The sequence below is a fragment of the Gossypium raimondii genome, chromosome 7, assembly GCF_025698545.1.
Source record: "Gossypium raimondii isolate GPD5lz chromosome 7, ASM2569854v1, whole genome shotgun sequence".
Classification (NCBI taxonomy): Eukaryota; Viridiplantae; Streptophyta; class Magnoliopsida; order Malvales; family Malvaceae; genus Gossypium; species Gossypium raimondii.
The window spans coordinates 32,834,722-32,892,604 of NC_068571.1; the positions used below are offsets into that span (position 1 = coordinate 32,834,722).

Sequence of the window (57,883 nt, forward strand, 5' to 3'; positions counted from 1 at the left end):
TTCTCTGTATTGCCAAAGTACAAGTCTTTTTATTTCTGTGTTTCAAAAATCGGATCCCTTTACAGTATTGTCAATGGCTTTATATAGCCATATGAAAAAATTAAAAGAAGAAACAATATCTGTTTTCTTTTGATTTGATTTGCAAATCTCTGATTTTATTTTCCATATACTGTTTGTTTCCATTTTCGTGCAGGTATGAAGATTCGGCTCTTGCTGATGGTTGCGGCGCGAGGATCTGCCCCAGAAACCCTAGGGGTTTCCGAATCTGCTTTGGGCTTCTGTTTGGTTTGGGCCTCAGTTGGGTTTGGGCCACATAGGTTTGGGCCTCTATTTGTTTTTATTAATTGGGTCGTACGGGCCTGTCTGTAATGCGGGCATGTACAGGTATCATTGGGATTAGTGGTGTCTTTTTCTTCTTCCACCTCTTCATTATCGTTTCCTTCACATCAAAGAATGAATGCCCCAATAAACTTCCTACCATTATACCTCCTTTTAACACATGTGAAAACGTATATTATAATTTTAAACGAAAGGCGTATACAATAATTTTCATTTTTAAAAATCCCCTACTTCACTTAGTCAACTTATCAGAAGATTTACTTCGAACTAAGTAGAGGAAAAATTGTTATGGTATTCGCCATTACCAGCTTGCTACCCACTTACTCGACTGGGACCAACTTGACTTCAATAGTGATAGCCTACATAGTTCGCTTACATGAGTTCGCACGTGGTGGATTCGCATCATCATGCAAGCAAATCCACACTTAGGGAACACGTGTTAACCTTAGAATAGGGTATATGTTGACATGCATGGGGCCTACCTAGGACGTCGCATCCAGAAACCGTATCATATAAATAGGGAAATTAACCTCCTTGAGGGAGATACTCACAAAAACACTCAACAAGTCTCATATAATTAAAAATAATTTTAATTAATTTTGGTCAAAGATATATTTAAGGGTGAAAATAAACATATATCTTTTGTGGGAACGATATCATGGTTTTATTCTAATCCCTTAAATTACTCCCGAAGATTTGGCTATTCAATATAAGAATATTTGAATACAGGCCAGTCTTGATCCATTCTCTATTACTTACTCGAATTTGACTTGTCTAGTCAAGCTTTTTTTTAAACTCTTTAAGAAGTTTAAAGAGGGTTTTTCGATCATTTCTCTGAGGTGGATTCGGTAGAGACCAGAACTTGAAGGTTGTGATTAATTTGGTTCGATTGATGTTCAAATCACTTTCTGGCACTAGCATTTTCTGTTCAAATTAATTTAGGTGTACTTCTTTACCATTCTTTTTGACCCGATTTCACTTCTCGCACATAGATTAATGGGTTTTGATCATCGGTATATATTTTCTACCGCGTCACGGGACATACCAGTGTTCCAACGTGAAGTCTATAATTATTTGGCTACAAACTGTTGGAAACTTAAAGACAAGGCTTGGTTCACTACTTGGATGAATAAATATCATCAGCGTGTAAAATATTTCTTATGGCTTGTTTTGAGGGAGAGAGGCTATCAGGAATGCTATACAAGAAACCTAACTACGGATGCATACTATGCTCCATGTGGTGCCGGCTAGGTGACTGCTATGCATGCAATCCGCTACCACCCTGTGGCCAATGCAACAAGGAAGCAGATTGCTCCAAGTGATAAAACACAAACATACATGCCTAACTTATATTTATACGGGACATTATTTATTTAAAATATTTTACATTTGTATATCAATTAGTATGGTAATAACCTATATTACATAAATTTTGATATATTTAAGTAATTGTAATTTTAATGAACTTAAAACTTGTTTAAAAGTAAGACCAAATTGTTGGAAAATTTTTCTTTCCCCTAACCTAAATGCCATTTCCATTTACTTATATTTGGTGCTTGTTCGCGATAAATGAATAAATTGGATGTGATAAAGCAACTTTTCCTCAACTATACAAAAACATATTCCCAAAACTACAATTTCTTTTTCCTTTTGTTTACAATGTGTTACCAAAGTCTATCTTCTCTCTGGCGCTATAGGCTTTTCTGTGAACACCGTAACCTAACCGGTGAGAACAGTGCAGTGAGTCGGGCATGATCGGAAAGGTGGTAGTTCTCGGGCCATATCCCCTTCTCCACTTCGCGGGGGAAGAGAATCGCATTCTTTACTGCGAAACCGAAAGCTTCTTTTGTGATGCCTTCGTTCGAGTCCTCTGAGTTGCTATCTTCATCTATATGTTCTGAACATGTACAGTACCAAATTCTCTGCAGTAATAATGTCAACCAGTTATTAACCATTTTAACAGTGACTGTTCAAATCTTTTTACAAGAGAAAATTCGCTTAAATACTACATTATCTAAAATACATCAAATTATGTTATCAAAACTTATCACCATTTGATCAAGGAAATCTGTAACTGGTAAAAGGCATAAATTAGAGATGCATACTAGAAATTCATCGTAGTCTAGAACACCATTTCCATCAACATCTGCTTGGACCCAAAGATCTTTCATCTCCTGGAAACTTAGTCCATGAGAAAGACTGGTTAACTTTAGCTGTAGATGATTAGGAAACGATGAGAACTTCATCTTTATCACTCCCATCATAATAATCAGATCAAGGAAGTGAATGAAAAATACCTGTTTCAGTGCGTCACAGAAATCCGAATATGTTATGTAGTTTCCATTGTTGTCGGCCCTTAGAAAGTCAAAGGCATCTTTTTCATTCAATTGAGCCTTTTGAAGTTGATACTGGAACCAAGAAAATGGAATATTAAGTTTTTAATGTCCAAAGCATGTTAATTCGTGATATTCATTTGCAACATAAAAAGGTAAAGAAAACAAATGTCCTCATCATGCTACAAATCATAAGAAACATAAATGAAGGTATGAATTAGAGAGATCAGCAGTGGATTCGAATTCCCAAATCAATCACTTGACAGTTTCATCAACAAGGGAAGCATGGATATTAGATTAGACAAGTAGTTATAACGCATTAGGTTATAATTTAATCTAGAAAGAAAAAGTTTGAATAAAAGTGTAATATGGAAATTGCTGAACTAACCTTTATTATACCGAAAGCTGCTTCAGCCCAACTTATCTTCAATGGTTTTATTGACTTGTTAGGGTTACGGAGCCATATGAAATCAACACCACAGATGTTTCCTCTATGATTTCGATGGCTAACCCACTGCATGATGTACGATGATAGATCCAACACATTTAATCAGTACCCACTGCATACTCTAACAATATAACGGTATATTGATACAAAGATGCTAAAATGTGAAATCAAATGTACTAACCTTGTGATCACTGTCTGTATATTCATGAGCAATATCGTACGATGAAACAAATCCCTGGGACCTGAGGAATTTGTAAACATGCCCACGCTTGCTTCCATTCCAGTCACTACAACACCGAAAACATTATACAAAACATATTAGAGCACGCTCATATGAGGAAATCATGAAACAATAAAACCAAACATTATGCTTACCCGCAGAGCATGACAGGCACCTGGCTGAGTTTGTTTTCTCTCTGATATGTTTCAAGATATTGTAGTATTTTATAAACCTGAGCGAAGAATGCCATAAAAAGAGGTAAGTAATCGAAATAGAAAATGGGGAGTCATATGAAGACATATCCTAGAGGAAGATAACATCTACCTGGTGCAGTCTTACGATGGATAAACTGGAATCGTGAGGAAATAACAGGTGGGTGTTCACAATAAGAATTTCTTGTTGCATACTATCATCATTATTTTGCAAGAAAGGGATGACCGATTGAACATGTAACAACTGAGCAACACGGTCTCCGAAGTCATTGAAGAGCAACTCTCTATAATTTAAAACCCTAAAGTACTCCTTGTGAATGGCAGTCAGCAAGCCTGTCGTAGAAAAACTAACATAAATTCTCAAGTTTGAGACTAGTAATGAATACTTCGAAAAGTTATAAAATGAAAACAAAACATCAAGCACCACAGTAACTGAATTAAATCTTTCAGGATAGTCTGTACACATTATTAGGACTGCTAACAGCCTAAAAGATATCCCCATCGTCTTCCCCCGGCGTTAGTAGCTGAAAAGAGAGAGAAAAAAGAAAAATATGTGAACTATAAAGGAACCAAGTTCGGCCCTCGAAAGGTGAGAAAAATGGCTATATTTCTGTGTACTATACTCTATAGGAAACGAGCCAAATGGAAGGCCCAAAGACTGACAGCGAAGAAGTCAGACATGAACCACCAAAATGAAGAATAGCAAGTTGCATCAAACTAATATTACAACAATTTTGTGTCCAACTCTCAGATTCTTTAATGACTTTGAGTTTATTTAAGCTTAATTTACTAATAGTCAGGAAAACATATAGGAATTTGTAAGCAAAATTTCAAAATTTTGCCTACAACATCAGAAGAAATCAGTTGAAAAAACATGTACCATCTCCTCGGTTGTTGGTTCTTGCAAGCTTGAATGTGTCATAGCCACTAGCACCAAGCCTTTGTTCGTACATTTGTACCAATTCTTCATTTCCAACCCAAAATTCCTATCATTGAACCAAAAAGCACATTATGAAAGGCTTATGTTATTATACTTGGAATTAAGGCTCTTAATAGAAGGAAAGAGTCATTTCTTATTGAAAAATTCATACACCGAAAGTCAATCTGATGAGAAAGAGAAAGCAAAAGAAAGGGGCACATGAAACCCACCTGGAGACAGATAATGGAAGAGCTTTCATAAAGCAACCAATCTACAATCCTCTCATTTCTAGCTAACCAAAATGCTCTGAAATCACTTTCACGTACGTTCTGATTCTGTTCCATCACCACCCCAAATGAAACATCGAAATTAGCAAAATTTACAAACAAAAAGATGACAATGAAAGAGAAAGTAAAATACAAGGGAAAGGAGAAGAAGAAATCACCTGCTGGTCCAATCGCTTGTAGATAGGTGCCAAGATGTTGAAGGTGGTACAAGAAACGCAAGGCTCCGAAACTGATGAAAATTTACCACTTTTTGTCCTCAAAATCGTTCCTCTAAAAGGTATAGACTCGTTTTCACTTGAATCCACATTAGCAAATTCTGGGTCTTTAAAAAAACTTACCAACATTACCTTTCAAAAAATAAAAATAAAAAAACAATCATTAACAAGATAAAGCATTGAAAGAAAAACAAAACCCAATGTAACAAACAACACAACGATTCCAAATTCCAACATACCATTTCAAGTTATAGCTACTCTGATTGTTGTTTGCCGCAAGCAAGTAGAAGAAGATAAATGATAGAAGGGGTTGTACAAAATGAAAGGTTTTTAAAAAAGGGTGATTTAATTCAACTTTGATTTAGGCCTTGGCCTGGGCTTGTGGACAGAGTTAGATGCAGGTGCAGTATCATGAATTAATATGGTGGAGATGATTTGATTTTATACAAGAAAAAGTAGGAGAAATGATTGATGGAATTCAGGGGGAGGAGGATGGTGGTTTTTGTTATGATTTGTTGTTTCTGTTTTTGTGTTTTACTACAAGGGTCCCATTGTTTAACCTTTATTTTTGGTTTTCCTGGTAAACAGCTGGAAATGCCCAAGCTAGATATCGCTTTTTGGGCTATCTTAACTGTAATTTAAGAACATTCCACTTCGGCTCATATGGGAGTTTATTTTATTCTTGGTAATGGGGTTGTATTTAACAAGAAAGTAAGTATCATCATGCATTTGAAGAATACATTGAACTCGTCAAACATCCTATTTTTATCCACTTGAATTTAATTTTTTAAATATATTTTTAACAACGTGTTTGCTTCTTTTTTTAACAAAGAAAAGAAAATTGCACATGATTCAAAACAATTTCTACATATGACAGGAATACCCTATACAAATATATATCACGGGTAAAAATTAATAGCTAATATATTTAGAAGGAACTCTTATAATAATACATTTTACTTTGTAAAAGTATAGTTTTAAGTATATATCATTTAGTTTAAAGAAAAAATAGTTAATGACGACTTGGTTTAATAGTAAGGTTAAAGTTGTAGGATCAAAAACTTTCATATTTGAATTTTATATAGGTTTTTTCTGAAATTTATTATGGGTTTAAGTTCTACTATGTATGGTGTCGAAACCATTTTTTTTGAAGAAACAAAATAAAAATTAATTATCGATTTAAAAAAAATTGGGAGTCGCCACCAATCTTTTATTGAGGTGTGATTGGATCACCTAAAAACAACTTTGGTCTACGAGTCTTAGAAAAAACGGGTTCAGGAGTCAGTTACGTACGAGGAAGAATTAGCACCCCCGTAACGCCCAAAAATTGGTACCAAGTTGATTAATTAATGTTTAAATGCCGAAAGTTAAAAATACGATCCTTAATTAAATCAAGTTATTGATTAAGACTCTCTCTTTTCGGAGAAAAAATGTCACATCCAATTCGTTAAGGCACGATATTTTATTCCTTTAAAAATGAGTTTGTCCAAAAGACTTGTGTAATAAAATTTAAAAGAACATTCAATTGTTTAAAATTTATGAAGAAACCGCAGCCCAATACATTAGGGCACAATTTCTCAAAATCCTAAACTTCGAATATTTCCTTCATTAATTTTTAGAAAAAATCTTCATCTCGAGAAATCAATACGTCACATCCAATACATTAGGACACAACATATTGAATTCCTGACGACAGGCTTTTTATTTTGTTTGTTTAAAGAGCATTCTCGATAATTAGATTCAACGAAGAAAATTGGAACCCAATACGTTAGGGCTCAATCTTTTCGAAGATTCTAAATACGAGTATTGCCTTTGTTTTCGAAGTTTTTCATTTTTAATGAATTCGAGTAAAAAATCGATGTTTCATTAGATGTATGCATAAATGTCGTTTTAACAAATAACAATAATAAATACAACAATGGTATAGAAATAATATAAACAAATAAATAAACGAAACTAATGTACATAAAAAAAATAATCAATGACATGCAAAGTATCAAATAAATGAGCAAAAAAAAGACATTCTTTTAAAATATAAATGAAAACATAAATCAATAAACAAATGAAGGAAATAAACAAAAATATAAAGAATAGAAGGTACATAATATATACATTGAAATTATGAAGAATAATAGACATACGCACGGATTTACATATAAAATTTGGGATTATAAAATTTATGTAACAAAATATATAATACATTTATGAAAATAAAGAAAAATATATAAATATATATGTATATATAAAATATAAAATATATGTTAAAATATAAGTAAGTATTTAATTATTTTGAAAATAAAAAACATAGATATATACGTACATATATATATAAATATAGAAAAATATTAGTTAGAAAAAAATATAAATATATATACATATACATATATAAAAAAATAGATATATACACATATATATAGATTATAAAAAAAATAATTACATATATAAATTATAAAAATAGAAATAATAATTACATTATTGAAATTAATTAAAAAATATGAAAAGGGCTAAATTGAATTGGAGATAGAAACCTGGGGGAAAATTCGCAAATAACTGAAGATTAAAGGACTATTTTGAACATGCCAATAACATAAAGGGGCTGGAAAGGAAATTATCCCTTCTCCTCTAAAACAGCGTCGTTCAAATAGGATTAAATTGAAATAAAAAATAAATTAAAAGGATAAATTTTAAAAATAAAAGAAAACCCAATTGAATAAACACTAAAAGGCGGAGGAGATAAAAACGCAATTTACCCCTCCGCATAAAAACGCGCGGATCCTAGGCCGGGTCGGTTCAATTTCGGGTCGATCCATGCCTAAACGACGTCGTTTTCAATAGGCTATTTAAGCCAAAAATAATTCAAAAATTTTCATTTTTTTCATTCCTTTTTTTAAAAAAACCAGAAAACCTTTCAAAAAAAAAAAGCTCTCCCCCCCCAGTTCGTCCAGCTAGGGTCCGAGCACCGGCCGGTCATCGGCCACCGTGCCAGCCACCGATCTCCAGCGACGGCACCACCGTCTTTGGTGGCCAAAAAAAAAGAAATCCTCTTTTTGGTCCTTCCGACCCCTCAAAGCCCAAATCTGGGTTTAGATCCTTCAAAATACCGCTAAAAAGCCCCAAATCTCGAGAAGACCCTTCGGGTTCCGGTTGTCCATCCTCGGAGACAACTTCCTTGGCCGTCTCCGGTGATCTGGGCGTCACTAAAAGGTCGTTTCTCTCTTTTTCTTTTTGCTTTTTTACTTTATTCGTATGTAAATAAAAAATATAATAAAAATAAGAGGAAAAAAATAAAAACTGTAGATGTATTTGGATCGACTGTATTGCTCTCAGTATTGAGTTCTCTGTTTTTGGTTGCAAAAATAACTTTTTTTATTGATCTCCTCATTTTTTAGTGTAACAATGGCCTTTTTATAGCTGAAATAAGACAATAATATAGAAAGCAAATCTGTTTACATTGATTTGATTCACAATCTTTTGATTTTTCTTTCCATATACTGTTTTGTTTCTTGTCGTGCAGGTACGAGCTTGGAGATGCGGGGGCTTGGCTGCAGCGCAACGTTCACCCTAGAAACCCTAGGGTTTCCTGAATCTGTTTTGGGCCACTGTAATTTGGGCCTCTGTAGTTTAACAAAAATCAGTGCAGGTTTGGGCCTATTTTGTTGTAATTGGGTTTGGGTTTTGGGCCCATTTTATTGTAAAATGACTGTTTGTATTTGCTTTGTGTAGGCTGGGCAAATTGGGCCAATTACATATGGATTCTGGCTAGATTTATTTCGGTCCTAGTGTCATGGGGCTAGAGTTTTCTCTTGCGATCTGTGCAGCTTTAGGCGATCCGTTCGTCCAAACTCGCCTAATTTAGCCTTAACTCAAGTGAGGATTCCTTAAGAACTCCTCCAAGGCACCAAATTGAAGAGCGGAAGCGATTTATGCCAAAAGAAGCTAAACAAAATAACAACAGAAAGAGCGCTTGCAAAGTGTTTGAGTAAATGCTCTCAATTCTCTTATTCACAAAGAATAATGAAACAATGAATGGAGTGAGTACAACTGAGGGGGAAGCTCTCTATTTATAGTTGAGCTCCCCCAAAACCGACGGGCAAGATACATTTACATCGACGGACGAGATTAACCATATCCCTTTATTTTAGGGATTTACAAGATATGTCATATCAAATCTAATATAATCTTTTACAAGATATGATTCCCTCTATCTTCTAAGATTAGTTACCATATTAGCCTAAGTTGCCATCTCTTCATTATCGGCCAACCAGGCTTCAATCTAACAGGCTTCTCCAATAGCTCTATCACTCGAGCCAGTTCTCGTGGGCCAAATGATCCCCATCTGAGCAATAGACCTCCATTGGATGCATTTGGTGCGATGGTCACTAGCTTTGAACTGCGGCCCGTGACATTCTCCCCCACCCATTCTCGCAACGTCCTCATTACGACTTCTGAATGGCACTGACTTGATTCGCCTCAGTCTCGTCTCGACGCCTTAGCTTTTCCCTTCCTTCGGGACTTTTGCTTCAGCTTACGTCGCTTCTTCACTCGAACCGTCCTACTCGTTTGTACATCTCGATGACAAGAAGTTATGTCACTCTCTTGTCCACATTCTAACTTGACTCGAACAGAATCCTCTTGATTCACCACACTTGGCTTCGCTTTGCCCACAGTCTCTCGGCCTCTTTGCTCAAGAACTTCGAAAGGGCCCCTACGTTCTTGCCAAGTCAACAAGTTAGAATGCAACACACTATCAAAGTGTTCGGAATGTATCTTTGCATTTACTCTGGTCAACTGCCCCTCATGCATCACTTCTTTTTCCTTGAAGTCCGATGCACCGCCCTCCTCTCCCATAGGTGGAATCCTTGTCGATGACTCGGCCAACTCCGATGCTTCATTCAACTTGAGCCTCATTGGTCCCAGCTTCATTGTTTTCATCACAACTTTTTCCTCTAAGTCCGATGACAAACTCACATCTTCCTTAGGTGGAAGCCCCTCCGATGAATCACCAAGCTCAGACGTTGCCTTTCTTTTGACTTCGGCTTGCTTTGGACAGTTCCGCAACTCATGCGGAGCACTGCACAAGAAGCACTTTACTCGCTTCTTCTTGCTCCTCTTTGCCCTCTTGGCTTCGGCTTTTTCCTTGCTCGAACCAATTCTTGGGCTCCTTGTCTGCTTCATCGTTCCCTTTGATGACAGGCTTACTCGGACACTTCCGCAACCTATGTGGACCATGACACAAGAAGTACTCTACTGGCTTCTTCTCACTTTCGGCCTCCTTGGCTTTGACACCCCTTGTGCTCGAACCAAGTACCAAGGCCTTATCCACCTGCTTCTCTTTAAGCGCGGATTTCTTTGGACATTTCTTCAACATGTGTGGACCGTCGCAGAGAAAGCATTTTAGCTTGTCTCTTTTCCTCTTGGGTTCTTCTTCCCAACTCGTGGTTTCCCATTACCACCATTGCCGCCGTTGCCATTGTCATCAACAATATCCTCCTTGTGATCCATTTCACATACGCCCCTTTCCTCGGACTTGGAAGACCTAAGCTTGTCTTTCCCTAGACCAAGCTTGACCACAGACTCAACTATCGTCATGACTTCCGACAGCTTTTGGACACCTCTTTGTTCCACCTCCTGTCTGACCTACGGCTTCAATCCATTCTGAAAAGAAAGCAATGCTTCTCTTTCGGTCACCTCTAAAACTTGGAGCATGAGTTCCTTGAACTTTCGAACATACTCCCCCACTGTGCTCTGTTGCGTTATCCCTTGAAACTTTGCTCGAGCTTCTTCCTCGAAAAATTCTAGGTAAAACTGTCCTTTCAATTCGCATTGGAACTCTTGCCACGTCCCAATCTCACCTTGCCTTTTATCTGTGGTCCTGCCTCGCCACCATAAAAGCGCAATGTCAGTAAGAAACATTGAAGCAATGTTTACCTTAACCACATCTTGGAAGATGCCTTTGGCATGGAAGTAGTTTTTCATCCTCCACAAGAAATTGTCCACATCGCATATAGACCTTTTCCTCACAAACTCTTTCGACTTCGGGATATCCTCATTATTGAGTGCTGCATTTGTTACTTATTTCCCCACAGCTGCTCGACACAAGGCCAGCTCTCCCATGAGCTCCTCTATTCTTGTGCTCAAAGTCCTCGTTGTGGCCATTGTTTCCTCCTTCAAAGCCATCGACATGGCCTCGAGAGCATCATTCCTTTCTGTCAGCTTATCCCTATGTGAATTAAACAACTCGTTTACCTTATCCATGGTGGAATCAAGAGACATCTTTACATAGTCTCTGGATTGCTCCTTCCAGTTTGCTATGCGATCGTCGACCCCATCGAGTGCCTCCTTCACATCCTCCATGGATCCCTCGAGTTTACCCACACGTTCCTCTACTACTGATAATGTCTCCCTCAAAGACTTCCTCGCCCACCTTTGTTCGAATTCTTCTTTTGACATCCCAACGATGCCTTCGAACCAAAAACTCATCTATCACTTGGTTCGAACCAACAGCTCGGATACCACTTGTCACGAGGCTAGAGTTTTCTTTTGCGATCCGTGCGGCCTTAGGTGATCCGTTCGTCCAAACTCGCCTATGTCAGCCTTAACTCAAGTGAGGATTCTTTAAGAACTCCTCCAAGGCACCAAATTGAAGAGCGGAAGCGATTTATGCCAAAAGAAGCTAAACAAAAGAATAACAGAAAGAGCGCTCGCAAAGTGTTTGAGTAAATGCTCTCAATTCTCTTATTCACAAAGAATAATGAAACAATGAATGGAGTGAGTACAACTGAGGGGGAGGCTCTCTATTTATAGTTGAGCTCCCCCAAAATCGATGGTCAAGATACATTTACATCGACGGACGAGATTAACCATATCCCTTTATTTTAGGGATTTACAAGATATGCATATCAAATCTAATCTAATCTTTTACAAGATATGATTCCCTCTATCTTCTAAGATTAGTTACCATATTAGCCTAAGTTGCCATCTCTTCATTATTGGGCCAACCAGGCTTCAATTTGACAGGCTTCTCCAATAGATCTTTCAATCGGGCCAGTTCTCGTGGGCCAAATGATCCCCATCTGAGCAATAGACCTCCATTAGATGCATTTGGTGCGATGGTCATGGGCTTTGAACTGCGGCCCGTGACATTAGTTCGATTGTATTTTGTAGTGAGTTGGTTCTAATTATAGTTGCTCAAACATATTCTTTCTTATTGTAGTATACTTGTAAATTCTTTCAAATTAAGAAATATATCAACCCTTTATATATCAACTTTATTTTATTTTTTTTTATTTTTTATTTTTTATTAATTGTTAATTGTTATTTGAGAAGAAAAAGACATCATTTATACCCATTAATTACTATTTGAATTAAGTAATATTAAAAGAAAATACTCAAGTTAGGTAATTCGAAGTGTTTACTATCTAGCTAGAGATGAATTTTGTTAAAGGTAAATTTATTAATTCATTCCATGAATGAAACCATATAATTTAGAAAAAAAATAGCAAACACTCATCATAGACAGTGAAGGACAAACACTATCAATACAACAAAGGTTTTAGCCTCAGCATCAATAGAATATTATGGCATGTTGACAATTGGCTTTGTCACAACTCAAGCACGACATATCTGGAGTGATTGCAAGTACTTAATATGATAAAGAAATCAACCCTAGATGATTTAAAGTGGCGAATAAAAATCGACAAAAGAATCTAGCATTCACTAAACTAGAGTGGGTAACAACAATATCATCCCTAGAACCACTTGTAAAACTACTATTACAAGCATAAACAATACTAAAAAACGTGCTACAATAGCAAACACAACTTCTAAAACTGAAGGCTTATTAAAAAATAGAAAAACAAACAAAAAATATAAAACTTAAGATAACACGGGTCCAAATCGACACGTGAAATCATTTATTATTCTAAAATACTCTCAAAACAGAAACAGATTAAGAAGTTGACGAAGAGCCACTCACTTTTCAAGAAAAACTACTAGTGGTCGGTGGAGTTTTAGCGAACGATATGCACTATCATCTGTCCATCATAACTTGTGAAGACAACAAATATACCCACAAAATAGATCTGCAAATCGAAAAGAGAAAAGACATGTATAATGAATGAGAAGAAGAAAAAAAAAAGGTTAATTGGTGAGGAAAAAGACGGGCGATAACCAACCCGAAGGTTGACACCGCCGCTAAGTAAAACAAAAGATAAAAGCAAACGGCCTAAAAAAAAATTTTAAGATTCTTCATAACAGATGACAATTCTTTAACTATGCTTGTGGAATTAAAAAAGTACACTATATAATAACCCATAAAATAGAATAAAATAATCAACAATATCAATATTTTGGAATTTCTGTCAATATCAATAAGTAGAATCAATATTTACAATAGACATGACTTCAACTAGCTAAAATAGTGGCTCGTTAATATCAATGGTGGATTTAACAAGTTGGTTGGCCACTTGATTACCATCTCACAGTAGAGGCAAGAAATCAAATGGTTCTCCTCCATTTTGCTATTCTTAAGCGCTACACTTATCTCCAAAATACCCGTATTTGTAAATTCTTTCAAAATAATAAATTATACCAATATTTATAATTTTATATAATATGAATTATTAACATATCATAACATTATATTGTAGCTTTATTTTATTTATTTTATTAATTGTGTTTTCTTTTGGTAAAAAGGAAATATATTTTTACTCATGAATTACCATTTTATCTTCTTCTTTTTTTATTAATTGTTATTTGGGAAAAAGAGAATATCCTTTTACTCATTAATTACCATTTTAATTAAGCAATGTTAAAAGAAAAAGATAAATTATTATTTTTAAATGAAAATTGCAAATTTCTATTAATATTAACATTAATTACAATCAATATTTACAATAGGCATCATCTATCCAAAGCAGTGGCTGGTGGATTTAGCAAGTTGGGTGGCCATTTGATTACCATCTCTAGATACATGATAGAACAGGCAAGAAATCAAAAGCTTTTATCTCCATTTTGCAATTCCGAAGCACTAAATCTATCTCTGGAATATTAGTTCCAAATAATACTATAATGTATTTGTAAATTCCTTCAAGAATATACAGATATTTAAAATTTACATAATATGAATTACCAACATATCAAAACTCTATATATCAACTTTTTTATTTTTTATTAATTGTTCTTCTTTTTACTCATCAATTACCATTTTACCTTTTTCTTTTTATTGATTGTTGTTTGGGAAAAGAAGATATCCTTTACTCATTAGTTACCATTTTAGTTAAGCAATGTTAAAAGGAAAATGATTGAGCTAGGTAATTCCAAGTGTCAAGTACCTATTTTAAGATAAATTATTTTCTAAAAGAATATTGTAAATTTCTATTAATACCAATAAGAAGTACAATTAATATTTACAATAGGCATGACTTTCCATGGCACTTCATTTACCCAAAACAATAACTCATTGATACCAAGGGCAAATTTAGCAAGTTGGTGAGCCACTTGATTACCATATCAAGATACAAGACAATAAAGACAAGCAATCAAACGCTTCTCCTCCATTTTGCAATTCTTAAGCACTACACCCATTTTGAAAACGCCAATTCCCCCATTCTCGAAACTCCTGATCAAATTTATTGCATCTTCTTTTAGTATCACTTTTCTTAGACTAAGGTCTCCAGCAAATTTAACGGCATTAAAACATGCAAAAGCCTTAACATTTCCAAATCAAACACACAAGAGAGAAAGACTATGCAAGTGTCACGGCCGCTGTTCAAAGCCTGTGACCATCGCACCAAATGCATCCAATGGAGGTCTATTGTTTAGATGGGGATCATTTGGCCCGCAAGAACTGTCCCGATTCAAGAAGCTATTGGAGAAGCCTGTCAGATTCAAGCCTGGTTGGCCTGATAATAAAGATATGACAACTTAGGCCAATTTGGTAATTAATCTTAGAAGATTGAGGAAATCATATCTTGTAAAGATTAGATTTGATTTGATATGGCATATCTTGTAAATCCCTAAAATCAAGGGATATGGTTAATCTCGTCTGTCGATGTAAATGTATCTTGACCATCGGTTTTGGGGGAGCTCAACTATAAATAGAGAGTCTCCCCCTCATTTGTACTCAATCCATTCATTGTTTCATTATTCTTTGTGAATAAGAGAATATTGAGAGCATTTACTCAAACACTTTATGTGTGTTCTTTCTATTGTTCTTTGTAGCTTCTTTTTACATAAATCGCTTCCGCTCTTCAACTTGGTGCCTAGGAGGAGTTCTTAGGGAATCCTCACTTGAGTAAAGGCTGACTTAGACGAGTTTTGACAAACGAATCACCTAAGGTCGCACGGATTGTGAGATGAAAGATCTAGCCCCGTGACACAAGAACCCATAATCTTTTCGTGGGGATTTCTCACCACAAAGTCAACAGCACCTCGCTTCGCTTCTTGTAAAAGAACTTCATCAAAGTTTAGCTTCACTTAAAGATTAACCTATAGAGACCAACAAACCATACCAAAGCTTTGTTTCAGCACCATGGAAATCTAAGCACTAGAGTATGCTACTTGATAAGCCAAAATGAACCTACATTATTCCTCCACAAATGCTACAACACCCTTATGTAAATTTTTATTTCGATTGAACTAAGCATGGCAATGACAAATTAAGCCCACTTTAAAATATTTCTCATCAGAAGAACTAAGCCATGAGGATAACCATTCTTGCAACAAAATCCCATCGGTCAACCCCTAATTAAAGCCTAGGCCCAAATAGCGCGAACATGCTCACAATCCCTACATGCATGGAAGGTCGTTTTAGGTTGTGACCCTTTTCGCTTGCATTCCACCTAATTAGTTAATCTCCTCTTACCCAAGTCCTTCATGGTTGGAAGAGAGTCATGAAAAAGATGCCAACAATGAATTTTTATTTTTTCAGGAACTTTTGCTTTCCGTAACTTCTTATTAGCTCTGAGTTGATTCGGCTTTCACTTTTCATAAAGAGAAAACAAGATAGGAAAAAACAACAGGGTAAGCATATATATGTATTCAGTAAGCTCATAGATGTTAAAACAGTAAACTTACCTTATTTCATAATTACACAATTCAAAACAACAAATTTAATTATGTTTCCTGTCACAACATATCATAACCGAAGGTGAGTATTTCATATACAATTGTATAATCCATCCATTCACTAGTACAAATCAATTCAGTATTGTTTCATCTAAATTAGCAAACGAAATACATCATTTGCCCAATCAAAACATATGAACACATTCGTTTCCAATCACTATACCGAATTAGACAATACACTTCCTTCTTAAATCATTAACTCGATGAAATATAATAACAAATACAGATAAAAGGGTAGCTAAATCACACCAGTAGGCACCGTAGTGCATATTTCATACTAGTGCGTAGCTAACCCTATTTTCAAGTCAATTGTATCCTATCCTATGTTCGTCTAAGCTTAATACACATATTAGAACAATTCTTTACATTTCAGTCATTCTCACCCTTTTGTACCATTTTGAATACATTTCAAAATACAATTTATATAATAACAACTCATGATTTAAGCACATTCAATACATTTATAAACATAACTACATCATATGAACTTACCAAGTACAAACAATAATATAAGTGTCAGGGACTAATATGTAATTTTCCTTTTTCTCGATTATATTTGGTTGATTCAATTCTTGATCTATACAAGTAATTCATTTCAAAATATCGTGTCAATTACCTTATAACAGTTTTTTAATGCATATGATATCCTATTATCACTTTTCATAGTTTCCTAAAATTTCACATTTTATTCAATTTAGTCCTTAAAACCGAAACCATAATATCTTTCATAATTAAGCCTAATTCCACAATCGATTTCAAATATATCCTTATACAGCCCTCTACAATAAATAATTATAGAAATTTCATGCCAAATCAAAATATTTTCATTTTAGTTCCTAAACTCAAAACGAACCAATTTCAATTTATAAATTAGTCCATAATCAAATCTAAGCTTATAACCAAGCTATATGAAAACAAAAACATCAAAAAACATCAATGGAAGATTTCAAAACTCTAACAATTTTACGATTTAGTACCCGGGCTAATTAGATTAAACTACAACGATCTCAAAAACATGAAACGAATTTGGTTTAGCTTACCGTGCAAAGAACTAAAGTTGGTCGAACCTCAAGACTTCCAAAAATGGTGTTTGGTTTGATTTTTCAGTGGAGGGACAAAATGGAGATGATGACATTTGTTTTTCTTATTTTAACATATAATTATAATTATTAAATCATAAATTTAACATATAAAATCAATGGGAGAATACACTAACCGTCCACTAAACCTTTAAGGTGGTTAATTTACCACTTAAAACCTCAAACATTTATTAATTATCTTAACTAATAAAAATTAATAGCAATTAACTTTTGTGGTTTTTACGATTTAGTCATCGTACCTTAATTAACCATTCAATCAAAAAATTTATTGGACCAAAATTTAATATAACTTTATAATAGACTAGTAAATATTAATAAATAATATTTAATGACTCGATCATCGAAAAATGAGGCTCCGAAACCACCATTTTGGGTATCATTAAAAATGGGTCGTTACAACAACCTTAGGTCCCTTAAAAACAACTATTCTCTTTCCTTTCGCTTTGTCCATGTGTCCTTACGTTGACCATCTTTTTTAGCATTAAATTTGATACCAGCAGACAAAGAATTAACATTAGTTTTTTTTAATAATCTATTGTATGATCCCCCTATTAGCTCACAATTATTCGATAGAATCGTAAAGTGTGATCCATCAAGATTCTCGTTATTCCTATCATTTTTCTTGATATAATTTATTATTTTCCTTCTTTGTTTCTTACCCACAATCATCCAGTCATCGAAGTTTTTCAACTCTACTCTCTGATCCACAACTAACGTCAATGACACTTCCTTATTATTTGACTCATGAGCATCAGAATTCCCATATCTAATAGGGCATGTATCAAACTTAGGAAGGCATTTGTATTCCACTTGTTGTAACATTCCATCAATCCAAATCTTTAAGATTAATGGTTTCTCCAAATCCACAACCACTGTTATTCGCGCAAAATGACCCATGGACCCATTATTAATGTTCTAGTCAATCTCAACCACCCAACGAATAGTATTTCCAATAGTAGTTAAAATGTTTTTTTTTTTTTGTAAAGTGCTCTAGAGAGACCTGATAAACAAATCTAAACAATTATCCTTCGAGGTAAACTTTGGCTCGTAGAAAACATCGATGACCATGGATCAATTATTCACCATAGGCAATCCAAGGCACTACAATCAAAGCTTTAATGTAATATTCTTTATCCTTAAAGCTAACAATATATTAGCCATTCTCTAAATCCATGAGTTGAATTATTGATTTCGGTTTCCAAATAGCGTATACCTTACTCAAGAGAGCATTAACTTGCACCCTCCTTCCCATCAAATTGACAATCTCTGTAAGGCATCTACTTTTCTCAACTAGAGAATGCACCCTTTCTGAGAAGCAGGTAGACAGAATACCATCTATGGTTTTCGTAATTACCTCACCATCCTGTAGCTTCACATCATCTTTTTCATGAGCCTTTTCCCTCTTACTATCTTCTCTAAATAAAATATCTTTAAACGACGTCTGGTTACCCTCATCAGGTTCACTAATCGAATCACCCATATCAATAGAATCATCCTCTTTTCGTCACACCTTCTTCGTTATCCTATTGATCTTTGTGCCCATCATCTAGAGAAAACTTGTAATATGCAAAAATATGCATACAAAGGGATTTAAACCCATGCCAATTGCATTAGTAAAACCTAAAATTTACCTCTAAACGAGAGCTTCATTTTTTTATGTCATATTTATCTTTAAAAGGAACTCCCAGCACTTTAGTACGACACTTAGATAAAACGATTTATATATTTCTATAGTTTTTCATACTTGCTTTTTCCTAGGTTAAAATACGTTATTAGTCCTTGTACTTATTGAATTTGAGATTTAGTCTCTATACTTAAAAAGTTTTTTTAAAAGTCAATCCTCTTACTTTTTCAATTTTAAAACCCTAGCCCAACCATCATTGTTGTTGGTGGTCTCTACCAAAATTTGTTAACATACTTATTTTTTCCAATCATATGCCACATAATATGAAGACAACCTAATCAGCATGCCAATTTGATATATTTTGACAGGAAATACTAACAATGTTAGTGCTTAGACTGAGATTTTTAAATAAGAAAAGAAAGAAGACATAATTTTTAACTTTTAAGTATAAGGACTAAATCTCAAATTTTGTCAAATTATAGAGAATAACAACATATTTTAACCTTTTCCTTATCAATTGTGTAACATTTTTCAGTTAGCTTATAGTAATTTTTTTATAAAGTTTATAAGTATAAATACAATTATAAATACATGTTCGAGCGAGTATAAAGGTCAATATAAAATATTAAGAAAATAGAATGTATCACATAAATGAAATTTTATATTATTTTAAAATAATTTAAATTTTAAATATATAAATAATTTTAAAAAGCAGTTAGTTTATTATTAAAATTTAGTTATTAAAATTTAGTTAACTTTTAAATGGGTAATTATTTTTAATATTTATTTATTTAAAATTAAAATATTCATTTATAATTCCGTTGTGGTTTAGAATTTTAAGTAAGTTAACCAAGTGATGTGGAGCTATAAATATAAGAATTATTATATGTAAATATTACTTAAAAAATTCATGTAACATGGACATTGGATGTTTCAAAAGGTTCAACCTTCACATAAGAGAGCCATGAATCTTGCAACAACTATTAGAATCATGCAGTAATTAGATACATACTATGCTTCTTCTAAATTCAACTTGGAGGTAAAAATCACATAGTTACTTAAGCGTTCCTTATTAGAATTTAAACTGTTAGTGGAGTCTTTATCACTCCAAGTAACACATAGAGAGTTCTTTTCTTCAAGATGTTTTTACACTTTACCTGAATGTATCCATAACCATGACATTCATGGCACTGAATCATTTTCTTTTTGTCTCTAGTAGTTTCCTTATTGATTACAACTCCTTTGGATTTCCCTTTCAAATCTCTAACTTCGATTAGCTTTGAACTTGAATGCCTGGTTGAAGTTTTGATCCGGTAACGCTATTTGCTCTTGCAAAGCATCTACAGTAGTGCTTTAATCAATGAGAATTATTTTTGTCACTTGTAAGACAATACTCTATTCTCTTGTGGTTCTGTTCTTCTTTTCTTCATCTAAATTAATCTCAAAGGTTTGAAGAGATCCAATCAACTCCTCAATATGGAAGGCATCAATGTCATTTGCTTCCTTAATGGTAGTTTCCTTGATGTTGAACCTTTCAAGCAATGATTGAAGAACTTTCCTAACCAGCTTTGAATTTGTGTATTCATCTCCAAGGGTAAAACCTAATTGGATAGGTCACAATGTTTGGCATAGAATTCACCAATAGTTTTTCTCTCTTGTATTCCCGTATTTTTTTTTCAAATTTAGTAATAAGCATAAGTTTTGATCGTTTGACAATGTTTGTACCTTCTTGAGTAGTTTGAAAAATATCTTAAGCCTCTTTTGCACTCTCGCTTTTAAAAATACGTTTGAACTCTTATCTATCCACACCACAAAAGATTCCATTGAGAGCTTTTGAATTAGCACTTTCAAGCCTCTCTTCTTTTGTAATCTATTGCACTTCAGGTTGTGGAGTCTTAATACATGCTTCTTTAGTAAAAGGATATTCCCAACCATTCACAACTAATCTTCACGGTCTTTCATCAATGACTTTAATAAAGGTAGTCATCCTAACCTTCTAGTAGGCATAATTAACATCATCAAGCATAGGGGGATGAGATACCGATGCACCTTTCATTTCTGACAAATATCAATACTAGGAAGTCCACTAGATGTGTTTAGTGGGAGGCTCTGATACCAATTGTTGAGTCCAAATTGATATTTGAATATAGAATCAAACGACACCACAAGAAGTGCTTAGCGTAGTTCCAATTGCTTCAACCATTTGAAATGCAAGTGTAGAAAAATAAATAACACAAGATGTTTACATAGTTTGATTTCCCTACATCTGCAAGGGTCTTGCCCATAGAGAATGTTCACTATCTTATCACGTCGTACAACAAGTATTTTCAAAATTCAACACTCATCAGTTTAGACTTCTCACTTTTGTACCTAATATTTAAACATCTCCCTTCTAAGTTTTCCCCCTGAAACTAAAGATTTAACTAAGTCACACACACTTCATTATTACATCTTAAGCACTCACAAAAATGTTCCACAATGAATAGAAATAAATTATTCTCAAAATCAATACAAAACCTATACAAGTCCCTACAATATATAAGTGAATGAGACTTCCTAACATATTATATCTTTCACAATCAATCTCCTTTCGAATCAACAAGATAATTAAAACAAATAATATCTTCAAAACAACATAGGATAAGTCTTGAAATCTTCAAGATATACTACCAACTTTAGCTCAATTTGATCTAGTCCACAATTTATGGGAAGTTGATTGCCTCAATCCAAATCCAAACAAGTCCCCAAGACATGTTACTAAGTGAAGTTTAGATATCAAGGATAGGCTGACAAATATCTCAAGTACCAAAAGAAACGCAATCCAAAGAAATTTAGTGTTAAAATTTGCCAACTCAAATATAGTTTAGGCACTCCTTGAAAAATGCCTCAACATGTAATATGATATTTTAATATTTTTTTCATTTGTTAATTAGCACCAAAATTATATAACGATAATGCTAAATCAAAATTTTAAATAACTAATAAAATATATTATATTATAGATTAGTGATATAAAAATATGAAAATTTAAATAGTTATATCATTTTAAATAACCATGTTTTGATAAAATCACTATTTCATCATTATATGAAATAAATTAAAATTTAATTTCATGAAATAGATTAAATTTTAAATTTTGATTAATTTTATAAAATATTCAAATATAATTAACAAGGGCGTAACTAAGGGGCTGACAAGGCTCTGACCCCTCCTAAAATGAAAAATTTTCCATTTATACCTTTTAAAATTTTTAAAATTTAAAATTAGTAAAGATAAAACTACACTTTGCCCCCTAAAATGAGAAAAATTTGATTTAATCTTTTAAAATTATAAAGATATAGGCTATTAAAATGGTAAAATTATATTTTTACTAATGTAAAAATTATAATTTAATTTTGACCCTTCTACCCTGATAATTAACAATTAATTTTTTATTAAAAAAATAAAAGAACACCACCTTATGCTCTATCACTCTGATGCTCATCGATATTGTGTTTGTCGAGGATGCGAAGCAAAGAAGATGGTATTTGATTTTCTCCAATTGTCGCTAAACATCTCCTTTTAAAACTGGGATGCAATCAAATTTTCTCAACAACCAGAAATCAAAAGTAGAACCATATATCCCTAATCCAACCACACCGCAAAAGCATGTGTTCCGAAGGGCTGTTCACACATTACTCAAAAAGATTTCGACCTTCCACATGGGAGGTCATGAATCTTGCCACGACTACGGAAATCATGTTGTGATTGAGGCTATACCAAATCCCAAAGGTCACATGGAACACAAAAGAAAATAAAGAAAAAAGCATAAGGCTGAAGCAGCAAGTCCTTGATTCCCATTTATCATATATAGATCTCTAATTCATCATGCATAAAAGAAATCTAATCATATATAAATTCTTTGCTTGTTTTGTTATTTTTATAATTTCTTTTAAATGAACAAAAAAAAATAAAATTTTGACATTATTAGTAAAGACAAACTTTAAGTTTTGACATATTCAAATTCAAGTCTCCCCCTTCATAATTATCGACTGCACTACATATCCTATCATACAAATCTTTTAGGGTGGGGAGAGAGTAACAACTCTATGACAAGTAGGGGTGTGCATAATTCGGGTAAAACCGAAAAAATTCGGTTAACCGACCGAATTCGGTTAATCGGTCGGTTAACCGAATTTTTTCGGTCGGGGGTCGGTTAATTTTTTTATGATTTTTCGGTTAACGGTTAATTCGGTTCGAAACCGGTCGGTTAACCGAAAATTTTCGGTTAACCGAAAAAATTAATAAATAAAATTATCCAACCCAACCCAAACTCAATTACCCAACCCAATAAAACTAAAACTAAAGTTTACCCAATTACCCAATCCAATAAAACTAAAACTAAAAGACAACCCAATTTACTAAAGTCTAAAACCCAATTTACTTTAATAATTTATAAATTTTTTAAATTTTAAAAATAAAAAATAAAAAAAATTCGGGTAATTCGGGTATTTTTCGGTAATTCGATTAATTCGGTTAATTCGGGTAATTCGGTTAATTCGGGTAATTCGGGTAATTCGGGTAATTTTTAACCAAAAATAAAAAATACATAATTTTCAGTTAATTCGGTTAACCGACCTTATTAACCGAAAAAATTTCGGTTCGGTTAAATTTTTTTAAAAAAAATCGGTTCGGTTAACGGTTAAAATTTTTGAAAGGTCGGTTAATTCGGTTATAGTAATTTCGGGTCGGTTAACCGGTCGGTTAACCGAATGAACACCCCTAATGACAAGTGACATCAGAGACATGGATTGTTCACATTGAACACCCTAATGAGTGAGGCAGCTTAGGTGAACCAATCTTGACCCAAAAACCCGTGACGAGAGCATCATGAGGTTGAAGTGTGGGTGAGTATCACACCAAGCACCTAAAAGAAAAATTAATCCAGTACCGAAAAGAAAAGAGAGTCATGGCTATTACTTTGTATTTATGAAATCCGATTTTTCCTTTTTGTTTTTTGTTAAATTTAATTCTACTTCATATTAGCTAAAACATGTAATTGTGTTATACTTACGAAGTAAAAATATTTATCCTTGTAAACTCAAAAAAAAAAAAAAACAAAACAAAACAAATGGGAAATACAACCAAACCAAATCGAAATATACCAGCTTGAATCAATTCAAAATCATCAATGCGTACAATTTGCTTAAAAGGATTATTATAATATACTATATTAGAATGATTTTTACTAATTATATATCTATAATGATAAATTAAATAAAAAAATAAAATTCGATTCAATTTGATCAATTATCCGTTATTTGTGATGGAACGCAAACAAACATAACTTAGTGAAGCATAAAACGGGCATTGGGAACAAGGATAAGATCACCGTGATTATGAGTGCCAAAACTGATCATATATATAAAGCAAAGGAAGAATGTTTCAATATTGATTTCATTTCCTTACTGCGGATACCCTCCCTCTTCAATGGAAAATTGTTGCATTCCACACAATGAATGCAAGAATCGAGATTACAAGAAAAACCTCCTTCGGCTAGTGTCCATTTCAGGCTGGCATTCAAAGGTGGGAAACAATTAATATCACCAATTATACAGACAGATGGTTTTGTAAGAGGAAAAAACAAAGAATCCAACCAACGTTATCATAGAGAAAAGTTACCTTGTGAACCCACTCAAATTCTCCGCCTTTTGTATCGAATGTTCCATGCTGTAGACTTACCAACTTTAGTGTAAACCGAGGACCACACTCCTGCATGTTCACACACTTGTTAACCACAACACATATTCCGGGCCAAATAGACGGTTGTAAATGCCAGATTATCGAAATGGGCAGCAAAGACATTTCAAGAAGAGAAGTTAAAATGATTTATGATAATCCTTAGAAAAAGGGTAAAAGGATTTCCATAAACCAGAGCCAGCAAAATCATTTTAGAATCTCTAAATACAATTGTGATAACAGAAACAGGGAAGGAAACTGACCTGAAGACGAGCTATTACTTTTTCTTTACTAATGCTCTCACCCTTGGTATCCTTTGCCTTTTTACCTTTTGACTCACTCTGTTTGATCTCCTTGGTTTCAAATATATACCTGATTGCATTAATCCAGAATGTATCAGGAAGAAATCTACACAATCATCATTTAGTCAACATGCAATAGATTCAGAGGCTAGGGAGGCACACCTATGATGTCGGAAGAATATAAAATCTCGTTGATTGTGGAAGGTTACAACTCGCCGACCTCGAAAATTAGGAGATTGGGGAAAAAGTGACTGAATCAGCCTAGAGTGTACAGATCAACAACAAAATTAAAATTCTCAGACCGAAAAGCCTAATGAGGGAGAATATAAGATTGGAAAGAGAAGGCACATATTTTACAGTGTTGTCAAGGGCGCATGCTGCGCTAGAACCCTTATATTGCCTCGGGTGCAAGGTGCAAAAAAAGTGCTAGCCTGAGTGAAGTAAAGCACAATATGTACATAAAAGAATTTTTGCAAGTCTGTGTGTATAATATATAAAGCTTAAGATATATAGTAAACTTTGAAGTATGGTCCAGTTTATCTACAAACATGCAATTTATTTATTGATCAATATGTATGATTGCTTTATAGTCAATGTCTGTTTTTGAATACACAAATATTGAGAAGAATATAGTTTTGACATGATCCCTTCCTTACTAGTAAAGGTATATCAAATGAGAACTGTGAAAAAAGAAATTAAAGGGAAATTCAATCAGGCAGGCTTATATTATGCCTATCGCCTTACATAAAAGCGTGCCCAGGCACACCAGGTCTGTGCCTAGTCAAAAGGGCCTTGCTTGAAAGGGTTTGCAATGTTTTTGTTGAATAATGCTAAGGCGCGGGCTCACCTAGGTGCACACCTTTACAACACTGTTTTTACAGAAGAATATATTTGTAGTTTGCTAAGCGAAATTTAAAAATTTGATTTAGTAATAAACTATAAAAAAGAACAGTATGCAACCTGCCAATGCGATGGCCCAGGCGTGTTGTGAAGTTATTTAATACTAGCTCAGGCTCATGACTGGTAGGATTTCCATGATTCTACAAGAGCAAAATGGAGGCAATTCAATGACTACACAAACAAATCCATTCTAAGGAATCCAACATTTAAGGCGTGAAAATTCACGTAAAAAGATCAATGTGCTACCTTAATGTCCTTCCTCAAAACCAAACTGGAAAGCTTGAAGTGTGCAGTAGGGCCATCAGGCAATCCAATAATTAGAAGAGCGTCTAAATGATATTTAAACCAATTAGTCAGCTATAATTCTCATGAAGATTACAAAGTTAGAGCCACCACATCAAATAATGTACAAGGCCACAATCAAAGAAAAGTTAGTTATGGATAAATTCTTATGGCAAACCTGGTTCTCTTCTGTTGGTGTGAACTACTATAATAGAAGTGAATTCTTTGTTATTTGCATATTCCACAATCTGCAGGAAGATGAATACATAGCTTCAAAATGATACTCTAAATGCTACTTACAAATCTGATTTTCCAATGTAATCTTATAAAAGAATAGTTCAAGAAAATTATCATAAGAATCACCTTTTTCAAGTCATATGTTCCTCTTTTATGGTAATGAGAATTTGGGATCACCGAAAGCAATTCTGTGATAAAAGCCGGTCCCCTCTGAAGACAAAGTTATCCATGCATCAGACTAATTAGCAAGAAAATTCATCTAAAATAAGCTTCGTATTGATGCATAGTTCAATCATTAATGAGAAATAAGTAAGAAAAAAGAGCATACAGTGGAATTGAAACGGCAAGTTGTGATTAAAATCTTCGGGGTACGATCTTGCTTTAGAACCGCACTGAACTCATCAGCGTCATTACCAGCAAACAGCTGGAGGAAAAAAAAGATTACAAATTTACTTGTCAGATTTAAACATTATACATATAATAAAGAATTTTCCGAGAAAATAAAACCAAAAAATTAACCTCTTCATCATCAGGCATGCAAACTGTCTCGTCAGCCTCTCTCGTATTTTCAATAGTGCGAGGAATTTGCTTCGGTGGAGGCTGCAATAATAATAATATGAAAAGATTTCAGAACAGTTTGTTGTTGCTCCGTTGAAAAAAAAGAGGAAATTAGGGGGAAGACCTCTTCTCCTAGCTCGAGAGCGCGTTTAGCGGCGGCGTCGCGAGCTTTAAGCTTCTTGCGTTTGTCGAGCTTCTTTTGGTGCTTGAGTTTGGCGTGTACAGCAGATCTCTTCTCCTTGTTTTTAATGGAGGAAGGAAGTATCTCACTCTTCTCATTCTTCATCTTTTTAATGTTGTGTTTGCTATCCTCCTCTCCTTCCATCCCTTCGTTTTCGTTCGTCTTTCTTTTTCCGCCCATTCTAATGGCTTCGCCTAGGGTTTCAAATAGCGGTAGAATCCAAAACAGAATCAAATATAGCAGAGCGATGAAGAGGCAGAGAGCAGACAACTCAACCTCACGAGTAAGTTAATTTAGGGTTTCAAATGGCGGCAGGGATGTGTGAAGAGAGACGAGAGCAGGTCCGAATTTTTATTTGACGAGAAAAACTTTATTATATTTATTAAGGAGGCACTCTGTTTATTGCATTTTATCATTAGTGAGGTTAAAAAGTAAAATGGTTTTTTTTTTTAAATATTATCAAATTTTATTGTTAAAATTTGATGTTAGTCCATTAGATGATGTACACATAACACACCATACGTCGTTTTTAATAGAAAAATAAAATGTAATCTGAGTCTTGTTACAATTATCCTATATCTACTTATTTTATCTTATATCTATGACACTTTTATCCTATATCTACAAAATGCAAAGCTAATTCAATTACAAAATACAATGTGACTCTTATTATAATTTTGATGAAAGTGTTTTTATCATATAATAATTCAAAACAAATTTAATAATAATGAGATTTAACACTTAACCCAATGCATAATAAACAATTAATTTTACTATATAATTAAAATATCAATTAACTTTTATATGAATTTTAATAAATTTATTTGTTTTAGTTTTTTCATCCACGTGAGTGTCCTTTAAATTAGTATCATTATAATTTCAATATTAAAATTAGTTTGCTACTCTGAGATGCATAGCAGCATGGGTTATTTTATTTAACTAAAATATTTTAAAATAAAATTTAAAATATTCTCTTATATTTTAAAATTGTTGCTAAAATTTATTAATGTAACCAATAAATATTACAATATTATTGAATTTTAATAATATATTATACATTATATTATAGTTCAAATCATAGCATAATAAAATATTTAAACTATAACTTTTTATGTTAAAATAAATAGCACTAAAAATTTAAATAATAATATATAATTTATTTATATTTCTAATTTTGGAATATAAAATTTAATCAAATATATTCTACTAATTTTACATGCTTAACCAATAAATAATCGGAAGAAGTAGAAATGAACATGTTTAGAAGAGCTTTATCTAAATACCACTCGATTTGAACAAAATTGGGCTTGAACCGTAAAACAGATGGGTACACATGTGATTATATAGTCAACCCTCTCTATAACAATCTCATTTATCTGTCAAGACGATGCCTGTTAAAAAGAGGTGATTGTTATACACTTATATATGTTGTTATAGAAAGATAATTTGTGTAAACCTACCATAAACTCCATATCGTGAATATCCATAAAATAAAGAAAGTATGAATTATGTTCAAAAAGAAAGAAAAAGATAAATAAGTCAACAAAATTAAAAGACATGTAAGTGCACATTTATGGATATTTTATTTTACATTCATTCATATGATTAATTATGAAGTTAAAGATCTAACAAGTTCTATTAATCACTATGAGTTATTAAATTCAAGTAATCAATTTATAAGCATTTATGATGTTTCAAATTCATAGTAAAATACTTAATTAAGGAATTTAATAATTTATTGAATTGATATCTTAAATTTTCTTGATTTAAAATTATTTTCATTTAATAAAATTTATTTTTTATTTGGAATTTAATTATTTTATTTAAATAATATTTTAACTAAAATTGTTTTTATTTAATAAATTAAAATCAATGGACTTACTTATATGAAATACCTATAATTTTAGATAATATGTTGTTATAGAAAATTAATTTAATAAATAATATATTTTACAACTATGGTTATTGTTATAAATAAAAATATGTTACAGATGATTAAAATAAAACATAAAAAATCGATTATATATAAAAACTTAAATGTTATTATAGAAAAAAGTTTACTCTACTAAAAATTATATGCCAAATAACATTAAATTAAGGCAAATGGAATGAAGTCTGAAATTTTAGTATAGCATAAGGACTAAGGCTTCCTTTGGTTTCAAGTTTACAGCCAATGAGGTGCGTTTACAGTGCCAAACTCACTACAGCAGTTGTTTGGTTTACACAGTCAGTGCAGTGAGGTTTCTTTTCAACCACACTGGTCAGCTGATTTTCAGCTGGAGAAATCAACAGCAGTGGATGAATTTACTAAGCTGTTGGCACTGTAACTGACAAAAACACCCTTACTTTTACTTATTATTTTACCATTTTAGCCTTGAAAATTAAATTAATTTCTTTCCCAATCTGCAAAAAACCCTGCTCTTCAACTCCTTCAATTGACACTCACAGCAGACTCAAAGAAGCTCATATTCTCGACTCATCCTATCAATCTTGTTCTCAACTTTGATCTGGTAAGTCAAAACCCTTCTTTTTCTACTCTATATATGTGTTTGAATTGTATCAAAGTAGTTTCTGTTTTTCCTTCTCATCTTGTTCTCATCTTGTTATTAGCTAAGAAAATAACAACAAATAAATATGTCCTCACATGGAGGACAAAATCTTAAAGCAGTTAAGTAATTACTAGAAATGAAAAAGAATTTTTGTGTTCATACACAAATCCATATGTTCTTTCTCCATTATTTTTTTTACCTCTGCCGTTGAAGAGATTGAACATAATTGATGATTTCATCAAGCATACCAGCTTTGCCTGTGATTTTGTTACATCCTGTTATAAATCTTACAGATACTTCATTCTTTCACTGATTTTCTCCCTTCTAACCTATATAAATCAACATAATTAAAACATTATTATCTAATGAAAGAGACCTGATAAAATAAGAAAACATCTCCTGCAATGCTGTATTCATGTCTCAAACCCTCAAAAACTAAAACTATCAAAAACAAAACAAAGCACAACTAAACAAACGAAACAACAAAAGCTTGTATAGAAAGGTTCTAAGGTTCCCACTATTCTAGAGAAAGGCTTAGCCTAAACTTAAGCTATAGGCCGAGCCATGCATTTCTTTTTAGTCATAAGTGCTCTCATGCAGTTGTATAGGCTGAATTTTATTCTATTTGAGTTGTGAGGTAAACACGTAGGGCAAGGTGGCAGTACAGGTTACAACGTGTCCTGCCTCTCACATGCATTGGACACATGGATAGCTATTTACCCACTACTTGCAGCAAGAAGAATGGATGCAGATTCAGCTGCTGACATGTTGAATGCAAAATAAAATGGCTTCAGACCAAACTTCTTTCAGCTAGTCAAAAATATTCAATACGAACTTAGTTTTAGATTACTTTTTGGCTTTCTTTCATAATCTGAGATCACTAAGGACCATTGCTCATATTTCAAAATTTAGGGCTATTCTAGGAAGCTGTTAAAAGTTCAAACTGATTCAATCAAGTAAACAACCAACCAAGAACTAACAAAATAATATTTCACAAGCATGCATGTATAATTGAACTACAATTTGCAACAACCCGTCATTTATAACATTGAACTGTAAAGATCAACAGTTTCCTACCATTTATTTTGTCTCAATTTTTATGCCAAAGAGAGTTATTCTCTGTATTGATTTCCATGTTTGCAAGAAAAAGTAAACCAAGCAGTTTAGAAATCAGTTCCAGCCCAAAATATATGTACTTTTATCAATAAATGAAGAATAATTACAAAAAATGGATGAAAGAAAATGAAAAGAACGAAAGAGTGATAAATAAAACTCTCATGAGAAAGGATTTAATTTTAGCCACAACCTACAGGATGAGAGGGAACCCTCTTTGGTCTTCTCTCTTATATTAGTCTATAAGAATGCCAAGGGGATTCTGCCACACATTACCAATTGACATTATGTCTTCATGTAACTAAAAACGTTATCTAAAAGATTTTAGTATAATTCAACAAGTTTATTCCAGGAAAAATTCTTATTTTTTTAATTAAAGTGATATCTGTCTGAGCCTAACATGACATTTAAAGAATTATTTGCTGACCCTATTTTTTATGGTAGAGCATCTAAACATGGGGAGCACAATAAAAAGTTCCATAACAAGGATAAACTGTGACGTACCTCATTGCAGAATCGAAAAAAGCCCATCCATTGATCCAAGTTTATGACCTTATAATCGCTCTGAATCTACATTAAGAAAACAAGCATGGTATGAGGCATATTTTCTCTTCCTCTTTTTGAGGTTAGGATAGAAGGGTAAGTTCAGAATTACAGCATCACAATAACAACAGGCAACTTACTCTGTAATCTAGTTTATAGAGTTTTTAGATTCATTTCTACACCTTTTGATCTAAAAGATTAAACATTTAAATTAGAGGATTAATCCTATTTTCTGAAGAAACTTTTGAAGAGTCCATCTGTAACAATGTTCCCCAATCTGATAACAGACTTAAAAGATTTTCTAACATATCCATATACATTTATATAATCCTAGAAGCTAAAACTGAAATGAACTCATCCCCCAAAATAACAGATAAAGTTGTGCCTTTATAAACAGCATCATAAAGGAAATGAAGAAAATAAAGTATAAACAGATGCAATCCCAGAGGTCAAATGCAATAATTGTCACAACTCACCTTCAAATACTCAATAAAATAGTCAACCTGTGCACGGAATTGGGATCCTAAAACAAGATCCAACAATTGACACATGCTTTCTATATCTATACTCTTTTGTCTCTCCTCTGCAGCAGTAAATTCGAGAAAGTAAGTAGGGGCTTTCTATATGTATATTTATACTCTCTCTCTCACTCTCTCTTCTATATAACAAGTTAACTTTCTTTCTTCTACAAACACGATCTTAACTTATGCAAAATTGAATCGCTTTACAGAAATCAACCAGAGAAATAAAAGAAAAAATAAAATTTAACAATCTAACAAACAGTGAAAAATGTTTGAAACAAACAAAAAAAAAAGACAAAGGAAAAAAGAAATCAAAAGCTGAATCCAAGTCCAACAAAATTTAGAATTAAAGAAAGAAGAGAAAGAGGGAAGTACTGGTGCGAAAGAGATCGGAGGGAGAACAGGAAATTGGGTTGACCCGTTTTTTTGGATGCATAAGCAGAGCGACGCATCATAAGCACAAACCAAAGATTTTCTAAGCTTCGTCGCTCAACAAAATTATAACTAAACAAGCGAAGCTTTGCCTTCACTAGTTTGTTGGTTGTTTTGATTGGCAGATTTTCGTTTTCTTTCTTTATTTATTTATTATTTTCTTTTCCTTTTTCCATTATGTTGAAGCTTCCAATTAAGCCGCCAGTTTTTTTTTGGTGTGGTTAGATAAAGATTAGTATTGGGAGACGTCTAATATAACTTATAGACTATATATTTGCTTTATGCTTCTTGGTGAATGCTAGCATATTGACTGAATTATATCAATGACAATAAATGGTAAAGACACGAAATTTTGTGGAGGGAGATAGTAGCTTAGCAACAAAAGCTGTTTGGGATGATGAGCTGACATTGATATTTTGTAAACTTTGCGTGAATGAAGTCAATGCTGGTAATAGACCGACAACTCATCTAAACTCAAAAGGATGGGAAAATGTCATTGCTCTTTTTCAAGCAAAAACACAAAAAATTTATGGAAAACCTCAATTGAAAAATAAGTGGGATACATTAAAAAAGGAATGGAGGTTATGGAGGGAGTTGCTTAAGGAATCTACAGGTATTGGATGGTGTCCATCTAAAAAGACGGTCGATGCTACCGAAGAATGGTGGGCTGCAAAAATACAGGTTTGTGTTCACTTTATCATTATTTTAATGCATAAAGTTTATTGAAATTAATAATTTACAATTATAAAAATCTTAGTATAACATTTAACATTTAACATGTTATGTAGGAAAATCCTGATTTTAAAGGATTTAAGAAGAAAGGAATTGAACCACGATTGAATGAGTTAATGTGGCAAATGTTTGGTGGCATTGTAGCCACCGGAGAGAACGCATGGGCACCTTCGTCTGGTGTTCTTCCAAGTGGGGTTCTTATGGGAGATGATGCACCTAATGAGGGATTTGGTGATTCAGATGAACATAGTAACGAGAATGAATGTATTCCTCTTGATGAGGTACCATCAAACCCTTCTCATGAAATTCCTAATCGAAGAAAGTAAACACTTGGGGTTGTACACGGTAAAGGAAAAAAATCAAGTTCAAGTAGAAAATCATCAAGAAATACATTAACTACTCAGATTGAGAAATTGTGTAAGAGTATGGCTAGTCCAAGGAAGTCAGTGAATGAAATTATTTTTCCTCACTCTCAATATACTATTTCAAATGCAATGGATGCTTTGCGTGTTTTAGGAGATGAAATTCCAAAAAAAGATGAACTGTATTATTTTGCCACCAAAATGTTCCAAATACCGGTGAAACGAGAAGTGTTTTTGAACTTAGATCCAGATGATAGGGTTTGGTGGCTTCGACGTAAGTATGCTGAATAAAATCCAATTGCATCATTTTCATCATTGGTAGCAACATCCTCATTTCCCTTCCAACCATACCATCAACCACCTCCACCATAAGCTCCTTAGAATTATTATTGTAATATAACTATACTACTTTTTTTTATATGTAAAACTAATGTATGATACTTTTTATGTTTGGTATTTTTATGCTATGCTTTTAATCAAGTTTCTGTGTTGTATAGAATGTCACGAGATTTTAAAGGATTTATTTTCATTTGATTACTTTTTCAGGTTATGGATGAATTTAACAATATGTATAATAGTTTTGATATAAATTATGATACCCCTGAATTAAGTGAAGAAGCTCAACAAAAAATAGCCACAATTGTTACCCAAGTTGAGAACAACAACTATCATGAAGAGGAAGAATGTGTGTTAAGCAGTGTATTGGTACACCATGAAACTTATTTCACTATGCAACCGCGTATGGATTCAAATTATACAGGTCAAATGTGGGTGGATGAAGTATTAAATGGGCACGATGATCGTTGCATGAATAGTTTTAGGATGCCAAAAGATATATTTCACAGCTTGTTGCATGATTTGCAAACAAATTATGGCTTAAAGAATGGGAAAGTATCGGCGATGGAGAAGTTAGCATTATCATTGTACATTCTTGGAAATAGAGAATCAAATTCAAATGCAACAGAGCGATTTCAACGATCTGGGGAAAATGTTAGTCGAATTTTTACTGATATGTTGCATATATCTGCTCGAATGGGAATAGACACGATTAAACCCACTGAAGGTCAATTCGAGGAAGTACCGAACCATATTCGACATGATACAAGATATTGGCCTCACTTTAAGGTAATATTTACACAATCTTTATATTTTTAAAATATAAATTATTTCTAACCTTTATCTTATTACTTGTATTTATTTTAAAGGACTGTATTGGGGCCATAGATGGAACACACATAAAAGCATGCTTTTCGCCTTCTTGTCAAATACCTTATATCGGACGGAAAGGTGAACCAACTCAAAATATTATAGCAGTTTGTGACTTCAACATGTGCTTTATTTTTGCATTTCCTGGTTGGGAAGGAACACCACATGATAGTAGAATTTTTTTGCAAGCACTCAGAAAACAAGAGTTGAAGTTTCCACACCCTCCACCAGGTTGAATTTTAATTTTTTAATTACTTTTTTACATAAAAAATATTAAAAATTTTAAATTATTTTTAAACTTGATATTATGTTTTACTTTTTTGTAGGAAAATATTATCTTGTGGATTCAGGATATCCACAAATGGCAGGTTTTCTAGGTCCATATAGGGAGGAACGATATCATTTACCTGATTTTTGTCGAGGTAATCATCAAGTATCTGGAAAAAAAGAAATCTTTAATCATGCCCATTCTTCGTTACGTTCTGTGATTGAACGAACATTTAGAGTGTGGAAAAAAAATGACCAATATTAAGAGATATTCCAAGTTATTCATTTGACAAGCAAGTTTTAATAGTTATTGCAACAATGATTTTGCATAATTACATTCGAAGACATGTTTGGTCAAATGATGAGGATTTTCGAGAATTTGAGAATATACCGGACATGCCAGTCTCTTCAAGCCAGTTTGACAGAGGTGAATCGAGTTCTTCTAACAGAGAAAGTGACCTTGAAATCACGATGTTAAGGGAAACCATTGCAACTAGTTTAATGAATCTATATTTGTAAACACATTTTGTATCATAACCTAATTTCTAGTAATAATGAAACTTGTTATGTCTTATGTTACTATATTTTTTATTAAAATCATCATTTAGATACTTCAAAATTTGATCCAAGTATAATGTTACTATTTGTGAAAATAATATTTATCATTGTTATAAAAAAATATTTAACTATAAAAAATTAAAAATAATTATCATTTTATCTAATAAATAATTTAAATTAATTATATAATTCATTAAAATATTAGAAGATACATTTTAATATTTCATTAAGTTATTTTTCATTCTCACCTCACCGCTACAGTTACGTTTGAATTCAAACACACACCCCACCATTGTTTCTAATCTCACCGTTACAGTCTCACCGCCACAATAACAATAAAGAATTAGACCCAACTAATCTCCCGTTTCAGGCATTCCTTATTTTGTCATTGTAATTGTTTACTCAGTCCGATACCGCAATTTCAATCTCTCGCTATGCCATGCGCCATGGAAGAACCCCCATTTCTTCATTCTCTTCTCCTCTCCTCAAAAACCCATCAATCCAATTGGGCAACATCCTCCTTATCGCCTCTCTCACCAAAACCCTATTGGAATCTGGAACCCGAAACCTCGATCCGAACTCCATCCCCCTTTCCGAGCCACTGGTCCTCCAAATCCTCCGCAAAAATTCCCTCGAGCCTTCTAAGAAGCTCGACTTCTTTAACTGGTGTCGCTCTTTTAAACCAAACTTCAAACACTCGGCCGTCACTTACTCCCACATATTCCGGACCCTTTGTCGATCTGGGTTCGTCGAGGAAGTCCCTAATTTGCTGTTTTTGATGAAGGAAGATGGTGTTCTTGTTGATTCTAGTACCTTTAAGTTATTGCTTGATGCTTTTATTCGGTCCGGTAAGTTTGATACTGCCCTTGAAATTCTTGATTATATGGAAGAATCGGGTGCTTGCTTGAATGCTAGTGTTTATGATTCGGTTCTCGTGGCTTTAGCTAGAAAAGGCCAAGTGGGTTTGGCTTTATCTATGTTCTGTAAGCTTTTAGAAGCTTGTAATGGCAATGATAATGGGAATTCTGTTGTTAGTTCGCTTCCTGGATCCGTTGCAATCAACGAGTTGCTTGTTGCTCTCAAAAAAGCTGATATGAGAGCAGAATTCAAACAAATTTTTGATAAATTGAGAGAAAAAAAGGATTTTGAATTAGATACATGTGGTTATAATATATGCATTCATACCTTTGGGTGTTGGGGTGATCTGGGTGCTTCTTTGAGCCTCTTTAAAGAGATGAAACAAAAGGAAAAGAGTTCCAGTTCCTGTTCGTTCGGTCCTGATTTGTGTACCTATAACAGTCTCATACACATACTTTGCTCGGTTGGCAAGGTGAAAGATGCTTTAATTGTGTGGGAGGAGTTAAAAGTGTCTGGCCATGAGCCTGATGTGTTTACATATAGAATTCTTACTCAAGGGTGCTCGAAATCATACAAAATTAATGATGCAATGAAAATATTTAGTGAGATGCAGTATAATGGGTTTGCTCCAGACACCGTTGTGTATAATTCTCTTCTGAATGGATTGTTCAAGGCCAGGAAGTTGATGGAAGCATGTCAGTTATTTGAGAAAATGGTTCAGGATGGTGTAAGGGCCTCGTGTTGGACTTACAATATTATTATAGATGGGTTATTTAGGAATGGCAGGGCTGAAGCTGCTTACACTCTGTTTTGTGATTTGAAGAAGAAGGGGCAATTTGTGGATGGTGTCACTTACAGCATAGTTGTGTTGCAACTTTGTAGAGAAGGTCAGCTTGAAGAGGCACTACAATTGGTGGAAGAGATGGAAGACAGAGGTTTTCTTGTTGATTTAGTTACTATAACATCACTCTTGGTAGGATTTTATAAACAAGGTAGGTGGGATTGGACGGAGAGGTTGATGAAGCACATTCGTGGTGGCAATCTAGTACCCAATGTTCTCAAGTGGAAGGCAAATATGGAGGCTTTAATGAAAAATCCACCTAAAAATAGAAAGGATTACACTCCTCTATTCCCATCCAGAGGAGATTTTATTGAGATAAGGAGTTTTGCTGGCCAAGCAATGGGCAATAATGTTGATTCTGAAGATTGTGATGAGAAGGATCAGGAGATGCCATTCATTGAAACTGATCAGTGGTCATCATCACCATATATGGATCAATTAGCTAATCAAGTAAAGTCATCTGAACATTCTTCACGGTTGTTTTCGCTGAGGAGGGGGCAAAGAGTTAAAGAAAAGGGGATCGGTTCTTTTGATGTTGATATGGTGAACACTTTCTTATCTATATTTTTGGCCAAGGGAAAACTGAGCTTAGCCTGCAAGTTGTTCGAAGTATTCACTGATATGGGTGTAGATCCTGTTAGCTACACATACAACTCGATTATGAGTTCATTTGTGAAGAAGGGGTATATCAATGAGGCATGGGGTGTCCTGAATGAAATGGATGAGAAAGTGTGCCCAACAGATGTAGCAACCTACAATCTGATAATTCAAGGCCTGGGGAAGGTGGGAAGAGCAGACATTGCAAGTTCAATTCTGGAGAAATTAATGAAGCAGGGTGGTTATCTTGACATAGTTATGTATAACACCCTGATCAATGCCCTGGGAAAGGCTGGTTACATAAATGAAGCAAGCAAACTTTTCGAACAGATGAGGTCTAGTGGGATAAACCCCGACGTCATCACTTACAATACACTTATCGAAGTTCATACCAAGGCTGGTCAATTAAAGGATGCATACAGATATTTAAAAATGATGTTGGATGCAGGATGTTCTCCGAACCATGTTACGGATACCATTTTGGATAATCTTGGAAAGGAAATCGACAAACTGAGGCTGCAAAAGGCATCAATCGTGTGCACTAATAACAACAACGGGGATGATTCCTAAAGAAAGGGAACCGAAAGGATATGGTAATAGTTCAGGCAATGGGAAGATTCTGTTTCATGGAATTGTTGTAAGTTTGGATTGAAGTTTTTCTTTTTCTCTTTCTTTTCTTATGAATAGAAAGGTTGTCTTTCAAGTACAAGCTTAGAATTACATTGGAGTTTTTTGTCACATGAATAAAACAAGAAGTACAAAATTGGATTTATGCCTTAAAAAATGAATGGAATTGTTTATATGAATCCAAAGAATCTCATTTACAAGGGTTAAGAATGAGAAATAAGGAAAAAAAATCTGTCTCCTTTGAAGAACTAGAAAAGACCACACAATACAGAAAATCCCAGCAAGATCAGCCAGACAATGTGAACCAAAAGCAGCACTTGGCCCGAAAACGAAGTGCTACCTCCACTCCCAACTTCACAAAATCCTAATTTGGCCACGCGAGTACCGGCGCAGAAGGCATCGGCGCAGCCGCACCAGTACGTGACGCCATTAACACCGCAAACTGGCTCCGTTCGGAAGCAATTGACTGGGCATGACGCGGGCTTGGTGAATCTTGCACAGACTCCTTCACTCTCATCGACATTGATGAACCCATCGGAGGGTAATCGTAGAAATCCCAAATCATCTGGCACTGACTGCGTTATCGGTACCCAGATACAAAAGAAGAGGAGGAAGACAGTGAAGATGTGGGGTGGAGTTGCCGTGAAGCACGGCATATGGGCTGCAATTGAAAGGATTTCCTGCAATTAATTTTTGAATCCACCCCTACCGCCATTTGGCTTCCTAATACTGCTAATTTAAAGACATTTAGAGGATTGAAGAGAGACAAAGCAGGCGAAAAACTCGTTTAACCAATGTCCACCTGAATTTTTCCCTTTTTTCAACCTACATTTCAAACCCTTTTTTTTAGTTTAAAAATAGCTCTCCTTGTTTTCCAAATTTAAACCTCCCTCCACCTGTTTCTATATTCCGGATGGCATGCTTTTTCAGCCATTTGGTTGCTTCTCATCGTTATTTACCTTCTTACTCAATTGCAATTCAATCTTTTTCCATACAACAAACAAAAACAGCCCCCAAAATGATGATTCTCATTCTCCAAACAAACAAATTCCATATATTCAGCTTCTCCCTCAAACATTTTTACAATCAACTCCCCGAAAAGCTTTTTGACGTTCGAATTTGGGAAGAAAAAGAGAGGGACTTAAAAAGGGGAAAAACATCAAACGGTAGACTTACTCTTTAAAGGTTTTTAGGAAAAAAAATACTATGAAAGGAGGGAAGTAAAAAAGTTGTGGATAAATTCTAAATGTTGTCATGCCCGCCAGACCAGTGTCAAAGTTATATAAATAGATATGAGTTTTTTCAAGTATACTTATAAATCATTTTATTTGGCTCGGATATGTAATGGATGTTTCTTCCTTGCTGAACATTAAACTTGGAAGCTGTAGTTAGTGTCATCCACCATCAGGAAACATATACCAAAGCCTACAGTTCCCTTTAACAACGCAAGATGAACCATGCTCCAAGCTTTCCTATGAGAAACCCGAGGACTAGCCCACTTGCCCCTTCAGATTTTCCTCCCTCTCAAACCTATGCAACCATGAAGAGTCCACAATTTTAACCTCGCATAATGTTTGTGCCGGATCAGCTTGCTTGCCTGAAGAATAGTATTAAGTTTATAGCATGAGCTTACTGAATATTCTCCCCAAGGATTGAATTTCCAGATTATTTTATCTTCACCTCCCAACGTGGAAAATCCCTTGGACCCAATTGTTTGATGGATAGAATGATTACCACCCATAGACGAGCAATTCATAATCCACTCTCTTTTGCAAGGACAAAACATGCTCTCGAAAGCTTCATCAATTTGAACTCCAAAGTCAGGAACAGTTTGTCTATTCTGAAGGAATTAGCGATTGCCATCCTTAATTTGCCAATCAATTCCTTTGATAAGGCCATCCATGCAAACTGCTCTTCCGAACCCAAGTGTCTGATGCTTTGAGTTTAACATAGAACATGTGGGAAGATTTCCAATACTTCTCAACAGTGGTATTACTAATAAAAGGACTCTTGTTATTCAAAACCCGCAAAGCTTGCGTGAATAGTTTACTTTCCTCACTTCCAATCTTCTTTGAATCTTGGGCCCACAAAGCCTTTCCCATCCAATAAAGTGAATTTTTCTTTCATTACTGTCCCCTCATTGACTTATCAAGAACATCACAAACACTTTGTGGCGCCTTAAAAGTTAAAACACAGCATGAGGAAAATAGGAAGACGGAATAGAGTTTATTTGATCAAAGTGAGTCTACCACCAGGAGATAAATGGAGATAAAAGCTTTGCTTTCCAGCTTTCTAACTTTCCACGAATCTTATCCATTGAAAGAATTTTCTTCTAGTCCCCAGATGTTCCATATGAAATCCCAAATAGGTTCCTAGCTCCTTAGAAACTGTGGCTTTCATGATGTTTTTGAATTTCTTCATGAACATTAAGTGACTGTTGGGACTAACCTTTAGATTAGACTTCATAAGATTAATACCCTATCTCGAAATATTAGAATACTTCTCTAAAATTGATTTCACAACATTGCATTTTTCAATATTAGCTTGAAAGAAAATGTAACTATGGGATACTATTCTTACTGACTTTAACCCTATGGATCAACGATTGCCCCTTGGCTTGCAATAAATCACAAGATAACACCTTGTGACACAAAATGAAAATATAGGGAGATAAAAAATCTGTCTTAATCCTCCTCTAAGAACAAAGTGTTACATCTAGTACATTAAGTGTAGTTTATTCGTCATTTGTACTTGTAATTTTTTGGATAGATTGGTTTAATAAATTTTCATTATTCACATTAATATTGTTTGTATTTATCCTTAGTAATTTTTCACACAAAGAAAAATATAAGCAAATATTAATTCGTTGATTACCTAACATTTAACTAATACTAAGTTACATTATGTGATCGAATTATAACCTGAGAAAATAATTTATATTAGTAGGTAATATAAAAGGTTCACAGACTGGTGAATTGAAATTGAACAAATCAATTAAAGAACTAGTATACTGTCTATCAAGTCCGATAAGGGGGATACATTATCTTGAGTATCAGAGCAGTTGACTCCTAGAAGATAGAAATATAAATGTGATTGTCTAGATTGACAATATATTTGAAATGACCCAAATCAAATTAATCATAGATTCATTTATGGATTAATTCACTTGTGATATTCATAGTTCGACTTACTTCAATCCCGAGTAAGTGATTAATTATGTGTATGCGACTCATATACTTTTATGTATTAAAAGCCCAAGTTTAAATAACTAAAGAGCAGAAAGCTGGTATGTTGAGTATATGACTTCTGCATGACATAACTTCATTTACAATAGTGGAATTCATAGTCTGATAAAGGGTTAATGGTATCCTCTCATTGACATTACTTAATAGATGAAAAAGTAACGTGGCCAAGGGTCATTTGTCTAGGAAAATTGATTTAATTACTATTTGTTAGTAAAAATTTTCATGAGGGAATATGAAATAGTTACCGTGAGGTAAAATAGGATTATATTGGGTGAGCGAATTTAATCCAAAGAGATAAAGTGTAACAACCCATACTCGATCCAGTCGTCAGGTCCGAGTTACATGATACTACATTTGTTGCCAAAGCAACTACAGACCATTGTACACCATTCGATCATTCAAACATGTAAATAAGTAACATTCACATACATAATATGTTACATAATCATTTTTGGGCCCCATACAAGCTTACAAAAGCTTTTTTGTCAATCCGAGCTTGAATTAGAACTAAATTGTGAAGTTTTGAAAATCAAGGACTGACATCGTGACATTATGGCCTTCACGTTGCAACTTCGCCAAATAGTGAGTTACATCGCGACTTCAAGCATCTCAACGTCACGACGTCACTCACTGTCAGTCCAAGTTGCGATGTCGGAGACTTGAGGTCACGACGTTACCCCTATTTTGGCAAACTAACATTTTGATACCTATTCATTTGCTTTAACCAAAACAATGCCATTACACAACTCACATACCAATTTCACATATACTAAAACGTGACAATTTCAAGCTAAAGTAGGTTTATAACACTTGTGGAAATAATCATTCAAATGGCCTAAACATTTATGTTCAAAACCTAAACATATTCAAACCATCAAACAAATAACTTACCATTTATTTCTATATGCAAATCTTAGCATATTAATATGTCATGTGCAAACTTGAAAGCATAATTTACATAGCATCATCCATACCTTAATCTATACATCATTTGGTACATACACTAAATTTCACATGCAACTTAACCTTTAATACAAATTCAAGCATGCCATTCCATCAAGAAATTGACCATTCCCATAACACCTTATCCCTATATACATGCTACAACCTTAAACCAAAATAAACATATTACTACCGATTTAGTGATAGTGTGAGCTTCGTGCTAATCCGGCTCGGTGAATTCCACAAGGTAACAATTTACAAAATGAGGAAAACAACTAGAATAAGCATTTAAAATGCTTAGTAAGTTCGAATGGAAAATACTATGCTTACCTTGTTCTTATTTAAGCTTAAAAGAAAATCGTAGTTTGACATATTGTTGGCTAGAACATGACACCCAAAACATCAACAAGGTGAGTATATAGAAATATCAATAATCATTAGATACTACATGTAACCTAAGCATACCAATTTACATTACTTTCATATACTTATCACAATGGAATATTCAATCAACAAATTATAAAATCATACCAAGTACACATGATTCAATACAATCACTTTTTTCTATTATCAATCAATAAGATGTATCAATTATAATTAAATCCATTCCATGACATTTAACTTTGATTACCAAGTCTATTTCATCATATTTTCAAGTTTTCAAATTCATTTATACCATTTCGCCTGATGGAACCCTAGTAAAATGGATTCAGATGCACGGGTGAACTACACCTTACCAAGTCGCTTGTTTGAGCTAAATAAATATATATCAAGTTACCCATCCAGGCTAAACCTATATCACGACACATCGAGTTACTCGTCCGAGCTAAACCTTTGTCACATAATACCCAAGACTTCGCAACGAAAGTTGGATCCCATTAAAATCTGTAATAATCCCCGTACAAGTGCGCACAAGACTCTATTGACGTCAATTGTATCATAACATTTTACTAAGTTCACATGGGCATCATTTACACATATAAGCATAACAAATCCCATTACTTATTCATATTTTATATTGTACCCTATATATGACCGCATGTTTCAATTATATGCCCTGTACATATTCAGACTTTCACATTTGTACCCTGAACTATTTCATTATAGCCAAATATCATATAACATTTCAATCCAATTCATGCTAGCCATATATGCCAAATTCACTAATGTTCCAATTATATTCAAATATATATATGGAATCAAACACAAAATTTCACATAAAATAAAATAAGATAGTAAGTTTCATATGAACTTATCTGTTCAAAATGTGAAAAGATTGAATACTCTAGGGACTAATTCAAATTTTAGCTTTTTCATATTAGCTCCCTTTGATCCAACTCTTGATTTATACAATTATTTTCTTTATAACAAATCAATACCAATCACTTTCATACAATGTTATTATATGCATGAATCTATGCAGTTTTTTATTTTCCTCATATTTTACATTTTATTCAATTTAGTCCTTGAACTCGAGATAGATATAACTTTCAATTCCTAGCTTTAGATTAAAATATGATTTCATATATTCTCATTAAGGACCTTATATTTTATAATTCTAACATAATTTTATGAAAAGTTTTAAATTTATTCAATTTGGTCCCTAAAGTAATAAAGTTAACAAACAAGCTAAATTAACTTTACAATCTAGTCATTTTTATAATCTAAGCTTAAAATCTATCAATTTCAAGTCTAATTCTTCAAGAAATCAACAATGAAAGCTTTCTAAGACTTTAATAGTTTCACAAATTGGTACATGGACTAGCTAAATCAAACTCCCATGACCTCAAATCTATGAAAATTACATGAAAAGGGACTTAATTACCTTGAAAAATAGTTGGCTGAATGTTGAAATAAAGGAAAGTGTTTCTTCTTAGGTTTTTCTTTCTTTCGACAGTTGAAGGTTTATGAAAGATGAAAACATTTCATTATATTTACTTTATATACTTGTATTAGCTTTAGATTAATTTAATTAACCTTGATTAATCAATTAATTAATATATAATTAAACTTAACTTAATCATACTTAAATCTAAGTGCAGTGTGTCATCATCAAGCACTATCTCCTATTAGAAAATGGTCTATTTACCACTTTAGACCTTTGGCTATTTTCCATTTCAATCCCCAAGCCTTTTGTCAATTAAAAATCTATAGCGATTAAATTTTTACAATTTAGTCTCTAAGCCTAAATTAACTATTTATTTACAAAATTACTCGACCAAAATTCAATATATTTTTATATTAACCCCTTAAATATTCATATTTAATATTTATGGACTCGATTTACAAAAATAGGATTCCGAAATCATATTTTTCGATACCACTAAAATTCAGGTCGTTACATAAAGGATATTTTATGAGGGTAATACATTTATGACAAGGTCATTGGACAAACACTTATTTAAGTTTCTTTCGTAATGATATATAATAAAGGAGAGTTCAATCATGGTACTTTAGTGAAATGACTCCATACTTCAATAATGTTGTAATTAATAAACGAAGAGTTGAAACTTAATTATAAATTATTTAAGCCTTAATCACATATGTTCAATCGATCTCTTTGTTAGCTCAACGTAACCCAAAATGGATTGCATGTAGAACTTATAATATGGAATGAATGAAAATGACAATTAAGAGAAATAGATTGCATGCATCACTATTCGTAGTGAACATGTTTCTCGCTAAATACAAAAGATAACTTAGAAATTAAATTAATTTCTTTGAATTATTGTTTAATTGATTAAAATTAAATAATTGAAATTTGAAATGAGAATTAAATTAATTATTCATAGCAAATTTATTAAACAATGTGATTAAATATATTTCCTCATATATTCTAATACGATAAAACTGCCACTCTAGCGAAATAAGAATTGAGTTGAGAAAATATTTTATTTATGTAAATTAATTAATGTTTTAGGAAATAAAAAATGTATTTATTGGATTGATTCAATTATATGTGTTGGTTAAAAATCCAGATAACACATATAATTGTACTCGATACATGAGACAGTCCGAGAGCTATCCCATTACATAAGGGGCGACAAACCCTAGTCTCAATAAAGGTTGCCACCGCTCCTAGGGTTTCCTAAATAGGAAAATTTATTTTTTATATTAAAATATTATTATTTATATTAAAATATTATTATTTAATTACCCTTTGTTCAAGTAAAACTCTTGTATTTTTTTCCTATAAATAGGAACTATAAGATAACCTAAATGACACACTAGTTGAGCGTTGTTACCCAGCCATAAAATAATAAAAAAATATTTATAAAATAAATTATATCTTCTACAAAGCTAAAAAATTTTTGATTTCCCATAGAGAGGAATTAATTTTCCCCCTGAAAATTAATTGAAAGTGTAACATCTCGTTACTCGACTCGATTGTCAGATCTAATTTACAAGGTGCCACATTCATTGTCGGAGCAACTACGATCAAATTACAACCCATTAAACATTCAAATGTAACTAGAACAAGTGTATAAAACTATTCTTAATATGAGATTACAAAAGCTCTTTTGTTAACCCGAGATCGAAATAAGACCAAATTGTAAGGATTACAAAGTTTCGAGTCGACATCGTGATGCCAAGGGTTCCTCGTCATTAGGCAACTCTTTGTGAGGATAGACTTTACTCTGTTACTTGTCAATGACAATACATGTTTGTTGTTGCGATGTAACTCACTATTTTCACAAGAATCAACCTGGTACAAGTTTGGATGACTTGAAAACATGTTTAAACATCTTCCATACTACTATATCAAACATCTACCAAAGCATACAATACAAATTGTGCAAAATTGGTACTTCCAAGTACCATCAAATTACTAACTTCTAATATTAACTAATGAATTTGGCTTAAACCATTCATATTTCCAAAAACCAACCAAAACATATTCAAGACTATATCACTACAACAAAACAGTCTTAAGATGACACTTTTGTGCCGACACTTTCCTAAGTGTTGGGATAGACTTGCCAACATACGCTTTAGCCAACTCTTTGTATAAGGGTTGGGATATGCATGCCTAAGGCAACGTTTAAATAAGATTCAGATTTATCACAATGCCGACACTTTTGGGCCGAAACTTTCCTAAGTGTTAGGATAGACTTACCGACGTACTCTTTGGCCAACTCTTTGTATAAGGGTTGGGTTATGTATGCCTAAGGCAACACTTAAATAAGAGTCAGTTTTTTTCAACACTATGCCAACTTTTGTTATACCTTTCCTAACTATATAAAAGTGTTTCCATATGAAAAGCCTAACACGACTCTTTTTGGACTATGTTGACCCTTTTTTGGGTTGTTTAAATTTGTATCTTTAAACTTTTTTGGGTGTTGGCAAAATCTAATCATATCCCGACTTTTTAGGAAGATTTGGAAAACTATTAACCTATCCCAACTTTTATTTTTAGTTGGCAAATATTTTTTCTAACTCAACCTTTTTTGTGTTGCCTTTGTTTGCTCATGATTTATCCCAACCTTTTTTTCGTCTGCAAATGTTAGACCTAACCCAAACTTTTTTGTGTTGTCTTTGGCCTAACTCAACAAATTAAATAAAATATTATCTTACACTCTCTATTTGTTTAATACCCAAAATTTCATTAAATTTACACTATCTATTTGTTTAATACAAAAAATATTATCTTACACTTTTTTCATTACCAACAAATTAAATAAAAGCTCGTCCACTTATCCTCTTAAACCCTAATCCCGTCAATATCTTTTCAGAGCTTAATCTTTTGCTTTCAACCCCTAGTGTCACGAGGCTAGATCTTTCATCTCGTGATCCGTGCGGCCTTAGGCGATTCATTCATCCAAACTCGCCTGAGTCAGCCTTTACTCAAGTGAGAATTCCTTTAGAAGTCTTTCAAGGCACCAATTTTTATAGCGGAAGCAATTTATGTCAAAAACAACAACAAAAGAACAACAGAAAGAACGCACACAAGGTGTTTAAGTAAATTCTCTCAATATTCTCTTATTCATAAAGAATGATGAAACAATGAATGGAGTCAGTACAAATGAGAGGGAGGCTCTCTATTTATAGTTGAGCTCTCAAAAACCGACAGTCAAGATACATTTACATCGACGAACGAGATTAACCATATTCTTTGATTTTAGGGATTTACAAGATATGCCATATCAAACCTAATCTAATCTTTACAAGATATTATTCTATCAATCTTCTAAGATTAGTTACCAAAATAGCCTAAGTTGACATTTCTTTATTATCGGGCCAACTAGACTTCAATCTGACAGGCTTCTCCAACAGCTTACCGAATCGGGCCAGTTCTTGCGGGCCAAATGATCCCTATCTACACAATAGACCTTCATCGGATGCATTTGGTGCAATGATCACGGGCTTTGAACTGCGGCCTGTGACATTAAGGGATTCAAAATTCAAATTCCTTACTTTTATACGCAGAAAGAAAATGTGAAACCCTTAAAATCTGAATGAAGAGATAGATGGTGATTTTTAAAGTTTCTCAATAAATTAGTTAAATACTAATTACCTTGTTCCTTTCCTTTTTTCCTCCTGAGTCTAAGTCTGAGCCCAAGTCTTTTTATATTCCTTAGCTCAGGTAATTTTCTCTTCCTTCTCTTTGATTGAGCAATAAATATCTATTTTACTTTGCTTTTCTATTTTTGTTTTAACTTTGTTTCATGCCTACCTCTCTAGATGATATGGTACATCAAAATAATAATGAGAGAGGTAGATCCCGCCTTAGGTCTCCCTGCTGGAAGAATGACTCTCGCTACTTGTCGAGGTCTCCTCGTTGTTAATGCCTGCCCATCCCAACATTCTATTACTAAGGCAAGCCCAAACCTTTGTTTCGTGGATGTGATTTAGGATCACATTTTTAATTTCTCTTTTATGCCTAACCTCTTACGTTGATTTATATATTAGGGTTTCTATTTGGGAACCTCATTGATATTTCCCAAGGTTTTGGTGTTGCAATTGCTATCAATGTTAACGTGGTAACACTCATTTTAGCACTTATATTCAACCCGAGAAACATAGTTAGAAGTAGCTTTTAGTCGTTTACAATATGGTTATTGGGAGAAATTGTGGGAAAGGAAAATAGAACAATAGCTTAATAGCTAGTATTGATGTTAAGTTTTCAAGTTGAAAGCAATGCATGATTAATTCATGATTTTTTGTGTTCCTTCAATGATTTTCACTTTCAATAATTGTATATTTCTTCGCTTTTTTGTTCTTTTTAATTCAAGATTTTTTGTGCTCCTTCATTGAGCTTAGATGGATTTGGCAACTCATTACAAGCTGAGTTTTATGTTTAATTCTTGTAATTATTACTTTCTTTCTCGTTCATTGATTGGAGCTAATGTTATTCTACTAAATCTTTTATGTATACATATTTAAATTGAAATTTTGATATAGTTTTAGCTCAAGATTGATGTTAGAATTAATATGATGAACCAAATTAGCAAATATATAAGTTCGTGTTGGTTCTATAGTTTCTCAGTGTTTGTAAATTAGATTTAGCCTATTGATTTTCTTATTAAAAGCACGGTTTGGACTCTGCATTTTCTAGAAAAAAATAATTACAGAAGCAACAAGTTTTTGTTCCTCTTATTGCATTTGTTGGTTAAGGTCATGTATATATATGTTCACTGGTTGTTGCTTAAATGGATTCTATTAGCCAATTGTTTTTTATGCAAATTTTGTTAACTTCCATGTTCTGCTTTATTGTAGGTCTGCTTTTTGAGTATGTATCTTCATAAACCTTCTGCTTATCTTACCTAAATTGCATGTTTGTCTCAATGTTTTTTTTTGGATAAGATATTGATGATATTATGTACTTCCTTTCTTTTTTTTTTTGCGATGTTGATCATTGTTGGTCTTCCAAGTTATACGGAATGAAGCCTTACTGCTTCTTACATAATTGACTCGTGAAGCTGAGGTGAGCCTTTGTGTTTGTTTATATCTCTTCTCTCTTTTGCCCTTTAAATTTCATTCTTTTCCTTTTGCACATGAACCTTCTTTAAATATGTTTGATTGCCTTTCTAATTAAGAGAATTTTATGATTTCAAGAGATTCAAATATTGTAGTCTTCGAAGGTGCATTTGAAAAAAAATTAGTATCATGAAGGAGGAAAGAGATTCTGATGGAGGTGTGGTTGTGCAGGTGGTTCATTGGATTTAATGTTGGACCTCAATGGACTTGTTCCGGCTTGTTTGTTGTTAGAGCAATTATTTTATTTTCCTTTTTTTTTTTACTTCTGTACATTCAGTTGAATGCTGGTGGTATACATTTCGGCTAAATGTTAGTGTATTTTGATTGTTGGATCGATTTTTGTAGTGAATATTCAACCTTTATTTTAATTTTATATTTTTTAGTTGTATTTAAAGCACGATTTCCATCATTATTCACTATAAATGTTTATGAAAATATATTAATATTGAAGTAAAAAAATAGAAAAAAAAATTGTCTTAGACTTATCTATCCCAACATATTTAAGGTTGGCTTAGATGTGTCTATCCCAACCTTTTAAAGGTTGCCTTAGACGGGTCTATCCCAACCTTTTTAAAGTCACCTTTGACATGGGCATGAGCCAACTCTTTAAAGGTTGGCATATGTATGTTTTATTTTGACCTTTTTTTTCCGTTGTCTATTTCCACCTATGCCAACATTTTCTAAACATCGGCCTTGACTAGGTTTTTGCCAACCCTTCAATAAAGGTCGACTTATGTTGAATTATGCGGACACTTTTTCAAAAGTGTTGCAGAACCTATGCCAACTGAACTATTGACAATGTTTTCGGAAGCATCGGAGGAAACATCGGGATGACTTAGGCCTGTTTTGTTGTAGTGCATTCACAACCTTATGGCTTAAAACTAACTAGATAAACACATCCAAACACAAATTCAAAGCATTAACATAAGATTATAACATATATAATTTGACCATTTGACCATTTAACCAAAATACCTAGGTACATGCCACAAGACCAAAATGAAATACAATTTACAAACTTTGTTGAGTTGTAAACAATAGTCTGGATGCTGGCTTCAAGTCTCGGGGCTTCGAGAATCACCTAAACTTGCACACGGAGAAAACAAACTGTACGCTGAGTAATAGAGTTCAATGGTTAATCCATCCCAATCCAATTACAACATTAAGTATCCTCATTTACACTATTTTAGCCCAATTGGTTTTACACATTTTCATCAATTTACACATAAGTATGCATATATCCAATTACAACATTAAGTATGCATATTTCAATTTACACTATTTTCATCAACAATCTGTACGCTGAGCAATAGAGTTTAGTGGTTAATCAATTTATCACATAACATAACATATTTTAGCCCAATTCAAAGTCAATTTCATATTTTCATCAATTTACAATATTTTCTATTCTATTAAATTTAGTCTTCTATTCCAATAATCCATACCAATCTCTCAATCAAAATATGTCATACTATCAACATATACTCACCTTAACACTCCCATATGTAGGAAAACATGCAAATGCAATCAACAAAATTGACATTAAATTATAAATGTACAAACCGAGATTTTCGTGCGTCACTCATTGATGATTTTCACTTTTTCTTTCCCTTTAGACAATTCGGTGTTGTCGTTAGCTAAGAAAAATCATAAAACACATCACATTATCAAATACCAATTTTTAAAAATTTTGCAAATTATTAAATTTAGTCCATAAAACCAAGACAAGCATAACTTTCACTTTAGGGCTTTGGATTAAAATATGATTTCACCAAAACCCATTAGAGACCCTTAATTTTCTTTCATTACCAACAATTCATGACAGTTTTGCATTTTATTCAATTTGGTTCCTTATGTACAAAACTAAAAATTAAGCTTTAACATTTAGTCTCTTTTTATACTAAGTTTAATTTCTAACAATTTAACACCAAAATCATTAAATTCTCAACTATGGAAAATTTCTAAAACTTTAATAGTTTCACAAATTAGTACATGGGTTAGCTAAATCAAGCTCCCATGATTTAATTTCAATAAAAATCAAAGAAAAATGGCTAGGGACTTACTTGAAATTAAGGCTAAAAGCTTGGAAAACCTAACAATGGCATCAAGCAACTTTTTTTTTTCACTTGGAATCGATTGGAGAAGATGAACTTCTCTTCCTTTCCACCAAAGTTCCATTTATATACAAGGATTAAGTTGTAAATTAACCTAATTAACCTTAATTTAATTAAACAAACCTTATTTTACTTGGTATCTTAATCATACCGTCCACTAACATGTAATTTAACATGGTATAATTATTGTTTTGAACCTTTATTTAATTGCAATTTAAGTACCCAAGCCATTTACTAAATAAAAACATAGAGTGATTGGACTTTACAATTCCGACTACATTGGTTGTCCAAATTTCATTTTATCTATACATTAACTCAATAAATATTCCTATTAATATTTACAGACTTGGTTTACGAAAACAGGGTCCCGAAACTACATTTTCCAACACCATTTGAAACTGGATCATTACAGAAAGTTTTCATTATGTGCATTCGGTTCGTATAGTTTGAGCCCAAACTCAAAGTAAGCCGAGGTTTGACGATACTGGAGAAGATCGTTTGGTAGAAAGCCAGGAAACGACCGAAACTGCCTCGCTCAAAGCACATATACTATTTTGGTCTAGAGTTTATTACTATAAATACCTTTAGACTACCACTATGCTACAAACACTATTTTTTAATCCATTTTTTCCAAAACGAAGGGTTTAGACAAGCCTCTATTTAACAAAATATGGAAACTAACATTAAAGATACAAAATTGGATTCTTGAAATCCACCAATTAGGAAAACACATCTTTCTTAGAACACTGTATAAAAAATGCCAACTAAGGTCATTAGAAAAATTTTAGTCAATGTTAACACAAAGGCCATGACAAGCGCAAGTGTTCATCGCTCTCAATAAGACAATGGACTTATTTAGTGGTTTTGGCGTTCAATCTTATAGGCAGTTCCTATATCACCTCATACTCGACCCGATCACTAGGCCTAAGTACTGGATGCTACAAGAACCCGTTAAAATTTATCATACATCCATAATTAAATTTACATTAAAAACAACTTATTCGCTTAGACCTAATTGCCTCTTAAACATACACTAAAAAGATTTCGTAATAATTTCCTATGGCCTTAGTTTCTGTGTACAATTTTATTGTTTCAATATGGTTCTACAATTATTATTTTTCCTTTAACCCCTGAGCTGAGGCCTCTACGGGTGCCACCATATATACACGAACAACTTCTACTACGCTACACTGATCGGGTGATGGCTAGCTTGGTCCCTCCATTCACCTTTCTTGTCACACTTTGTCCTGCGATTAAGTAGTGAAATCTATAAGTTCTAGTGAACATAGTGAGAATCTACTAAATAATATAATATAGCCAACTTGAAATGGTACAAAAAGAAACAAGGTTTGGGCAAATAATTCGACTCCCTTTTTTTTCATGGCATACTACCGAGTTTACCAAGGTTGTCATGGTCTTTCCACTACCCTTCTGGCTTTTTGCTATCCTGACTCAATCTCAATATGAAACATAGGCACGTTCCTTCATAACATTGATCACTTGATGGGGCAATCTAACTCTGCCATACCCCGACTTCACCTCTTTTCTCGTTCTTCACTATTTTTGACAAGTTGCCATCCATTAAGTAATCAGTAGACTTATTCTGGCCCTAGTGGACCTTCGCCTACGAATTCTTACCGTTTGGGTTCAACTAGATCAAATTTTGCTACTTTCTACTCTCACAATATGCGTCATCTCTCTGACGGACTCATTTAACATATTATTGGCCCTATTTCACGTTGCCTTTCGTGAATCCCTTCATTAATTCAGAGATCCATGCCCCTCGGGCGCACATCACTTATGCATACCTGTAGAATATAGTGTCATTCATGTTGATCTTTCAATCTTAGTCCATGGCGTACCTCTTGTTCAGAGAACTTCCCCTTTTGGGTCTTACATCTTACTTATTGGTGGATCAATCCACATTACTAATCTGACAGATTTTCTGTAATGTCGTATCATCATACTACCATGGTATGACTCAACATAATCCTTATGTTTAACATTTTGGTAGACTATTTGCACCCATATACCGACGGATTCATTTAGTTGCTTTAGCTTAGCTAAGGCCTTACACCCTTTTTTCATCATATTCCTTTAGTCCTTGTAGACCACCCCATGTTTACTGTCTCAGTGGACTATCTATTCTATGTTTACAGTCCCAAGGGACTTGCTTTGCGGTTGCCATGGAGTCTTTCATCCGTGGTCTTACACCTATCTGCCATCCTAGCATCTTATCAACTGATGCCATGGAGTCTTTCATCCATTGTCTTACTCTTTATACCTAGTTGCCATAATGTCTTTAATTTATGGTCTTACACATTATACCCTATAGCTTATACATTGCTGCCATGACGTCTTTCATCGATAGTCATACGCCATATGTCTTTACATTGTACCATGCTACCATGACATCTTTCATCTATGGTCTTACGCTATGTACCACATACCAGACTGCCATACCGTCTTTCATCTATGATTTTATGCCATATATCGTCGTCACGGTGTCGCCTCGAAAGACCAATCAATATCGTTGTTACGGTAAATACCATTTCATGATCTCATTTTACCCGAATCCTCCTCCCATTACCTCATTTACACCACCTAACCTTGATGCTCGAACATCGCAGTATTCCCTCCGTAAGGCTTGGAGTTTCCCCCGAGGCGATATATAATAAGTTCTCTTCTCATTTCCCATCCTAACTTTATTTATCCCATGAGTTTTATCCCCAGTTATTATGAAAGACATGCATCTAATAATCATTTATCTTAAAGCAATAGAAATTAACTTATCGTGACACTACAACCCTATTCATGCACAGATTACCCATGCATTCCCTAGTTCATGCAATAAACATATCATCATTTATCACCTTGGAACAATGTGTAAAAACTCACCTTATTTCCTTATTCTTGTCACTGTGGCTTGACCAAATGTTAGCGGCTTCTTAAACCTAGCAATAGTCCCTCAATTTTCACCTTTCTAGATATCCATGCTTACGATTGCTGCAATATGTAGGGCCTCTCATTCTTTCATCCCCCTTCCTATATATTCCCTCATGGCGCGATCTTTACAGACAATTACCACCATACAATCCTAATTATTATGTTCCCCACTATGTAACTAGCCGATCCGAATCTAACCAAATCAGATTAAGAGTCCAACTTTCACCTAACTAGCCACCAAATTCTCTAAATATCTCGCTATTGACCCTAACTTTCCATTACTATTCAATCAAAAACTCAACCCCTTCTTGAGTTTAGGTATTTTGGAAATTCGGGTGTGACAACTTCCCCACCCTTAGAGAAAATTCCATCCTCAAAATTTTCACTCCGGGTAAATCTAGAGCAGTGTCCAGATAAATTTTTCCTTCTTAAGACCACCCAATCTTAACTTAGAGGTTGACATCCCTATTCACCTGGGTAGATTAACCTGTTCCCAACTTTTTAAACTACTCTGCAGAAGTGGCGGATTCGGACCTTTCATGATTAAAAGCCATCCATCAACAAGTAATTTTTTGACCTTCCTGGCGGAGTATTTTAGCGTACTCTGTATCAAAGTCATGGGACTAGATCCATTTGAGCATGCATTACTTATAGCGAATACTTAATAATCGTTTGGCTTTGGCAAACATTCCCGCTTTCCCCCCATTTTTTTTACAAATATCACCTACCGAGCTCGAGGATTTGAATCTTTCGATTTATTTCAACCAAACTTCCCTTATACGTTTGGCTATTTAAATTGAGCCGTAAAGTGAGGAGGTGTATTACTTGAAACTCTCATTCTCTTCCTTATTGGTTAAGTTACTCTAAAATTTCCCTCACTTGTTGTAACAACCTATTCTTTAGTGGTGTCGAAAATAACGGTTTCGAGACCACAATGCTGACAAGTGAGTCTGTGAATAGTAATTATTAATATTTATGAGTTGGTTATAGTGTTTTAGTAAATCCTGATTCGATGATTTTTTTAATTGGATAGTTAACAATGGTCAAGTAGTTACCCCTAAAAGTTAAGTGGTTTTCAAAAAAAGATACCGAGACCTTGTTTCCATAAATAGAGGCCATAAATATTTTTATTAAATATTTATGAAGTTACTATATTGGTGTATTGAAGTTTGGTCTGGAAATTTTAGTGATTTGATAGTTAATTAAGGTAAAAGGATTAAATTGTAAAAGAGGTCAAAGTTAATCACTATAGATTTAAAATAGTAAAGGGGCCAAAATGGTGATTAAACCAAGGTCAAAAAGTCCAAGCGATGGTGGATATGATCAATCCAATAGCTTTTGGGCTATTTTCTTATTAAGTCTTAATTAGTTTAAGGTTAAATTGAAATTAAGCTTATTTAGTTAAAATTTTAAAATAATTGAAGGACCAATTGTGCAATTAAACCTCTTTAAATGGTAATATACCATTCTTAATGGTAATGGGCGGTGATGGAATGTTTATTAATTAAAATATGATTTATTATATTTTTTATAAAAATTATATGATTTGTTTAATGTTTTAAACATTAAAAAGAAAAGAAAAGAAAAAAAGATATTCTTATCATCTTCTTTTAAAGAACCGAAACACCATGGAAGTTTAACTAAGCTTTCAGCCAAGCTTTCATTTTCATGTGTGGTATGTATTTGAATCCCGAACATGGATCAATAATCTAGAAATATTAAACCAAGAAATAAGCACACATAATTGAGAACAAGAAACTAAGTATTTATTGCGTAAAATAAAAATCAAAAGACAAAATCCATCGTAAGGTTCATCTCCCTAGGTATTTAGAAAATTAGTTCATGCTTGAAAACAGAAACATCCAAGATACAATATAACCAAAGAAATAAAGAAACTCATAATAACTTCCTAAGAAATCAACTGGGAAACTTCAATCTTGACGGAAATCTATTTCAAAGTCAGCTTCAATGGTGTTTTTTGAGTTGTTTTCTTGAATATTCTCTGACGGCTCACTTCTATCTTCTTATTTTTGTCATATATATGTTTTAGAATGCTCGAAAAACCTAAAAATCATGATTTTTCGCAATTCAATACACAATCCCATGAAAATCACATGGCCTACCACACGCTTGTGTGGGTGGTTTAGCCCGTGTAGCTCTTGCAGTTTACTCCGACGCTCTGGTTTTCGTTCTTTTTTCTCTTAAGCGCTCTATTAAACATTAAAACATGAATTTAAAGGATTAAGAGTATAAAAATCACAATTAACATCGAATAATCACCAAAAGACACATTAAGAATGATGTTAAAACATGTTATTTTTAGCACTTATTAATAAAGGACATTCGCATCAAGGGCCATACTTGAAAGAGGGTTCAACAACCATTCAATTATTTTGTTTTCTAATCAATCTCATTGCTAAAGGCCCAAAATAGGAATGCTGAAATTGCAGACCCCCCAACTATAAGAGCATACACGAGTGAAGTCCTTTAGTGATGACAAATACATTAAGTGGCAAAGGCTATTAGACTTATTTCCTATAAGCAGTCCCTTGATAATGCACAATATGTATGCCCTAAAATATTGGTCAAACTCTTCATTGCTCATATTGTTAGTTGGTGAGTGCATGACCAATGTATGCAGCTATGTGAACTTCACTCGACTACCTTTGAAATCTTTTTAGTCATCAAGATAATGGCTAAGTAACCTCCCCATTTTTGGCTCGACATCAAATTCAACTATCCCGATAATGACTCTTTAAATTGGAATGCGGATGACTAGGGTTACGTCTTCAAATGTAATCATCGCTTCGCGACAGGGGAAGTGGGAAGTAAGAGTCTCCAATCTTTACCTTTCCACCAAAACAATGAGCAATGATGGTTGCAACAGAATATGATGCATTTTGACCACCTTAAAAAAAATCGTTAAATTTAAATGGACTTTTAAGTCAAGCATCCTTTTTGTCAAGTATCGAATACTTTACGTTACTACGAATTCAGAGGTTTCATTCTTCAACCTAGTACATAAATGAAAAAGTAAAAGAAAAATCAATTTTCTAAATTCAATTTATACATATTTTAAAACTAAAATTATATAAACGACAAATAAATATATACTTGCTTAAGTAATAAATTAATAAAAAATCATATCAATGGCTACTTGCGTTATATGATTCACCGTCCTTAATAAAGCCATAGTAGAGTTTAAAAGATTGAAATTAAGAGGAGTAATACATATGTTAAGTTGCAATTATCTTAGTGTTATTTAAGTATAAAGATTATTTTTAATGTATTTTTAATTTGTTGGGAAATATTTATTTTAATATTTTTAGTGCATTTGATGTATTATATTTTTTAGATTTATTTTTATATAAAAAATTAATATGATTGGGCCGGGCTTGGGTAAAATTTTAGGCACGAGCTCGACTTGACCTGAGAAATGGGCCAAAAATT

General features: G+C 33.5%; 4 protein-coding genes across 7 annotated transcripts; 2 read left to right on the forward strand and 2 right to left on the reverse strand.

Annotated features, from left to right (window-relative positions):
- Nucleotides 1-1,909: 1,909 nt before the first annotated feature.
- LOC105795406 (uncharacterized calcium-binding protein At1g02270) lies at nt 1,910-5,539 on the reverse strand. 4 transcript variants are annotated; one of them, XM_012625027.2, is made up of 11 exons: nt 5,213-5,536; nt 4,917-5,105; nt 4,702-4,806; nt 4,433-4,538; nt 3,665-3,885; nt 3,496-3,572; nt 3,302-3,407; nt 3,061-3,186; nt 2,637-2,747; nt 2,445-2,513; nt 1,910-2,261 (listed from the first exon to the last, which is right to left on the reverse strand). In XM_012625027.2, exons 1-11 carry the CDS (start codon nt 5,213-5,215, stop codon nt 2,031-2,033), a joined length of 1,344 nt encoding a protein of 447 aa, XP_012480481.1. In that variant the 5' UTR covers nt 5,216-5,536; the 3' UTR covers nt 1,910-2,030. The 4 variants fall into 4 exon arrangements, with proteins under 4 accessions (XP_012480481.1, XP_012480473.1, XP_012480489.1 ...); XM_012625019.2 differs by having other exon boundaries at nt 2,445-2,552; nt 5,213-5,535; XM_012625042.2 differs by lacking the exon at nt 1,910-2,261 and having other exon boundaries at nt 2,448-2,520; nt 5,213-5,539.
- Nucleotides 5,540-24,076: 18,537 nt separating this feature from the next.
- Nucleotides 24,077-27,377, reverse strand: LOC105795356 (uncharacterized). The gene is made up of 11 exons (XM_012624961.2): nt 26,946-27,377; nt 26,783-26,863; nt 26,592-26,687; nt 26,390-26,473; nt 26,205-26,274; nt 25,991-26,073; nt 25,805-25,884; nt 25,007-25,105; nt 24,806-24,914; nt 24,486-24,575; nt 24,077-24,376 (listed from the first exon to the last, which is right to left on the reverse strand). The coding sequence occupies exons 1-11, from the start codon at nt 27,180-27,182 to the stop codon at nt 24,338-24,340; spliced, it is 1,068 nt and encodes a 355-aa protein (XP_012480415.1). The 5' UTR covers nt 27,183-27,377; the 3' UTR covers nt 24,077-24,337.
- Nucleotides 27,378-32,374: 4,997 nt separating this feature from the next.
- LOC105795363 (L10-interacting MYB domain-containing protein-like) lies at nt 32,375-33,701 on the forward strand. The gene is made up of 2 exons (XM_012624981.2): nt 32,375-32,841; nt 32,949-33,701. The coding sequence occupies exons 1-2, from the start codon at nt 32,494-32,496 to the stop codon at nt 33,216-33,218; spliced, it is 618 nt and encodes a 205-aa protein (XP_012480435.1). The 5' UTR covers nt 32,375-32,493; the 3' UTR covers nt 33,219-33,701.
- A 1,943-nt stretch (nt 33,702-35,644) lies between these two features.
- LOC105795352 (pentatricopeptide repeat-containing protein At4g01570) lies at nt 35,645-38,290 on the forward strand. Its single transcript, XM_012624945.2, has one exon. It carries the CDS (start codon nt 35,725-35,727, stop codon nt 38,149-38,151), a length of 2,427 nt encoding a protein of 808 aa, XP_012480399.1. The 5' UTR covers nt 35,645-35,724; the 3' UTR covers nt 38,152-38,290.
- Nucleotides 38,291-57,883: the final 19,593 nt, after the last annotated feature.

Coding starts and splice junctions, on each gene's coding strand:
- LOC105795406 (XM_012625019.2), bottom strand. Junction 3,886..4,432: donor AACCAACAACCGAGGAGATG/GTACATGTTTTT, acceptor TTTCTACGACAG/GCTTGCTGACTGCCATTCAC. Junction 3,187..3,301: donor ATACAGACAGTGATCACAAG/GTTAGTACATTT, acceptor TACATCATGCAG/TGGGTTAGCCATCGAAATCA.
- LOC105795352 (XM_012624945.2), top strand. CDS start 35,725: ATGCGCCATGGAAGAACCCCCATTTCTTCATTCTCTTCTCCTCTCCTC.
- LOC105795356 (XM_012624961.2), bottom strand. CDS start 27,182: ATGGGCGGAAAAAGAAAGACGAACGAAAACGAAGGGATGGAAGGAGAG. Junction 26,688..26,782: donor GCATGCCTGATGATGAAGAG/GTTAATTTTTTG, acceptor TTTTTCCTCCAG/CTGTTTGCTGGTAATGACGC. Junction 26,074..26,204: donor CACCAACAGAAGAGAACCAG/GTTTGCCATAAG, acceptor AATATCATTTAG/ACGCTCTTCTAATTATTGGA.
- LOC105795363 (XM_012624981.2), top strand. CDS start 32,494: ATGGTAAAGACACGAAATTTTGTGGAGGGAGATAGTAGCTTAGCAACA. Junction 32,842..32,948: donor GGTGGGCTGCAAAAATACAG/GTTTGTGTTCAC, acceptor CATGTTATGTAG/GAAAATCCTGATTTTAAAGG.